The sequence below is a fragment of the Salarias fasciatus genome, chromosome 18 (assembly GCF_902148845.1).
Source record: "Salarias fasciatus chromosome 18, fSalaFa1.1, whole genome shotgun sequence".
NCBI lineage: Eukaryota > Metazoa > Chordata > Actinopteri > Blenniiformes > Blenniidae > Salarias > Salarias fasciatus.
In genome coordinates this window covers 4,569,300-4,622,034 of record NC_043762.1, presented here as the reverse complement: position 1 = coordinate 4,622,034, position 52,735 = coordinate 4,569,300, and the positions used below count along the sequence as shown (strand labels likewise).

Sequence of the window (52,735 nt, the reverse complement as noted above, 5' to 3'; positions counted from 1 at the left end):
TATAATGTTATAATGATTGAAATTTTTTTTTAATAATAATAATAATGATAAAGTTTTATTTTGAACATCAAAACAAGGATATATAAGAACAGAAAAGAAAAACCAAAAGGTTACATGTACAATTGTACATTAGATTTTCATACAATTGTTCGAAAAGGAGTGGGTTAGAAGTGAAACCTTATAGAGGCCCACCCCTTTCACTACAATCATTATATGCATACACCGATCATACATACACTTCGTGAACAGTGGTTACATTACTTCATATATCAGTTTTAGACAACCACTTTTATGAGTATCACAATTTCTTCCCGGAACACAGTCTATTGAGAAATGTTTGTTTAAGTCTTGTATCCTGAGAAGACACTGGCTTTGTAAGTTCCCACTGAGCAAAAAGACGTTGAATCAACGTCTTTTTAAGGTCATTGTTGGACGTCCCAGCAACGTCCCCACAAGGTGCAGAATGTAACGCCAGATGACGTCTTTTTTTTATGTAATTTCGACGTCGGGTATCGACGTCATCAGGACCTTCAGACAAGGGCCAAAAAAAGAGGGGAAAATATAATTTAAGTTGACCAAAACCTAATCTCCGGGTTTGCGGCATATTCTTTCAGTTATTTCAGCAATTTATTACAGACGGGTGACACTCGAGATTCGAACTCACGACTTACTGTTCGGCGATACTCAGCCTTACCTGTTGAGCTGTTAGTTTATTGAGTAGACCTGCTGTAAACGGGAGGGTGACCACTATTTTCCGGAATACTACTTATCCTAAAATAACGTGGTGGTTTTAAAAATGTTTATGTGTTTCTCCAAAGTTCACAATTTGACGAAATTACGTACTAAATTTAACCGCTTGGGCCGCTCTTTTGTTAGACATAATTCTATCTTTACGAGACAATGAAAACAAACAGAATCAAAGAAAAATAAATACAAGGCGGGGTTAACATTCACATAAAGACTTTTCCAATGGTAAATTATCAACGCTGTCTGGATGTTGAAATAACGTTGTTTTTCAACTGAAATATTTCAGGAAAATTTTTATAAGTCATGATTTTAAAAATACTGACGAGTATATACATCTGAAGAATGTTGATATTTCAATGTTCAATCCACAGTGAGTTTACGACACAACTTCAACCATTTACTATCAACGTTGTTTTGAGTCCAAGGTTATTTTCCTATTACTTCATTTGAATCAATCACCAGCAGATGCTAACTCGAAATGCATAAAGACGGCACCAACCTCCTGACAAGCCAAGGTACAGCAAAATTCACAGGCACAGGAAACTACGATCACAATCCAATTCTTTTTAAACAGATTTTATTGCAAAAACTTCACAGTACTCAAAATACGGACCAGTGACGAGTCTGCAGCTAACTCTTCCTCCATCCACTGTGCCAGCATGCTATGGTGCTGATCGCCCTCAAAAGGGACTGTGACCGGCCAGTCCAAGGTGGCTCCAGACTACCGTCGGTCCACAAAACAGGAATCAGGGTTCCCTGACAACCGCTGGACCAGCGATTAAGGGAAAAACACTTAATTAGCCCGACAGCAGCGTCTCCAGCTCCGTGGCTTTCGCAGTAAAGTGTACACATCTGACACACCTTCACTTCCGGGTTCACTTAGTCAAGCTAATATACATTATGGCAGCCAATAAGTGAACACAGACACAGAACTTCCTGTCTGTCGCCCTTCAAAATAAAACAAAAATAAAATACATCAAAACCCGTTTCATACATAATACGTCATCTCATCTCTTTCAGATGGTAAACACTTTTAATCAAGGAACATAAAGTTTCCCTGACTTTCGAATGTTCAACCACATGTAGACGTCGATATTGGGTCCTAATTTCGACGTCCAGATCTTCAACGTCATCTAGACGTCGAAATTGGGTAATAATAAGACGTCCAAATACCGCACCTATTTTGGGCGTCCAAAATAGGTCTATAATTGATCTTGGACAGACCGACGCAATATGGACATGATCTGGACGTCCATACGACGTCCAATGTTTAAGGGGTTGTTTTGAAATGTTGAATGGATCTACAGTGTTTAAGTTCCTCATTCAAGTTATTCCACAGCCTCACTCCACATATGGACAAACAAAAACTTCTTCTCGTGGTTCGCAACATCCGAGTTTTGAAATTCGATTTTCCCCTTAGTTTATAGCCCTCCTCTTGTTGAAAAAAAGATCTCTGGATATTTGCAGGTACAGAATTATTTTTAACTTTGAACATGAATATTGCTGTATTATAATTTATTAAATCCTCTAATTTTAGTAAGTGCGATTTTATAAAAAGAGCATTAGTATGCCCTCTATAACCTACCCTGTGTACTGTCCGAATAGCTCTCTTTTGAAGAATAATAAGTGGTTTAATTGTGCTTGTATAGTTATTGCCCCAGATTTCTAGACAATAGGACAAGTGAGGTAGGACTAGTGCACAATATAACATACATAGGGATTTATAATCAAGTACATATTTAACTTTATTCAGTACGATATGTATGATTACATAACTTGTTGTGTTATTAGTTAATATGGTTGTTGTGCTGTTATGGCCCAGCCCCTGCCATTCTGAGGTTCACACATATTGGGCTCATATGCCAGGATGGGCTTGTGAGACCAAGATGTTGTGTAATGCGTGTGTGTCCAACAGCGCCCCCAGAGGCCACAGGACGCATTTGAAGTTATACACAAAATATACACAATGACCCACCAATTTACACACAGGATGTGTATAAAGGTGGGAGTTTCAGCAGGTTTGGACCGGATCAGCACTGGGATGAACAACAAAAAGTAAGACTTTCATATTTTATATTGTTTTACATATATTATGTATTTTATGTTATATTATTATCTTTATTTGAGTGACAACCTTGGTAGTCTTACAGAAGCTTTTGATTATATGATTAATTGTGTTCATACTGGTTGTTGCCGTACCCATTCACTTTATATATGTATGTATGTGTGAATGTATGGGAGATGCTAACAACTCCATGTTAGTGGATGGGAGATGCTAACAGCTACATATTAGTGGATGGGAGATGCTAACAGCTACATGTTAGTGGATGGGAGATGCTAACAACTCCGCGTTAGTCGATGACAGATGCTAACAGCTGCATGTTACTGGATGGGAGATGCTAACAGCTACATGTTAGTGGATGAGACATGCTAACAACTCCAGGTTAGTGGCTGGGAGATGCTAACAACTCCATGTTAGTGGATGAGAGATGCTAACAGCTACATGTTAGTGGATGGGAGATGCTAAGAACTCCATGTTAGTGGATGGGAGATGCTAACAACTCCAGGTTAGTGGATGACAGTTGCTGACAGCTACATGTTAGTGGATGGGAGATGCTAACAACTCCATGTTAGTGGTGAGAGAAGCTCACAACTCCATGTTAGTGGATGAGAGATGCTAACAGCTACATGTTAGTAGATGGGAGATACTAACAGCTACATGTTACTGGATGAGAGTTGCTAACAACTCCATGTTAGTGGATGAGAGATACTAACATCTACATGTTAGTGGATGGGAGGTGCTAACAACTCCACGTTAGTGGATGAGAGTTGCTAAAAGCTATGTTAGTGGATGGGAGATGCTAACAGCTACATGTTAGTGGATGGGAGATGCTAACAACTCCGTGTTAGTAGATGAGGGATGCTAACAACTCCACGTTAGTGGATGAGAGATGCTAACAGCTATATGTTAGTGGATGGGAGATGCTAACAGCTACATGTTACTGAATGGGAGATGCTAACAACTCCATGTTAGTGGATGACAGATGCTAACAGCTACATGTTACTGAATGGGAGATGCTAACAACTCCATGTTAGTGGATGACAGATGCTAAGAGCTCCATGTTAGTGGATGGGAGATGCTAACAACTCCCATGTTAGTGGTTGAGAGATGCTAACAACTCCACGTTAGCAGATGAGAGATGCTAACAACTTCCATGTTAGTAGGTGGACGTCGCGGACCGGCAGAGGTTCGCTACCGACCGATGCCGCTTGCGGCTTGAATTTTACTTCATTTTTCTCACGGTGTGCAATCTGCATAAACACCCACTCTTGAAAGCGTGTTCCCAGAATGTTCCATTACTTGGGTGAAAACACACGTTTTAAATACAGTGTTGAAGTATCATCATCCACGACTAAGTCCGTGACTCCATGTTGTTAGAGTGTGACTCAGCAGACAAACAGCTTATTTCAACTGCTCCACTCTGGAGTCAAAAGTAAAAAAAAAAAAAAAAAAAACACACACACACACACACACATGAATAAGCTCAATTATTTGCAAATGCGGAGGGTAAATTATAACAAAATGATCTCAAACTATGTTCCCCTCTTCTATACTGTAACATTTAAATTTTCTGACAAGGTGGGGCGGGGGGTAGCGGGGGGCTGTTATGAATGAATGTACAGAGGGAATGACCACTCTCCGCTTATTAAAAGTGGGGATGGATGTAAACACAGGAATGAAGGGAAACCACACAAAGTCTCGTCTAACTACGCAAGATTTGGAAGAGTGAGGAGCCAATTCTCTGATGAAGAATCAGAGTGACACCACACACTAGAATATCAAGAGAGGAAACTCTGGTGCGATCTGTCTTCTGTTGTCTTCTAGTGTATGGTCTCAGAATCAGGGTAGATTGAAAAAATCCTATAGTGTACTTTATAGTGTGCCCATGGAGTTGATTGAACTAATTCAGATCAGCTGCTCTTGAACCAAAATTGGAGTTTAGGGTTAGACTCAGAGTTCCCTCTTGTCTAAGCTGGAAGTAAATTTCAACATTGTTTTTCACTTAACTGCCTGATGTAAGCTAACTTCAGCATCGCCTAGTCTAAGCTGTGTCAGTGCCTTAAGTTGCGTTCACACCAAACGCGATTTCCACGATTTTGTGTCAAAAGACAATTGAAAACAAATGGGAACGCGCGTTCCAGCCGCGATGAGACGCGACGCGTCGGACGTTGTCGCGAACAAAATACCTTTTTAGGCCACTGCTAATATGAGTTCAGATAGAACTGTATATTTGTAAGGACTGACTTTACATGATCTTTTGCAGTGAGTCAAGGCAGACTAAACCCCAGACTTGAAGCAGATCATCACGGGAGACAAAAGCATGACAAGGCGTCTTATGGATGGAGATTCATGACCCAACAAAAGGTAAGTGTTTGCTTTAAACCCTGTTGAATCTCAAATTCAACACAATACATAAGTACTGTGTTGAATTTGAGGTTTGATGATGTCGATGATGTCTTGTGTCAAAGCCCCCAAATCACATTCAGCTTGAGTCGTATTAATTTCCTTTTTCAGTTTTTGGTAGTTTTTGGTCAGTTTCTAATCTGTTGCTTTGTTTTTTGTCAATTGTGGTCGGGTTTTGCACACAGCAGGCGTGTCTCTTACATCCCTAATCAGAGGTTTGTCAGTACACTGTGTCAGTGTAGATTCAAACACAGGAAGTGCTTTAAAGTGACCTGAAACCAAGCTTACTTACTGCTTCTGTATCTGACTGAGATTCAGTATGGCATGTGTGTGTGCATGATCATGGTGTGTGAGGCCAGTGTTTGGCATATGAGGACAACAGTGAGAACTAATACTTTAATACAGAGACCTGTGTGTGTCTGTGTGTGGTGCAGTGATGGTTTATAAGGACAGAGCGAAATATACAAGGCCATACACTAAAACAGAGTATGTCACAACAGTTTTGCATGATTTTAAATCTTGGTTTCTAACAGACGCAGTTATAGAGAATCAAATTTCACTGTTTTCATCAAGTAATGCCTCTTGTCATTGAGGAAAAACAGTAAATATTGTGAATCTGTCCAGTAATGTTGAGATAATATTTGATGAGTGAGTTAACAGATCTTGTCAATTTGATTATTTTCCTCAAGATCGACATTTTTAAAAATCATAATTTCACATTTTGTAACAGATTCTGGAATGTCGGCATTTAACATATTTTGAAAGATAATTCAACATGTTTTTTGGATCAGTTTTTGTTCAGTGTTTAACCTGTTGGTTGGTATTTGGTCAATTTTCATGTCAGTTTCAGTAGTTTTAGGTCAATTGTGGTCAGGTTTTGCACACAGCAGGTGTGTCTCTCACATTCCTAATCAGAGATGTGTCAGTACACTGTGTCAGTGTAGATTCAAACAGGAAGTGCTTTAAGGTGACCTGAAACAACGCTTACTTACTGCTTCTGTATATGACTGAGATTCAGTATGGCATGTGTGTGTTTTTGTGTTTGCATGATCGTGGTGTGTGAGGCCAGTGTTTGGCATATGAGGACAACAGTGAGAACCAATACTTTAGTACAGAGACCTGCATGTGTGTGTCTGTGTGTGGCGCAGTAATGGTTTAATAAGGACAGAGTAGGGCTGTGCAGTATACACAGTATGACGGTAGAAGCGATATAAATTTGGTCACGGTAGAGATTTGCGCTCTGCCATCATACCGTCATCTCACCTGATATAATTTAACTGCTACTACGTAAATAAAATGTGTGGAAAATGTCATTTCATCCTCCTCTTTTACTGAAAATGGTGCATCGCATCATTGAACATGTTACAGCTTCTTCTGGCGCATAAATTTCTGGCTAATAACACTCTTTTTCTAACAAGATTCAGAGAGAGCCTGCACTTCAGGGGTCATCATTCTTCTGTGGTGTCTGTGTAAAAATAAGGTTGAACTTGCAAACAGCACACCCATGTCATGAAGTGCAAATGGAGGTGAATTAAACTACAAAACCCATTCAGAAACACTTCCATTATTGGTTTTACCCCACAAAATTTATACTGTGATTTAAACCGTTACTGTTAAGGGATTTAATTCATACTGCGATATGAATTTTAGGTGATACCGCCCAGTCCTAGGACAGAGTGAAGTATACAAGGCTATACAGTAAAATACAGTATGTCACATCAGTTTTGCATGATTTTAAATCTTGGTTTATGACAGAAGCAGTTATATAGAATAAAATTTCACTGTTTTCATCAAGTAATGCCTCTTGTCATTGAGGAAAAACAGTAAATATTGTGAATCTGTCCAGTAATGTTGAGATAATATTTGATGAGTGAGTTAACAGATCTTGTCAATTTGATTATTTTCCTCAAGATCGACATTTTTAAAAATCATAATTTCACATTTTGTAACAGATTCTGGAATGTCGGCATTTAACATATTTTGACAGATAATTCAACATGTTTTTTGGATCAGTTTTTGTTCAGTGTTTAACCTGTTGGTTGGTATTTGGTCAATTTTCATGTCAGTTTCAGTAGTTTTAGGTCAATTGTGGTCGGGCTTTGCACGCAGCAGGTGTGTCTCTTACATTCCTAATCAGAGATGTGTCAGTACACTGTGTCAGTGTAGATTCAAACAGGAAGTGCTTTAAGGTGACCTGAAACAACGCTTACTTACTGCTTCTGTATATGACTGAGATTCAGTATGGCATGTGTGTGTTTTTGTGTTTGCATGATCATGGTGTGTGAGGCCAGTGTTTGGCATATGAGGACAACAGTGAGAACCAATACTTTAGTACAGAGACCTGCATGTGTGTGTCTGTGTGTGGCGCAGTAATGGTTTATAAGGACAGAGTAGGGCTGTGCAGTATACACAGTATGACGGTAGAAGCGATATAAATTTGTCCACGGTAGAGATTTGCGCTCTGCCATCATACCGTCATCTCACCTGATATAATTTAACTGCTACTACATAAATAAAATGTGTGGATTCTGTTAACAGATTCTGGAATGTCAGCATTTAACATATTTGAAAGATAATTCAACATGTTTTTTTGGATCAACTTTTGTTCAGTGTTTAACCTGTTGGTTGGTATTTGGTCAATTTTCATGTCAGTTTCAGTAGTTTTAGGTCAATTGTGGTCAGGTTTTGCACACAGCAGGTGTGTCTCTCACATTCCTAATCAGAGATGTGTCAGTACACTGTGTCAGTGTAGATTCAAACAGGAAGTGCTTTAACGTGACCTAAAACAACGCTTACTTATTGCTTCTGTATATGATTGAGATTCAGTATGGCATGTGTGTTTTTTGTGTTTGCATGATCACGGTGTGTGAGGCCGGTGTTTGGCATATGAGGACAACAGTGAGAACCACTACTTTAGTACAGAGACCTGTGTGTGTCTATGTGTGTTACAATATAATTTAAACCTGTCTGATCTATTTCTGTTTTCATTGAGCTAACTGATGTTGGAAAGTTGTGTTTATCGAACCTGCTCTCTGGTCCTCCTGTCCTCGATATTTTCAAACATATTTACACTAAAAATAGCAAACTTTAAATAATCAATATTTTGCATTACACAATTGAACAACATATACTATTCAATAAATTGCCTGCACTATAGTCTTCTATTACACTCTTTTCAGGCCGAAACTTGGACAGTCCTGAAGCTGACAATAACGTGGACACTCCTGAAGCAGATTGAGTCCTCCCTGTGCACAATGGTATGGTCAAGTTGATTCTAATACTCATCAAGTTTATACTATCCAGTCATCATCATCAGATCAACATGTAAGGACAGAGAAAAAGTTAAACGTTTTTACAATGAGAAGAAGTGGAAAAGTCAACATAACCCAACAAAATGTACAACCTTTTGCAGTGCAAACAGTTGTATGTGTACAGGAAGTATGTCATCTTTTAAACAGCTGAGTGGCAAACAGAACTCCCATTAATTCTCATGGCTAGCCACTGATATCCAGTTTAAATAAAAATGTAGTCAGCCAACAATTATGTCATCTTGTTTGTTTTCAGTATGCAAAGGCAGAAGAAGAAGACCATGGACCAAAGTGGAGGAAAATGCTGTGCTGAGAGTCTCACAGGCCCAGTTTACATGGTGTTTTTTCAATCTGATTGTAAACAATGGTATTAAATGCGTGTGTATACATGTACGGCATACAAAGCGATCCACGTTGAATCCTTGTTTACAAGGACCCTGTGAAGTGGATTATACAGCGTCCTGTGCCATGCGCACAAAGTCTCTCGAGGAACTTCCAGGTCTTTAGCTCCACAGCAGCAGTCCTCAGCGCCGAGCAGAGTGTTTTTATCTGCTGATATCTGCTCAAATAATCTCTCAACATCTCCATGATACGCTGCTGAAGGAGCGGCTGCTCTCCTAGCCAGGGCACCGCTGTGCCGCGCGGCACGTCTCGGTGTGTGTTCTGCTCCACATACCGATGTTTCGAATTAACTGGTGCCCGTGTTAACTTGTGACCAATAGATGATTGAAACTTGTAGTCGTTCTGGTGAACGTCGGTTATCTACAGTTCCAGTGAGTGTATACGTTTAAAGTCTTTTGTGAGTCTTTGACAACTGCTGTTATCAGCATGTGTTTACACAGACCTCTGCCGTCATTCGTTAACACGGGAACCAGTTTATCCATAACACCGGCCGGGCGATCACTCGTATTCTGCTATGGAGCTCTTTGAACAACTCGCTGTTGTGCGATTTGCTTCCATGTCATCTCTCCAGTGTTTTTTCTCTCAGGGTTTTTATTTAAAAAAGTGTTTTTCAACCACCGATGAGTTCTTCTGCTTGTTTTTGACTGTCCTGCTTCCCGTTTACTGCGCATGTCATCACATCATTACGTACGAGGGAATACATGTGCGGAACAAATAATTCCCTGTTTAATCCGCTCCGCTGTCAGGCGGCGTTTATATGAGACTCGGAGCGGATTATCGATCGGTGTACACCACCTCGTACAATCGGCTCCGAAATACAATCCGCTGTGAGTGAAGCGGTGTTTACATGACTCATTTACAATCCGCTCTGCCATATAAGCCAATTATACGTAGCCCATGTCAACATGCCTACATAAAGAAAGGCCTTTTGGCATCGAAGAAGGAGTGTTTGATGTGCAAAGAATGTGAACAGCCAGCACTGAAGAATAGAATGTGTCAGAACATTAGAGACGATGTGAGAAGTGGGGGGCTGACTTTTAAGCCCCAAAAGTTTCATCCACATTGAAGAGGAATATGGCCAGAAGCCAAAATTTCACTTGTCGGTACTACTCAAGGTAGAAAAGTTTCGCTACATTGAGCAGACATCAAACTTCCGGCCCGCATTTCAGCTGTATCCAGCCTGCAAGAATATATTATATCCCTATCAGAGAGGGGAGACAGAGGAGACAGATGGCACGGAGAGAGGACAGAGAGGAGGTGTAGACAGGAGACAAAGAGGAGACAGAGAGGACAGAGAGGATATGGAGAGGAGACAGAGAGAGGAAAGAAAGGGGACAGAGTAGAAAGAGATTAGCCTCGTAAACCAGCCCCGCCCACTCCTCATCCACATTTGGATTTTGGCGCTGGGCTCAGTCTGGGCACGAGCCCATAGAAAGAGAACCCGACGGAGCCGTGAAACGGCCAAGCCAATAAGCATTGCTGCTTTTTGTTTTCAAATTTTTTTGGCGAATTCCGGTGGCAAAACCGGAAGTGATGCCATCACTGCGCATAACGGCGATTATGGAGATAAACTTTAAGCATCATCTGAAAGCTGCAATAAGTAAAGTTATAGCCAAAAATATCAAATATTACAACAATCAAGCATGAGCAAGAGTCATTGTCATGGTCATTCATGGAAACAACATTGTCATCAGCATAGAGAATCACATCAACATGATCTCAAAACTGAATCAGTGATAATTAAAGTAAATGAAACATGATACTGAATGTGGTTAACACACACACACACACACACACACACACACACTCAGCATGTTTGTGTAGTGTTTTTGACTAATTATAAAAGGTATGTATGTTCTCCAATACAGGCAACAATAGTCACATGGATGAACCACAGTCACAGCATTTTTCCATTTTGCATCTGGGTATAAACTACACAATGAATCATTATCAGTCCACTCCAGTGCGTCTGTCTCCCCCAAAAACATACCTTGCAAAGTTATATAGAAGTGATCAAACATGTTTCACATTTTCTTTCCAAAAATCTCTCAAGTAAACTTCATTTCCCTGAAGATCATCCCTACATTATTTAGTACAAATTATATTTGAATTAACATTTGGAAAAAAGTGCATTTTAAATAATTTACGATTTTTTTTTTCTAAATCTGCCTATCCATTACATGCAAACTACCAGATATGCAGTTTTCTTTCTTGTTTGTAACTCTACCTGTGGAGAATAAGAAAAACCCTTCATTGTGCTGCCCTCTGCTGGTTAAATGACACTGTCTCAATCCTCTGATGAGTTTCTTTGTTTTGTTTTTGTTTTTTCTCAGTTGTTTTGGTGCATTTTCTCACATCACTTTCTACATTTGCACAGCAGTGAATGCATTTCTCAAAACAATTCCAACAAACCACAAAACCCAGTTGATGATCTGCATGAGCCTGTCACTTGTTCAAAATGGACAGTTCATTCCTGAAAAGCAAGTTTTCCTGTCAGTGAAAGTGTCAGTGTCTTCAAGATGAAAAGTCTTGTCTGTTCAAAGGATCAATGAGCCGAATCTGGTTCCCTCTAGTCCCCTGTGATCAGCCCCATCACTTATTGTAAGGGGAGGACTTTGGGGGTCCCCCACTTTGGGGGTCAGATGTAGGTGGGGGTGGCCTGATGGCTGTGGGTGGTTGGCGCTGTCATGGGGTGGGGGTCAGGGCTCCTTCGCTGGGGGTTGTCCTCGTGTTTGGTCTGGATGGGGGAGTGGATGTTGGGGCTGCCTGGCAGCGGCAGGGCGGGAGCTCCAGGGGCCCTGGATCGGTGGGTGCCGGCTAATGTCCGTTGGCCGGGGTGCTCTGGGGTGTGTGGGACTGGGGGCCCTGGGTCATGGTGCAAGGCTGTCCCCTTCCATGAGGGCGGGGGGTCGACCTGGCTGGGGGGCTCGGGTGTGCCGCTGCGGGCCTGGGTCGGAGGGCCCTGACAAGATGTAGAGTAACTACAGAGGAGCTGTAGAGTCACTTAGAGGATATTTACAGTTTTGATGGAGATGTTTAGTCACTGAGAACAAATGTAGACACACAATAGTCTATTGTGAGTCTAGAGTAAGTACAGAGTCACTTAGGAGATATAGTTTCAAAACAAACTGGACGTAGAGTCACTATAGAGGAGGTATAGAGCAACTAAGAGGAGCTGTAGAGTCACTATAGAGATGTAGAGTCACTGCTTCATTTGCAGTTTGAATGAAGCAGATTTGAGAACTATTACAGGAGGGTACAGAATTACATTTTTTTCTGATTTTCTCCATGAAAAGGTTTTTTAATGTTTATCTGGTCATGAATTGAGTCTCTGCTGTCTGAAAAGACCTCGGTAGTTAGGTGTAACATGTGAACTGTATTGATACCAAAATAGGTGATGAGGGTTTTTCCATGCAGTGGTTATGGCAGTGAACACTGTAAAGAGCTTTAAACCCCATTCAGTATGTCACAGACACTCCACTCAATGGTGAACTGATGAGTCCTCTTCATTTCTTAGATATAACTCTACATTCCACTAAACACATTCAATGTGGACATTATATGTGTCATCAGCAAAAAATGAAGAGTTTGATCGATCAAATTGACTGGTGTGACTGGCTCAGTTGGTAGAGAAGGTTTTCTGGCATTCAGAGTGTTGGTTCAATTCCCACATGTGAAAGTGTCCTTGTGCAAGACACTGAGCCCCGAACCGCTCCCAGTGGATGGACTGAGTGCTTGCATGGCAGATGCCTCCACTGGTGAGTGAATGTGATGAACAGTGGAAAGCACTGTGTAAGTTTGGTCCATGTCTGAAATAAACATTGTGTTATGGCTGATATTTACCAAGATCAATACTGGTTTACATGCAAGATGATTTTATATGCTGAAAATCATGCGAACATTCATTATGATAAAGTAATGAATTTCTTGATTTTCCACAACTTCAAATGCAAAATATAAAACAAATTTAATTAAATAAGTAGTTAGTTTTATAATAACTTTAAAACTTGCAACAAGTTCCTCCATCAAAGTTCAGTTTAACTTTAAAGTTTTTAATCACTAATTAAAACACCTTGAAGAGGTTTTATAACTTCAATTACTTTCAACTGAAATCAGAGAAATAGTCTAAATCAGAAATATCACAACATGTCCTGACAACATTCTCACTGAGCAAACTCGATAACAGAACTGGAGTCAGTGGAGATTTATTTTACAACTTAGATTGTAAAGTTAAAGTTCAAACAGTGAAACAATATTTAGTGGAAGGAAACGGACAAAACAGTCCTGTTCTAGACTTTTAAGTTCAAACCAAAACCAGTCATGCCAACTTTCATCAATTAAACTAATCAATCAGAAATATCAGAACCATGACTGAACAGCAACTTGTTTTTAAAGCAACTCTAAACCCACAGATTGGTAACTAGATGGAAATAAAAATCAGCTGGTAATATTGAAGAAGTTTATCACTGATTCCAATATCATGCATACATGAATCTTACATCTCTAGTAATTATGGATCAGTAAAGATGTTTTTAGTCATGAATGGCTGAATAATGACAGATGTGTTTTATCACGATCCAGTAAGAAGCCTTTATAGACTCAGCAACAGGCAAACCTTCAGATTAAAAGCCCTGATAAAACTTTTTCAGACTTGAGATGTTGCCTCCAGTAATCAGCAGATACTGAACATTAAGGAACCCGCATGACTGGATGGCTGGTTGAGGGTTGAATTCCCACAGTGACCGGTCGGTTAAATAACCCTCCTGGTTCTCTCCCTGCTCTCCTCGCTGTTTTCCAGCTGCTCCCCTCCAGCCTTCTTCCGCAGTTGCCTCCTCCTCTCTGTTTTGCTCCGGCCCTGGGAGGAGTGTGCGGGGGGAGCGGGGGGCGGGCGCGTCACTTGCGGGCTGTGCGGGGCTTCAGGCTGGGGAGCTGGACACTGAGGAGACATGAAGCGCTGTGGGACAGACATGGACTGGATGTGGACACTTCTGACTCTGGTCCTGAGCCTCCAGCCCTGTCCCGGGGCCCCCTCCTCCTTCGACCCCCTCCCGGGCTCCGCGCCCTCCGCGCCGCTCCACAGACACAGAACCAGGTAGGAGGAACCGGGACCGACTCCCCGGGCTTTGTGGGGCGGACGAGGGGCTGCTGGGGGCTTTCCACATCCAGATCCGGACCCAGGCTGGGGAGTCCGTCCTGACTTGTGCTCGTGTGTCTCTCAGGAACTGGTGCGCGTTCGTGGTGCAGCGGAACGTGAGCTGCACCGTGCAGGGGCGCGTGGAGAGCTTCCAGGAGCCCGTGGTGGCCGCGTGCCCGCCCTACCAGCACGACTGTCTGCAGCAAGTGACGTGAGTACACCTGTCCGGGGTCAGGGGTCACTGGGTCCGGGGTCAGGAGTCTGGGGTCAGTGGGTCCGGGGTCAGGAGTCTGGGGTCAGTGGGTCCGGGGTCAGGGGTCAGTGGGTCCGGGATCAGGAGTCTGGGGTCAGTGGGTGTGGGGGTCTGGGGTCAGTGGGTGTGGGGGTCTGGGGTCAGGGGTCAGTGGGTCCGGGAGCCACCCAACAGCAAACAGCACGATAACAACTCCTTTATAAAATCAGAGGTTACTCAATAGGATTCAGTTTCTTTTTTTAAATAATCTTTCTGCTACAGTGGTTAAAAAAAGTAAAAAGTAAATAATTAAAATAAAAATTAAATTAAATTATTCCTCTCCCTGAAACCTTTATGACCCAGACAGATGTTTTCTTTTCCTCTTTATTACAAATAAAGTTCAGCTGAAGTCACAAAACATATTTAACCTTTAAAACAAAGAGATCACAGCTCAGAACGTTTCGATATCTATATATAGTTATCAATATCAGTAACTGGCTTTGGCTGCATTGAAGTTTTGCAACTATCATTTAGGTTTAAAAAATGACTTGTTTTCATCATTTTAGCTTCTTCCACTGTTTTGGCTCTTCTTACATCCGTCTGAATGTTTTTTCTCCATTTTTAAAATCTCTTCTTGTTTGATAATTGAATACGTTTGAATGTTTGGGTCTTTTTAACTGACTTGAGTTTGATTCTTCTGCAAATCTTCAGCTCTGTGATTGTATAAATCCAGAGAAAGTCAGCTGAGGAGGAAAGTTTCCTGGAAGCCGGAGTGTTTCCAGCAGTGTGAGCCGTGAGGAGATGGAGGCTGTGTGTTATCACGTGAGCTCCAGCCTGGAGCAGCTCGCTCTGCTGCCGCGGTATTCATGGACTTTTCCACCAGGCTTTCAGTTTCTTTTAGTTTCTGTCTGAGCCGACTTATCAGCAGCAGAGGGAAATGTGAGGCGGTGAATGTTTTAGACATCAACTTTCCAGATGGGGAGCGGGACATGACCCCTGAGTTGAAGGAACTGATGTCATCTATTGTTTCTGAGGGAGCCCTTTCTCTGGACGGAGAGCAACATTTCTCTTTTACAAATGACTAAAACAAACAGACTCTGTGGGGATTCCAGGAAATAACTCCTCTTTTCACAAACTTTCATCACTGAATTATTTCTTCTTCTGTGTTTAACAACATAACTGATCATTTGGAAGTCAGAATATAAGTTTTTGTTGGGTTTTATTAAGGAAAGTTACCATTTTTTGTGACGTCTGTCTTGTTTAATAGATACAAAACTCGGTTTCGACCCACGTACAAGACTGCCTACAAGACTGTGACAGAGCTGGAGTGGAGATGCTGTCCTGGTTTCCAGGGACCGTCATGTCAAAACCTCAAACCGTCTGCAGATGGACAAACGGTGGCGGGATCACAGCACTTCCTTCCATCGGGTCACGGATATACAACCAGACACATTCAGAGTATGGAAACATTTCTGCTTCCAGAGATACAGGATGTGAAGTATTTAAAAATGGTTTGAAATGATTAGTCTGGCATCTTGTAGATCCTCGAGGTAGTCTGTCCTCAAGAGAAGTGAAAGGTGTTAGAGCACAGAGAACAACATTAACAGAAACCTTTACTAACTGAAACCTTCCAAAGAGGTGAGGAGGACAGAGGACAGTCTGAATACCGCTGTGACTCACACATCACTTTAATACAGCTTCTCTGAACTGCATTTCTCTCTTTAGTGTAAACTGTTGATGTAAACACCATCCTTTAACCCTGTGTAACGGGACAAACGAAGCGTTTTTCCATGATTTCAGGGCCGGAGCGCAGAGAGACGGCACACCACGAGACCAGACACGGCGGGCCGGATAAAGTGCAGCTTCTGGAAGGCGAAGTTCGGCGTCTCTCGCAGACGGTCCTGGATCTCCAGTCGGCATTGACGGGGTTGACGACCACCCTCCGCACAGATCTGCAAGACGACACAAAGAACATGCTGGTGACTCTTCTGAACAACATGCGCCCCCCTGACGGGGCCACGGCGGCAGGAACAGAGGATACTCCAGCAGTGCTAGACGGTCATCAAGCAACCAGAGGAGGGATTGCAGGAGAGAAGGCCCTGGAAAAGGTCATCGCCCGGATGGATGATATCAGTAATGCCTTGAAAAGCAAAGATGAAGCTCTGGAGGACTTGAGGGGGATTGCAACAAATCACGAGGGGCAGATCCGTGTCCTGATGGACGCCTCTCAGGCTCAGACTCTGGCCGTTGCAGATTTTGAGGCCATGCAGAGTTACATTGATGGAAAATTTGAGAAACTGAAGAAAGAGCTGGACCTGAAAGTGGAGGAGGAAGTGGCCAAAGTCCAGAGCTCATGGAGAGACAAAATCCAGGCGGTGCAGAAGACCTGTGAAGACAGCGATGATCAGGTTGTGCTCAGAATGACCAAGGTACTGGAAACCAAAGAGGCTGAGCTGAGAAAGGAGATCCGGGCACTGCGCTTAGACATGGCTGCTTCAGACGGACCTGTTCGAACGCAGAGGCAGACAGATCCGCCCCAAGAGGCCAAAGAGCACGGCGACCACAAGGACCTGTGGCGAGAGATCGACCGCATCGCAGAGGCTCACCGCATCCTCAACGTCCGCATAGACAATGAGCTGGCTCACCTCTCCGCGCCTCAGGAAGCCAGCGACGTTGGAGTGTGGATTGAGGAGTTGGAGGCTCGTATAAATATCACAGAACAAAATGCAGAAACACACTGTTTCTACATCGAAGAGAAGCTGACTAAAACAATTTCAGAGGAAGTGGCAAAACTTCAGAAACTTCTAGAAGGACGGTTGAATGGCATGGAGGAGCAGTTCACAAGCGTGCTGGCAGAAATGAGCAACAGCTCCTTCCTGAGTATGCTGGGAGACTCTGTGGATGTCAGTAGCCAGAGTCTGGAGGACAAGGTCCGTGCTCTTGAAGAGATGTGCTCCGTGGGATGTTCAAAATCTGGAATTACTGCAGGTGGAGAAAATTCGGCTCCCACAACATACGGGTCGGGAAACACTTTGAAGGACGTAAAGCAGCACCAGAGTGACTTGAACGTTCTGAGCACAGATGTCAGGTCCAACACGGACAAGCTGAGGCAGCTGGACGATCACGTCCAAAGATTTGAGACACGTGTGAAGACAATGGAGCATTTTCAGAAAGGACTGATCAATCTCCAAGAGAATGTGCTTGGTCTTGCTGGAACTGTGACCTGGATCAATGGTTCCCTGAACAGATACAGACAGGAGATGCATCAAATTAGCTCAACATGCTGCAGTGCAAACCAGGGCGGCTCTGAAAGCCACCGGCAGAACAGCTGGGCTTCAGGTGGATCCACCAACCACCAGGTGGAGGAGCTGAAGTCGAGACTGGACAGCCTCAGTCGGCAGATGTCCTCTGAGCTGCAGCGCTGCACACAGGGCACTCCGGGCGTGTCTGCCATAGATGGACGTGTAAGCAAACTGGAACAGGTGTGTGGAAGGTTAGATATGATCTCGGGGAACATCAGAGACCTGAAAGACGGACTGGAGAGGCACGTCAGCAGTCTGTGGCACTCTATCGGTAGGATGAACAACACCAGCAAGGTGAACGGCGCAGACCTGGCGAATCTGCAGAACTCCCTGCAGAGGCTTCAGACACAGCTGTCTGCCATGGCCAGACATGTCTTGAAGGACGTGGCTGCTAAAGAGCCAGGTAAGTGAGCAGTTTGTGTTTATTTTAATGTCATGGTCGGTTGAGCCAAATCAAACCTGCATTTCAGTCTTATTCATGGAGCACCAACATGGCCGTCCCATTCCTCTGTACATTCAAATCCTGAGACCAGCGACGGCAATCCCACCAGCAGGCTACTGCCTACAGACAGCCTAAAGATGAAAACGCTCTGTTATTCGCCATTCATTTCAGAAAGGTGAAGGTTTGAATATGTATCTCCTGCCGTGGAGAGCAAACTGTCAATCTGTCACATTGGTCTCCTCCAGCTGTGAGTTAGGAGTCATCTAAAGAGACTGTTTGATTTACTGCAAATTTAAATGAGATGAAAACGTTTATTTCCACATGATCCAGTAAAAGCTTGATGAAACCACTGCAGACGGCTGGTTTCAGACCAACACAGTAGTATTCTTCCTGGTTCAGGTGGTTCAGACAGATCAGGTGGGGTTCAGGTGGATCAGGTGGGGTTCAGGTTGATCAGGTGGGGTTCAGGTGGATCAGGTAGGTACCAGTGCTATATGATTTGGATAAAAGTCTCTAAGAAGGTGGAGTTTTAAAGGCGTCTGCTTTGTGAGTGACTGCAGCATGCTGGAGACTGGTGGATCAGCTGGTCTGTCCGTCTGCTTCTGCTGCTGGGCGGAGACTCTTAACGGCGTCTCTCTTTCAGCGTGTGAGCTAACCATCGCTGGGCTTCATTAGCGAGTAGCATTATCGTGATGATGATTAGCTTCAAATTGCGTTTAAAAACCAGTCAGCAGTTCAGTGTTCACTGAAAAGACCCAAACCAGGAAGCTCTGAACTCATGAGGCTGTCAAGTGGGATTTCCATCTGTGTAAACACAAACTTTTCCTGGAGATAATCCTCCATATAATGCATTCTGCTTGCTTGGTTTACAACGGAGGCTTGGAAGGAAGGATCCGATCCCACGAATGGCTGCAGGGTATTTCCCAGAGTGGGAGGACACGGGTTCACTGGGCCTCCACACTGTCATTCAATCTGCCCGGGCACCGAGATCCAGAGGCCCACAGCCCACATTTCCTGTGGCTCACATTCAGATTGCCCCAACAATTTCCACCCTTTTCCTTTTCCTTTTTTTTTTTCTCATCTGGGGAATGAGACGAGTAAATAGAGCCTGAAACTATAAGTTTTAACTGCAGTGCTGCTGAGAACTCCCCCGGCTCCAACATGGTTCTTTCACCATGACATAGCCTTTATTATTCATACCACAGCACTGCAGAACTCACTTCCCCCATCACACACACACACACACACACACACACACACACACACACACACACACACACCCTCCTCCCTTTTCTCCTCACATACCAACCTCCAGAGATTCCCGTAGGGTGACCTCAGCCTGATGTGTACCGTCTGGTCCTCATTATGTTCCTGACTCACTGCCGGAGCCGGAGCCGGAGTCGGAGCTGGATCTGGATGGAGCGGGACTCCACCCCGGACCAGATGCTCCGGCTGCCCTCGGCCGTGATGTCATGGCGGGGCCTCATGATCGTGGTCGGCGCTGCCCTTTCTTACAGCATCGTCCCAAACAGTGGTGTAACCGAGCGCTGAGGAGAGATACAAGCATTTCCTTTCTGAGGTCTGATGTTTCCAGCATTGAAACATGACCTCATTACCTGGCGTCAGCCTCTCTCCCAGCGGGGGGGTGGGGAATCACCCGGCCCACCCTCTGACGTGGGACAGGCGCTCTTTCCTCATCTCTCTGTTATTTCTCCAGTCGTCCTCCATCACTCTACTCTGTAACTGGATCCATATAGTGAGCCGAGGTACCGCCTCGTTAGCTAAACTCATCAGGAGCAGCCAATGCAACCAGAAAAACTCTCAGAAGCTGTGTGTCTGTGTGTGGTTTGAAATGACAGCAGCTCTAATAACTCACCCATCCTCCCCTCTCCTCCCCTCTCCTCACCCATCCTCACCTCTTCTCGTGAACTCTGCTGCTGATTTCAAGAAGAACCCACCTGTTTGCTACTGTCAAACACAAGATCACAAACTTCAGTCTGGAGAGAAGCGTTCTGATGCTCTCTTCCACGCCGAGGCTCCAAAGCTTCATTTGAGTTCGTATAAATGCAGATAAGGTTCCAGCAGGAGAGCAGCGGAGGGTGTGGTGCAGGTCTCCTCTGGGGTAGGGCAGTGAGTGGTTCTGGACCCTGTGGGGTTCGACTCTGTCGTCTGGCTGCTGTGGGGACTACATGTCTGGGTCTTCTCCGCAGGCTGAGCGGAGAGCGACCAGTGGAGCGCTCGCCATTGAGCGTATGATGGAGATGTTGGAACACTATTTGAGCAGATATCCATCTGATAAAAACACTCTGTGAGGGGCTGAAGACTGCTCATGTCACAGATACAGAATAATCCACTTCACCTGGCGTCCGTGTAGATCAAGACTGAACGTGCATCGCTTTATATGGCATCCATGATGCTTTTAATATGATTGTTTTCAATCAGATTGTAAAAATATCCCATGTAAACTGGGCCAGTGCAGAGGGTTCAGCTGGGACTAGCCTAGAAACTGGCTTCAGTAAAGGAGGGGCCGCTCTTCCCCTCCCCCATAGCCCCCCTGCCTTACCTCACTCCACTTCACATAACAATAGGCCTTTGTGAGGTGATGTGTGAGGGGTGTCGTAGATAACTCCCAGATGGACGACTCCCAGAAACCCAGTTTACATGAGTTTTCTTTTCAATCTGATTGAAATGCATATTAAACGCATTTACGATCCACTTTCAACGCTTGTATACCAGGGCCCCGGCTAAAGTGGATTATACAGCGTCCTCCCAAATGGACAACATATCAGTAGGCACGCTTACACCAGCCAAAAAAACCTCCGCATAATCAGATTGTAAATGTGTCATATAAACACCCAAGTGGATCCGCATGGCACGGTGCGGATTATATTTCAGATCCGTTTGTACACGGTAGTAAGAATATAATATATAATCCTAGAATATAATCCGCTCCGAGTGAAGCGGATCCACTCAGGTGTTCATATGACACATTTACAAACCGCTTCATGTTACATTCCGATTATATGGAGGATTTTTTTCCATCTTGTAAACCTGCCTAGATGGAGGACTCCATTGCTGAGGCTGCTTTCACACAAAAATAGTCCGGGACTCGGTTCAGGCTGGTTGGTGGGGGGTCGAGAATTTCCACACCTTCATTTGATTAGGTTTGCTTGCACACTGCCCCTACAGGTCATCTAAGGAAGTAAACCTGCCCCCACAGGTCATCATAGGCATTGCTGTTTAGCTAGCTGTTTTAGCCATTTTTGCTGATTAGCTCTACCTTCATAGTTTTTTTCATTTGCTCTCCTATAAACTGAAAATAAAGGAGAGGACCATGGTAGCTGCTCTGTACTAGGGGTGTCAGTGTCTATCCATGTAAATGCTTACATGAATAACAAATCATGACCATTTGGAAATATCAATAACCATGTGCACATAATTTTTTCCTCCTCGTCCTCGTTCATTTCTCACCAACATATATAGTATTTTTAGGGGTGATAATGTTGCCTGAAAGCTTCTGCTAGTTACATGCCTACATAATAGATGCACAATAGATGCATGTTACTTTTAAAAAAGAACCCAGCCACAGTCAGTGTTGTGTTCAAGTTAACTCTGATACACGACGAAGGCTAACGAGAAGCGGATCACTTTGTGGCTGTTTTTCAGGCAAACTACCAGTGGAAATAGATGGAGACTGTGTCAGGTAAAGCTGGTTTACAGCAGCAGCACGGGATCCACCAGAGACCAGCTGCCATGGAAACACTCCAGCAAGCTGGAGGGAGAGACGCTGCTGCCAGCATCAGCACTGGCTAGCTGCTAGCAGTTCACAGGCTAGCATGAGGGATTTCACATACAAGTCCAAAAAAATAAGACAAGGCACATAATGAACATATCAGCAACTTAACAGCTGAGACGGTGGCCCTCGGCATGCAGCCTGTGTCAGTGGTTGAGGATGGAATCAATGCTTTTGTCTGATACCTCATGATAACTACTGATTTATTTACAATATGCGGCATTTCAGTGGAGACAGAACCCTCTAGTGGTTATTTAATGCAACTGTAATAAAAAAAGATCACAAATCTCTGACGTGTAACCGGGGTACATGTTGGTTAGAAGTCCCGATTACATGTGTAGAAAACACTGTTAACATTGACACCCCTAGTCTGCACCGTGTAGGAATCAGTGTGACCTAGCCTTTAGCTGAACTGAGCAAACCAGCACCATGACCTCTTACTGTGGGGAAATGGACACACTTAGTCCAGGTTAGGATGCATTACCTGCTTCACCTGATCACTCTGGGGGAAAAAAAAACATTGTTCAGACTCCCTCAGTTTGTTGTGGCATGTTGGTGGGTGGTTATACCAGGCGGAGAGCTGAAGTGTTGTTCTTCAGAGATTATCCGATCTTGAACGATCGTTGGATACGGAGGTGAGTGTTCGTTGCAGTGACTCAGTACTTCCTCTGGTGGTAAAACAAACAGTCGTATGAGACAGGATTGCAAAAGTTTAGCGCCTCAGTAACACGATACATGCATGATATCACTGTGTTGGCTGCTTTGAGTTGAGCACAACTGAGTTAAATACACAAAAACAGAAAGCAGCAGAAAGACTGATGGTGAGTGATCAACCTCTGTGATGTAGTTTTTTCCTCTTATTTTCGATCTGCTTCTTCTCCTCCCTTTGCTTGGATCTGAGCCCGGTCCAGCTCAAATAACTGTCAAACCTTTTTTCACCTCCTGTCTCTCTCTTCACTCCCTGCTCGCTCTTTTTCCCCAACATTTTTTTTCTTGACGTTGTCCTTCCAAGAAAACCAGAGGACTTCTCCCTCCTGCTCCACCCACAGATGAGGCACTGTGAGAAGTTAAAGAAATAAATAGAGTTGGAGGCGAGCTGTGGAAACACAAGGAAAACATCCACATTGAAGACTTGAGGAGTTCAAGCTTGTGCTTGGCAGCAATAGAAATGAGACCTTTGAGGCTGCAGGAGGAGCTGAGAGACCATCTGGACCTCTTCAGAGGGGACCAGCGGTCCAACAGGACCCTCTGTCTGCTTATCAACCCGAGCTGTCACCTGCAGGACCACAGAGGTGTTTGACAGACCTCAGATTTTTGGACGGTTTAGATCATTTGTGGTCACCATATGGGCTTCTGCTGGTTCTTGGTGTCTCTTTGAGCTGATGGTATTTTGTGGTCACTGTAGATTCCAGTCAGCTTTTAGTCCAGCTCTCATCACAGTCTGAATCCTGCAGCTGTGGAGTCATGTCGCACTGAGCCGTCTGTAGTGGCTGTGGAGTCCTCTGTAGAGCTCGAGTCTAGATCCATCTGTAGCAGCTCTAAAGCCATCTGTAGAGGCTCTACACCCATTCCTAATGGCTCTGTGTTCTCCTATAGTGGCTCCAGGAAACTGTCACGGAACTATATGGAAGTAAATATCCATTTTTTTATTTTATTTTAAATTATTTTCTCTTTGCAGTTCAGACAGCTACATGAGACAAATGTGACGATTAGATTACAGAGTTTGTTACCAAAAGTGTGTCTGCCCACTGCAGCTGATCAGTTTTGAGTTTCAAACCCAAATCCCTGGGAGGACGAGGAAGGTTTCTGCTGCCTCACCTCGATGTCCAACATGTAGAGGGAGGAATTCCCAAGAAGTCACGGGGAAAGCGTCAAATGACACAAAAGATCAACGAGCTGAAATAAAAAAACAGATGTAACCTTTTCAAAAATTGTAACTTCAGTTAAATTTCATTTGAAATTAGAATTGTTTTGTGTATTAAACTTTAGGTTGGTGTGGTTGTTAACCTGCCCGTTCTTTCATTGTGTCTGAGGGCTGCTGAAAACTTGAGTTTCCCTCAGGATTCATGCAGTCTGTCATTTGTCTGTCTGTCTTTTCTTCTGTGGTGCAGAACAAGAAGTTAAAGCTTCGTCGTGGTGGTTCTAGATAAGCTTTCTTTCATTTGAAGTTCTCTTTTCAGTGATTTGAGGTTCCTATTGAATGCAGGAGTTTGACATTTGGATTGGATGTTTCTTTTTAACCCGGGACTTGATTTTCAGTGATCTGATGAAGGAAGCAGAGAAGGGGGATGTAACATTTCATGAATCAGGTTTTTCTTCAGCCTGCTGAAACTAAAATATCCTGGTTCGTGAACTCAAACCATCAGCCTTTGTTGTGAAGAGGCAGCGCCAGCCGCAGAGGACAGGGATTACATGTTTGCCAGGCTTTCTTTCAGCACGGCGAAGCTGCTAAAGTGCCTTCAGAGCACCAAAGACTAGAAGAGTGTCTGCTGAGGTTTAGCTGCCCGTTCTGATCTGAAGTTACAGCCTGGACTCTGGATCAGGGAACCTCAGACAGGTGTTCAGGATTAGGGTTAGGGGTAGGCTACGGCAGTCTGAAAGAGGTCTGACCTGCCAGGCGAGACTGGATTCACTGCAGTGAAGCTGCTGTACCGCCTTAAGACTCACTGACACTCCACTGTAGATTCAAGCAGAAGAGTTTCTGTGTTCAGCAGTGTCACCTCAAGCAGATCTGTAGCTTATTTCTTCTTCTTGGTATTTCACCAGTACGTTGATTTGTCGACTGATCGGTGCCCAACTGCTGGAATTAATGAAAAATGTTTATTCCACTGTCTGAAGTTTGCAGTTTGATGCTCACGAATCTGTTTCCAAAGAGCAGAAATGAGCTTTCAGACTTTCACATAGTTACTAAATTAACTGCATTTTTATGGTCTTGCCACCAACTTTTTTTTTTTTTTCCACAGGAATGACCTTGAGACCAGAGAGGCCGGCCTCTGTGCCAGATCCAGCTCAGACCAGGCCCAGAATCCCACAAATCCACATCCCTTTCATCATCCCTCCCCGGCCGGCCAGCCCCAGGCAGCCGGCCAGCCCCGGCCTGCCCAACACGCACACGCCAGTCCAGCCTGGCAACCCCGCTCTGCCTGGCGTTCCCATCAGGCCCGTGGTGGAGAAGGGCGAGGCCGGACCCCCGGGGTACGTCCGCAGGGTGACGGTGCGCCGGGGCTCCGAGCACTCGTCCAGAGAGCCTTTGACGGGATTTGCTGGAGCTCCAGGTGAGGCGGATTCATTTTGCAGATGTTATTTCAGCGAGTGAGCAGCAGAGAGCGCAGAAACCCAGTGTAACACACACACACACACACACACACACACACACACACAGTCAGGCCAGCACACACTGGTTGCCTTACAGCCAGCGCTGATACACACACTCACACGGTTCACTGCATCTTCTAAATGAATTAATGAAATAAACATTGCCTCGTGTGTGTGTGTGTGTGTGTGTGTGTGTGTGTGTGTGTGTTGATACCTGCAGCGCCTGCAGAAGTGAAGGGTGCCTGGACCGCCATCCATCACGCAGCAGGGGACTCTCCAGGTGACGGCCTTTCTGCAGCAGCGTCTTCACAGGAGTCAGAACAAAACGCTTCTGCTGGGTGAAGGAAGCAGTGCACTGATTACAGCAAAATGTGTGTGTGTGTGTGTGTGTGTGTGTGTGTGTGTGTGTGTGTGTGTGTGTGTTCAGGTTCAGTGGACAGTCCAGAACAGTACTCCTTCTCTGCCGGCCTCACACAGCAGCCGTTCACCGGGGACTTCGGCATCATTCGCTTTAACAGGATCCTGCTGAACGACGGGGGGCACTACAGCCCCCACACAGGTACACACCGGTTATTGTTACAAACGACGGATCCAGACTTCTGGCCTCAATAACTCTTCAATGAACAGTCCTCAACACATAATCAGCTCCTTCACATCGGTGTGAGCTGGACGATCTGCTACAAACTCATTTCAGTCAAAAGCAGCTTTCTGTGGAGCAACAGGAATCAGTCTGGTCTCAGTGGAGTCAGACTCCACTGCAGCATTTTGAATCAACTGAAGACTCTTCAGCAGCTCTTGGTTCTTCCTGATAACAGGGAACCAATAATCTACTGTGGAGGAACAAATGAAGGATTAATGTTTCAGCGTCACTCTGAGTCAACATGTTCCTGATTTTAGAGGATTCACAGGAGAAAACAGGAGGTTCTAGAGACTGGTTTAATGTGGAACTGAAGAAGACCTGGTCTGAAGTAACTGCAGGTTCCTCGCAGTGGTTCTAGATGGTTAGATCTTTTCTCTCTCAGGTGTTTTATCTGAGTTCAGAAGCAGAAAATTCCGACTCATCCAGACTTCTATTTTTTTCAAGACAAACTTCTAGTTTAACAAGTTGATCAGTTTCATCTGGTTTCACTGATCAGTAGGTTTGTGTTTCATCTGCAGAACAATGTAAGTTAATGGAGTGTTTTCTGAAGATGTTCCCTACAGGGAGCATGTATAATGTGGAAGGTATAGGTTCTAAAACAGAACCCTGTGGAACTCCATGTTTAACTTAAGTATAGGTCCTAAGACAGAACCCTGTGGAACTCCATGCTTCACATTAGCCTGAACTGAAGATCAGAACATCAGGCTGTAGTTTGAAATCAGACTGCGTAGTGGGACATCAGACTGGTTGGACATCAGACTGGGTAGTGGGACATCACCCTGTGTAGTTGAACATTAGAAGTCTGGCTTTGCACCAACAGGCTGAATGTTTCGTCCCCTCAGGGACGTTCACTGTGCCGGTGGACGGCCGGTACCTGATCTCCGGCGTGCTGACGGCCCGGCAAGGAGACCACGTGAACGCCGTGCTGTCCGTGACCAACCGCAGCGTCCAGAGGCTGCGCAGCCCCAGGGGGCCGGCGGGGCCGCAGTGTGGCTGCGGGGACACCGTGTCCTTCAGCCTGGTCCTGCCCCTCAGGAAAGGAGATCGGGTGGGACTGGTGCGGACCGGAGGACAGCTGGCCACCACCGAGGCCCGAGAGATCCTGTCCACCTTCAGCGCCGTCCTGCTCTACGCCCCGCGGGCCAGCAGATAGCCACCGGGACAGGAGGGACAATGGACAATGTGGCGTCCTCGCCACTAAACACTACCACCTGGACGGTCGTAATATATTTGATCTTTACTCAGAACTTTTGTCAATGTTGTGTAAAAGTGTAAATGAACTTCAGAGTAATCCACCACTGTGCTTTAGACCAGACCTGGACCCCGAGGGACCCGCTGGAGGCCCCTGACCGGGTCCACAAACACCAATAAAAGGAATGTGAGACTACATAATGTGTGCAGTATTGCCTCAACTTTATTCTGAAGAGAGTAGGCTTATTTTGAAATCCGTCTTCACTGTGCTGCAACACAAGAGAGAAAACAGAACTGCCGACGTCCTCCGACCTGCTGCTGAGCAGCCGCACGTCCACCTGTCCTCATGTCCCCACATCCACACGTCCTCATGTCCCAATGTCCCCACATGCACACGTCCTCATGTCCCAATGTCCTCATATCCCAGCATCATATCCTGTCTACATGTCAATTCCTACATGTTTCCAGGTCGTCTGCAGTGGCTCCCTGATGCTCTCAATGAATTGTTTTTTATGTTATCTTTTTGTTACGAAATAAAAAAAAGGGGGGGTAAGTAACAGAAAAAGAAAAGCGAACTGGTGGTACCAATTGGATCTCCACATTCAGATATTTGCAACTTTTACCCCTACAGAAGACATGTTGACCACTTTTATCCAAATAAAATGCATACTCCGCCACAAAAAGTTTGTGAAACTACTGAAAAACACAATAACACAGTGTAAGAAGAGAGAGAGAATGTACAGTCCCTCTCGAGCAGCTGTAGAGTCACTATAGAGGAGATGTAGAGTTGCAGTAGAGTCGGTACGTATGTCTGGGAACAGACGACTGGACAAAGCAACATGGTAAATGTGTGCTGAGCTAAGACAGACTGGACGATAGTGACTCGCTCCACCATCCTGTCAGAAAAGTAGATGTTTCCTTTCTTAGATTCCAGCACAGATTGTTGCAAAAGTTTGATTTCTTTCAATTCTTTTTGAGAAACTATTGCATAATGTTCATTTAACCTTTGGTAATAACTGGCATTTTGCACTTTATGTCTTGAAAAGTTGCATTATTTCTCACAATGTTGCATCACCTTTAAAATTCTGATCCACTAAAATCAGTTCATTGTAAACTTTCACCCTTTTCTGACGTGCGGGTTTGTTTGAGAGCAGTGGATTTAAACTTTGACCCTGATATTTCTTTTATTCTTGTATTAGGACAAAATACAAATATCCGAGCTCCAAACAGAGATGAATCCTCCTCATGATCCAGTGTTAATGTGAACCATTGAAGTATGTCAGTCTGCCAAAATAAAAGCACTATTTTTATGTGATATAGAAAATAAAATATTTTGTTTCTTTCAGTAACGATTATTTAAAAAAATAATATGCCATTTAAGTTATAATAGAACTGACTGTGTTGAACACAAATTCAATTAAAATAGAATATATTTAATACACAACTTTACAAGTGTTCATTTTATCTACACACAGCCATACACTCTCCAATAAGAACATATGTATACTTTTTTTTTTTTAAGTTTCGAAGATATAAAGCAGCTTACAAATATCGATAATAAATTTTTCTGATGCAGTGAAAGAACACAACAGACTGTGGGTGTTATTTAAAATAATGTACCTTATCATCAAGCTGTGGCAACTGAAGAGGCCAAAAGATGAACATTGTGGTAATAATAGAGTGTTTGATATTCACAGTCATTGAGAAACAATCGGAGCTGCTCAGTATTTCTCACCGTTTGTCTCGGTCGATGAATGTATTTGAGTTAACAAACTGTAAATCATCGACATCCAGCAGCCTGCAAATATCAAATGATGTTTTCTGTGATGTGTTGAAAGACAATAAAGTCTGTTGTTTCAGAACATGTGGTTTCTTCTACATTAAACGTGCTTTAAAGAGCTGAAGCTGTTGAATGTCAGTTAGAAACTTTATTCGATACAAACACGCCCCAAAGCTTCAGGCTGCATTTGGCTGCGATGTTTCTTCTTCATAGAGCCGACTCTGTTTTTTAAAGATAGTTCTTCTATACCAGTCAAACACAGCACACATTTAAATGTTCTACTCTGAATAGCAGGCATTACATCCCAACAGAAGCAACACAGTTCCACTAAAGGTCACACACTTCTTAAAGAAAGAAAGAACAGAAAAGGCATCAGAGACAGAAGCATCTTATTTACACGATAAATAGCACATATCCAAAAGACGCAGTGTGATTCTTTCACACAGGATGTTTTACTTTCATAGAAAGAATGGAGATCCTTTACTTCAGATGAATCTATTCAGACTGTCAGAACAGGCTTTCTGCAGGTTCAACACTGAATGCTTTTGTGCATTTGTTGGTGAGCTGTAGCTTTCTGGTCCCAGCCCATCAGTCCTGCAGCAGTTCAAGAGCTTTAAACCAGCTGGTCGTCGTGTCTTTCTTCTGTTGAGTTAGTAGTTTCACTATATCCACCAAAACTGAGACTTATGCTACAGTTACGAATTCAACAATTACAAAAAATATTGATCATTTTTAGCTGTTTCAACAAACCTTTCCTTGTTTCTGTCCACATATGAAACATGCAGATGAACCATAATATTGAGTTGGTCCACGGTTCCTGGGTGTAGCATCAGGTGACTGAGCCAAAATCACATTTACCTCCAGACAACCTCCAAAGGCCGCTCCGCGGTGCAGTGAAAGTCAAACACTATTTACAAATAACTCAGTGGAACCTTCGTGGAAATACAGCGGAGCGCTAGAGCCTCTACAGAGGAGCGCTAGAGCCTCTACAGAGGAGCCATGCAGTCTGGCCTGCTCTCTGTGGATTCAGAGTAACCTCTGCTCTTCCCCTCAGAGCTACTCGCTGCTCCCTCTGGTGGCAGGAAGTGGTACGACAGGAAAAGATGGGAGGCGTTCCAGATCCTCACAGCCTGAAGGTGAAGCTGTCTGACACTCTGTCACCCTGCTAAGAACTACCTGCTGCTCTGCGTCTTCTCTCTGACCTGTTCGGGCGGGACAGTATCGGGGGAGGCTGTCCGGGGTGAGACTGGAGTGAGATCTTACAGGGTGAGGCTGATCAGGGTGAAGTTCCTTCCTGACAAACAACCTCAGCAGGTGAATAAACCTTCATGTTTTAATAACAGAGTGGAATTAGCTGGTCACCAGTTTGAGTTTTTCAATAAGTTAAAGACAATAATCAGGATCGATAAGCGCTGCGCTGTGAACAGAAAACTCAGCAGTTTGACCAGACAGAACATAGAAATATAAACAGCAGGACGACATTATTAACAGGAAGCTGTTTCATGTTGTTTTCCAGAGTTCATCTACTCAGCATGACGGATACCAGACGGCGGTGACATCTCTGCAGAGGACAGCTCAGAGCAGAGCTGCTCCGCCGCCGGGTGGTGGTCCTCCTCCTCCTCCTCCTCCTCCTCCTCCTCCTCCTCCTCCTCACTGGAGGGAGGTCAGCCATCAGTCCATCAGTGGTCACAGCAGCTCGTCGGGGTTGATCTCGGGGATGGGCTGCCTCCAGTAGCAGAAGGAGCTGAACTCGGGCATGACGAAGGCCTCGTTCTGCTCTTTGCTCAGCAGAGGAAACACGTGTTCCACCAGCTCGCTCAGCCGGCCGTAGCTGCAGAGCAGACACCGACCGGCGCGTCAGGCATTATTACCAGCTGATATTCATTTCCACCGAGTTCACAAACAAGCCGCTGAGTCTGGGACTTACGAGGACTTGTTTCCTTTGGTCTGCTCCTGGATGAGCTCTCCTTTAGGGTTCACGGTGAAGATCCTGCACACCGGAACTCCCACCTCCTTGTAGGCAAACACATCCTGCAGAGAGGGAGCGCACGCCATGAGAGACTTTCCACACAGGCCTTCCAGGCGCCTCTGCAGCACTCTGGACGCTCTCCACCCAACCTGACTGAGCTTCACAGTTTTTACTAACAACAATCAATGGAGACGATCCGACAGCAGACAGGAGGATCGACACAGTGCTGAACGCAACACTTTACACTTGGATTGGTTAAAAATCAGTGAGAAAAGCTTCCTTCAACTTCACACTGTGTTGGTCTTTCACACCAAGTCTCAACGAAACACATTTCCACCGTACAACACACACAACCTGACTGAGATCACACCTGAGTGAACAACTTCCACTGAGACACAAAAACACAAAAACAAAGGAGAAAAGAATCAGTTCCCTATCGGGTCAAAGAGAGCAGGAGAACACTGGGTTCTCAGAGTTCTGCTTCCTGGACGTCCCTCGGTTCTGAGCTCCTGCCATGTGGAACCAGCTCCCAGTCTCAGCTCTGGAGGCTGACACAGTCTCTACTAAACCTGAGTGAAAAGTAAACATTGAGTAGCTAGAACGTCAGCTGTAGATCAGGAGAGAACCTTTAACCTCCGGCTTACTCACATTGGTTCTATTTCCAAAGGCAGCGTAGAAGGGTTGCTTGTTGTGCTGGAACAGGTTCTTGATGTCAGTAAGGCATTCGATCTTGAAGATCTCAGGTTTCTTCTCGATCACCTCCCTGAAACAAACAAGCTCTCATTAGCCTGGTGCACCGGAGCAGGGAGAGACGAGCCACCTCCACCCAGAGAGCGGCAGCCGGACCAGACACAGGACATCATGTCTGAACCTCTCCGGTTCTTCAGCTGGCGGTTACCGACTGATGGATCGGTTGTGATCAGTTTAAAGAACACAGCTGTTTGGTTTATTCTCCTGGAATCTTGTGTGGAGCAGCTTTGAGGTGACTTTATTGTTTCTGAAGTACCTGTGGAAAGCAGAGAAGAGGCTGCTGGGAGACAGCATGAGGGGCCCTCGAGGAAGGATGGTGCCTCCGTCGTTGACCCACTGCAGGTAGCCTCTGGTCATGTCGGCCATGCCGATGGCTCGAGCCGAGCAGTACAGGAACTTGTAGCCGTTCCTGCCAAAACGTGATTCATCAGTAACAGTTCTGAAAATCACAAAATACAGCTGCTAACCACTAGCGAGAGCAGCCGTGTGTCATTACAGAAGCAGTTCTGATTAGGACCATGCTCTGGAAACTCCTTTGGAAATGTATTTTCGGAAAGTGCTCTCTGAAACAAAGTCTACTATTATTTATTATTAAGCATCCATGTATTTTCACACAGGACATTCTAGAAAAGCTGGGATTCTCTGTAAGGTTCCAATAAAAGCAGAATGTGATGAAGCACATCATTGGTCAACATCTGAAAACACCACAGAGGATTGGACTGAATGATCCGTTTCAAAAATCCATTTTGGATTTTAATCTATTCAAAGTGCTTGTTTCAGCTCTCCGGTTTTACCCTGATTTATACCCAGTTTACCCAAGTTTACCCCGGGCATATTTGTAGATTGCACTGGTCTCCACCTAGTTTAGGATGGTTACCTCCGCCAGGAGGTTATGGAATCACGTTGGTTGGTCTGTTAGCAACATTACGGAAAAAGTTATGGACGGATTGCAGTGAAGCTTTGTGGAAAGGTGGGTCTTGGGCTAACTTAGAATCCATTAAATTTTGGTGATGATCCGGATCACTGTCTGGATGCAGGATTTTTTTTTAAAGGATTCTTTATCATTGAGAGATAGGGAGTCTTTCACATGGTTGGGCAGGCCCGCCGACGGGGGCGTGCGGCGTGCGGCGTGCGGCATGCGGCGCGGCTTGGTGACTGATTTGACCTGTGGCGGAGGTCTGCGCTCTCTGAGTGCCAAATTGTAGTTATACATAGTTTACCCTGGTTCTTCCTACTTTACTCTGCTTTATTCCTAGTTTACACTGGTTTATTCCTAGCTTTTCCCAGGTTTATTTACAGTTTAAACTAGTTTCTATCTAGTTTGCCCTGGTTTAACCACATTTACTTTGGTTTATTTATAGATGGTTTATTCTTAGTTTACCCTGGTTTATACCTAGTGTACCCTGGTATAACCACCTTTACCCTGGGTTATTCATAGCCGACACTGACACTTTATTACTAGTTTTCCTGGTTACTATCTAGTTTACTGGTGTTAATACCTAGTTTACCCTGGTTTCTCTCAGTTTGCAGCAGAAGCATGCTCTCTCACCACTCTTCCCTGTGCTCCATGAGGCGGAGCCTTTCCCCTCACTGTGGCATCGCTCTTCCTGCTCTGTTCAGAAGGTAAGTTAAGACTCATTTCTATTGTCCCCGTCTGGAAGGTCCTTCTGGACTCCGACCAGAAGAAATTACAACAAAATATGGAAAATGAACTGGAGAAGGTAAAACCAAAGGAAAAGACAAATTTCCCAGAAGTAAATATATGTAGTCAGCGGTGTGTCGAGTTACTAGCAGTCAGAGTGATGGTACCAGCTCTGTGTGGCTCAGGGTGAGGACTGCCTATTTTGGGGTGTTTGAATAACTCAGACTGCTTCAGCAGCTCTTGTGGCTAGATGGTCTCCAACAGGACAAAAACAGTAGTGAAAAAGACATTTAGAGAGTCATTTCGGTAGCGTTAGAGGAATTTTAATGGCACGGTACTGGTTTAAAGGTTAGAGTAAAACTGGTGGAGTCACTGTGGGGAAATATGAGCTGGACAGGAAGCCCGCTGAGAATCACACCCCGACAATCCTACACACTGAGCAGCCATCCATCCTCCTGTGACTCGTCACAGTGTTGTGCACTTACTCAGCCACCGAGTGGTACAGCTTGGCGATGCCCTGGTGGGTCCAGTCCTTCCCCAACTGAGGCAGGATCTGTCCGAACACATCCGACCTGAGCCAGCCAACACAGGAACATGGTCTTCAGAGAGGAGCCAGGATCAGGGCTGCACCACACATTACCCATCACAAACATGTGCTAGTACTGAGAAGGCAGAAGACTGAACTGTTGGTATCAACCAGTCAGATGAGTTCTACCGCTTCAGATTTCACCACATTATCTCAACAACAAACCTGGAGACAAAACTTCAGAAGTCAGACAAACTAAAACCATTCAGCAACTTGAAACCCCGCTGTATGGCACTACAGACACACTGTGAATAAAACCTTTATCATAACTATGTGACATTAGAGGCTGCCTTCTGCTAATGAGGAGGAGAATCCCGGGGGGGGGGCAGTGTGTGGCGATCTGCTGAAGGCCTGTGTGCTTCCACATCGTCACAGCCCCACGATCTGCACCGAGCCGCCAGTCGGCCCCAAGGTCACACACTCCATCGCTCAATCTGGACCGGTTTGATGCTGACCAGCGTGTGAACCTCACAGAGTGGGCGGCACAAAGCTGGAGGCTAGTCAGCCAGCTTAACATGAATGGGAGGGGATTAAGCCCTTCATCTGGGATGAGGAGGACTCCGCAGTGTCCGTGGTGATGGAGTGACTGACTCCACTCTCTCTCCCTCAGTGTCAGAGTCTCGTCCCTCCCTCCCCCCTCTCAGTTTAGTTTCAGAGTGTGGTCTGTCTCCTACTTGGTGATGGTGCCGTCGATGTCGGAGATGATGACTCTGTCGTCCCAGTTCCACAGGTAGATGGTTCCCTCGCAGCGGCAGGTGCCCTGGTACTGGGTGGTGATGCTGAACGTCACGTCGTTGGGACCTTCCTTCAGCTTCAGGCTGGCCTGAGGAGACAGAGATCTGTGAAGCCGGCCAGCAGGGGGAGCACTACACTCTCAGACTAGAAAACACAGTCTGCACAAGAAGTGACCCTTTAAAATAAAAACTCCGTGTTGAGGCTGAACGTCGGGGATTCAGCGGAATACGTACAATCTGGTCAGAGGAGAGGCGCAGTGACTTCCTGTAGGCGTGAGGACTGGGGTGGTGCAGACCCTCTCCAGGCGGCAGCCGCTCCGGGCAGGAGGCGGCGCTCAACTCCTGAGCTTCCTCGTCACTGGAGGAGTCTCCTGCTTTGGGCCTGAGCAGCAACGGCAGCACTTAGACACAAAGCTGTGTGTGTGTGTGTGAGAGTGAGAGTGAGAGTGAGAGTGAGAGTGAGAGTGAGAGAGAGAGAGAGAGAGAGAGAGAGAGAGAGAGAGAGAGAGACGTACAGTGAAGGCAGCTTCTCCTGAGACACGGAGGCTTCCTCTTCAAGATGAGACTCCTTGTTTTCAGGCTTCGTCTCTGACTGCAGGATGAAGGGAAACAAATCCACAACAAATGACACGGGTAGAAATTCCCCCCAAAAAACCCACAGAACAAGACGGTCAACACAAACAGCTGGAGCCACAAACAGCTGTTGACCTTCATAACAAAGATAGAACGACAAAGCCATTTCAGGACGGCAGCAGTCAAACGTCGGTGCACCTCTGATCACGTCCCTCACCTGTTTGATTGTGCTGTCTGCTCTCTTTCTCCAGAACCACCAGCGTCCAGACTTCTTTGGCATTTTCTCCTTCACCCAGGCCTCCTCCGTCGTCTGCAGGAAAACAGAGGACGGCTGAGAACGACCCTCTCAGAGCGGCGCCGAGGGCAGCGGGCAGACTTTACCTTTGGTAAATTCTTCTGAAAGGCCTGCAGACTCAGAATGAGGGGAGCAGCCAGAGTCCAGTTATAATACCTGGGAGCAGAGAGCAGAAGAGTGAGACGCCGCACTGACGACCAGCGAGATGATCAGGAGAACCGAAGAGCCGACGGACCTGTTTCCGATCCTCACCACCAGGTTCGGGTTGTCGATGATCGCCGGGCTTTCAGCAAATTCATGATAGGTGATGATGTGCTCCATGAATCTTTCTGCAGGGAGACGGACGAAGAGCGTGAGCGCAGGAGGACAGGTCTGCTCCCAGAGGACACATGTCCCCGTCTCAGACACAACACACTGAGCACTGAGCTCAGGCCACAACCAGCTAACTACAGCTATGAGGGTCTGTTCACCAGACCAACAGAGGGATGGAGGGACGGAGGGACAGAAGGATAGAGGATGGATGGAGGGAGGCAGTTGAAGGGGTCCCGGCTGTCTGGACCTTTGAATGAAGTGCATTGTGCCCTCAGCCCGAGTCGTTCTCACCTTTGGATATCTCTGCGTTTTCTGTGAGGCCTCCGCAGAGAGACAGGGTGACGTCCGGGAGGTCTCCGGCTGAGTCGGACAGACACTCTGTCCCGCTGTCGGCCGCGGCGCTGCCCACAGACTGAGGGGACTGAGAGCCCGAGTGGATCTCCGAGCGGCTCTCAGAGTGGATCTCTGAGTCCATCCAGTGCTTGGTGGCGGCCTCAGATTCACTGCAGCAAAAACAAAGGCGTGAGGACTGAGCTCCGTCAGAATGACTCCGTTAAAACAGCTTCGAGCTGAATCCTCCTTGCTGGTAGAACTGGTTCTTCTATCCACACAGCGTGGCGCCCTGAGCTCACCTCTTGGGGAAATAGCGTGCAGCAACATCAGGTTCCAGAGCTTTCAGGTCATCCAGGTAGATGTCCTCAGGACCCTGGTGCTGGCTCCTCTTTGGGACTCCTGGAATCAAACATTTATTAGGGGCCTGAAAGTAAATCCTCACTGATGAAAAGAGCGACGTGACTTACCTTTCTTCTTGGAAGGAGAGTCGCTCTGCTGGCTGTGGGAGGGGGTGGAGGTCGCCATGCTGGACGGCAGCCCGTCCAGGGGCTCTGTGGGGGCCGCTGGACTCACACAGGTTAAAGTGCTGGGGGAGGTCGGGGGGGCGATGGGCTTTACAGTGGTGACGGGGGTGCGTGGCTCGGGTTTGACAATGGTGCAGACGGAGGACACGTCCCTCTTTTCGGTCCCGGAGTCGCTCTCCATGGCCTCGGAGCTGAGAATGACTCGGAAGTGTGTGCTCTCTGACGGGGTGATGGTCACCGTCCTCAACGGCTCGGCCTTCTCTTTCTTGGTGACCTGGAAGTCCAACGTTGGAAGCGATCAGAGCCGCGAGGCTACGGCAGCATCACCTGATCTGAAGTGCTCTGGAAGCAGCGCTCACCCTGGTGGTTTCAGGAAACTCTCCCCACGTCCACTGCATGTGGGACTCCGCTCGGAGCAAGCTCTCTGAAGGCCTCACCACCAGCTCCGAGTCGCTCTTCGGGGAAAAGGGCTGAGACAAGCTGTGACTGCAGCCAAAGACACATACTGCACCATTACCGTCAAAACGAATCTCGCTCTCCAACAGCAACTCACCAACTATCAACGGAATAAACTCTCTGAGCCAGTTGTTACTTCATTACTCGTCACTCCAACAATATACTCTAGCTAAAACTGACTGAAAATACTGAAAGAGGCAAAAAAGCAAAGAGAAAGAGGCGAAGCTGAAGCGTACCTGTCAGAGTCCGCCCAGTCCCCGTCAGACAGGGGGTAACCGTCCAGGCTGTGTCGAGCTGCAGGCAGTTTGGGGTCGATGTCTCTCATGGTGGTGACCGACGTCGACCTGAACGCATGAATCAGAGTCAGCCGGTCTCCACGGCGTCAGAGCTGCAGGCGGCGGCGGCGGCGAACGCACCTGGAGACGTGTGCTGCTGCGGCGTCCTCGTCAGAGCTCAGCTCCATCTCAAAGATGTCTTCACTTTGTCCGGGGCTGGACGCAGGCGTTGTCGCAGCGTTAGCAGCGGTTGTGGCGTTAGCAGCAGCGGCGGCAGCATTGCCAGGTGTGGGCGGGGTCAACTCCTCCCGGCGCGGATCTCCTTTGTGCTTCTTTCGCCGCCTTTTCTTCTTCTTGGTCGCCACGGTGCAGGGGGCGGGGGGCTCGGGGGGGTCTTCCAGGTCCACAGGGTCCAGGTCTTCCAGGTCTTTAGGGGCCCTGTGCTCCACCTCGGAGATCCAGAACAGGTGACTCTCGGTGGGGATGGGGGAGGTGGCCAGGTGAGCGGGGACGATCTGCCGAGAGGAACAACACGGCTGAAGGAAGGTCCAGAGGAGCCGACACAGGCAAGGGGTGTGACACCGACATTTAATATTTAAAGAGCTCTCAGAGGATTCATTTACTCCTGCCAGGACTAACAGCTCTAACTAACTAACTCAGCATAATCAATACTGTTTTTCTGTTTTCCTTCTCTCCTCAGCACTGCTGGTTTTCACTGGGCGCTCCTGCAGCGCTGCTGTTGAGAAGCCGGGCTCCATGCTTACGTTCAGCTGCTCCGACTCCTGGACGAAGAAGGCCTCGCCGTTGTCCCCCAGCTTCATGTGCAGGTCCACAGGCTCTCCATTCACCTCGATGTCGATCTGAAACGTGCACAAAACACTGACAGTTAACATTTACAGGCAGAAAATCCAAACTAGAAAGGCCAAAGCATTGAACTTGTGCATGTCAACAAATCATACACAAACCCTTTCTAAAGAAGTTTACAATATCACATGGAAAAGCTTGATCCCATAATTTTGTTCAAAAAGTTAAACTTTCATTTATTATATATTCAGATCCCACAATTTTGAACAATTTCAAGTATTTATTTGTTTATTTTTAAATAATTTGGGCTTACACACTGTAAAACAAATGAAAACAGGAACTGAAAGAGCTTGTTGTGTGCCTGGTCTGGGGACAGACGCACTGCCTGTGAGGACCTGGCAGGCGGCTGCAGCCAAATGTTTTAACTCTTCAGCTTTCAGCTGCGTTCAGACTCCACCAGGTGGCTGTGACTCTTCAGCACTTCCAGCTTCGTTGTTTCATTAACAGACTGATTTCCAGCCAGCCTCTTATCGTCTGGCTACAACGCAGCAGCAGAGCAGATTCCTGATGAGCTGGGTTAGACTTGATTTGGGTGAAGCGGGGAGTGAGTCGGTGACAGCTCCGCAGGATCTCTCATTTCACACCGACGCGCTCCTCCTTCACATTTCCTCCCTCGCCCACGCACTGGAGCTGCCGAGCTGTTGCCATGGACACCAGGGTTCTGCAGCCCATCGGTATTCTGGGGAGGAGGCGACCCGGCCTCGCTACCACCGCCGCCAATCACCATCCGCCAGGGTCGGAGCACACAGGCTCTCCTGACGCCGCTGCCAGAATAGATCCCAGCTCTCAGTCACCGTTATCTTCAAACACTAATCAATGACTGAAAACTAAGGAAGTAGCTTTGTGTGAAACCACGGTCCTCATGTTGCTTTCTCCAACACTGAGTTCAAACCTGATGGGTGTATCCAGAGCAGCTTTCCACTGTCGTCTCTTCACTTTCAGACACACAAAGAAGCTGCGACGGCAACTTTCATGAAAATAGCTAAAAATACCTCCACCATGATTCAGATCTGCAGCGACGCTCTCACAAAGCTGCTCCACTGCCAGCTACGAAAGGATTAACCTGAGGCTTCATTCATCACATCAAGCACAACCAGAGAGCCTTCCGTTAATCTGAGGGGCTCCTCTTCATCTCTGGTGATGGTGGTGATGGTGATGCTCAGTACAGCACAATCACCCACCTGATTTACTTCCAGGAGGCTCATTTCTTTAATGTAGTTTCAAACACATTTCTTGTGGTTTAAGGCTAAGATCAGCAGCTTCATCACGGCTCAGTCTTTGGTTCATTTAGTGTAAAGACAGAAACCAGCCTGGGACTGGAATGTTTTCATGTAGCTGAAAGAGTTTCATGGGTCTGGTGTGTGTCTGGAGCATCAGGATGAAGGCAGCAGTAACAGTGAATTCATTACCACTTTCTCTTTGGAGCGCAGGACGCCCAGCTTGCCGAAGCGCACGTGGAACGGGGAGCACTGGTAGGTGCCGTCTCTCTGGCGGACGACCACGACGTCGATGCAGCCCGACAGCGTGGCCTGGTTGATGCCCTTGTACAGTTCTTTGACGGTGACCAGGACCTGGCCTGCCAGCTGGCCCACGTAGTTCATGGTGTGTGTCTGGAGGAGGGACGACAAAGCACCAGTTCAAATCCAACACAAGCCACTTCCTGCACATGTTTTCTCTTTCCTGTGATGGAAATAAGTCAGATGTCTGATTTGTTTTTATCACAACTCTGAGGAGATTAAACGATATTTAAAGTTTGAATTTGAGTGTCTGGCTTTCCTCTGTGTTATGTGTGTCCACAAAACAAGACTCCAGGCATGAGAAGGGAGGAGGAGTCCACCATGACCCCTCCCATTCACGTTGACTGAGCTGCAGCATGGCTGGAATCTTTAAACGGTCCGAGATAAGAGCAGCCTGAAGTGATTCCTTCAGGAGAAATTTATCCTGAGCAGTCAACAGAACACCGTGACGTAACATCACAAGGTCAAGGCTATCTGGACGCTGCGTCATCAAGCTGGAGTCAACACACACAAACACACGCCCACACACACAGAGACACAGAGTTTCTGTCCAAGCAGTTCTGGAACCGGACACACACTGTATCTATCAGGCAGAAATGGTGCCAGCAGTCTCTCTGAGACCGCCGTGTTTGTGCTGCTTCGACCTGGACACCGCCACCCATCATGACCGCAGCGCAGGGCTCAGCTCTGGCCCCTGCTGGGTGGCGTCTTTACGTCTCACATGCTCCGATGCTCCAGCTTCATGTGGACGAAGGCTGTATGTGTGAATGGCTGAACCAACAGTTACCCCACAGAGCCAGCTGGCTCTCAGCTGTTCCACCGTCCATCAGCTGTTTGTAATCATCCTCTCTTCGTCTGTTCAGGGTCAAAACAGTCCACGGGCCTCCAAGCACGAGTGAAACACGGCTTGACTGATGGTTTTCAGGAAGTTATTTCAAGCACAGAATCACAAATGAGTCAGATCTGTTGTACACAGGCCTCAAACTGACATTCTTCGCTGTAGTGAGCTAGGGCTGCAGCTATCGATTATTTTAGTAATCGATTAATCTGTCAATTCATTTGGTCGATTAATCGATGAATCGGATTTTATATATATGTACATATGTTGTTTTTTTTTTTTACATTTCTTTTTATTTTGGCAAGCATAAAACTCACCATGGACAAAAAAATGAACTACTATTAATGCTTGCAGTAACATGTATTAAACTGCACAGGAACACTCATTGCTCAGATGAACATTGCACTTTAAATTCACAAATTATTTAAATAAAAGATAAATAAAATACCTGAGAGAGGGCTAAGGCCTTACCTTCATTATAAAAAAAAATGCACATGAAAGCTGATTACTAAAGAACACTTCAAATACGGCAGGCAATATTCAGTATTATCAAACAATTCCTATTGATATTAATTTGCCATCTGTCTTGTGCAAAAAACAAACAAAAATAAAACTCAGGCTGAGTCCAAAACAGCACATTCACCTTTTTAAACTGACAGCTGCCCTAAAATTTAAAGTGCATTCAAAGGAGTGCAAAACAACAATTTCAGAATACAGTCACTTTTTTTTTAAGCGTCAACGTGGTGCTTGTTACAATACGCCAGCTCCGCTTGGCAGTGCAAACTTTGCACCGAGCTCTTCCCTTTTTTTCATTTAAAGTTGTCCCAAACTTTTGACATTTTCTGGCGTTTTCTTTGTTGTGCTTCCTCCTTTTCGCCAGCATTTTCTTCATTCTGCTCTTCAACGCCCCGACGCGTCGCGACAATGCGCCGCGACAATGCGCCGCGTCCGCATCTCATCGCTGGTGAAACGCGCGTTCCCATTTGTTTTCAATTGACGCAATCGCGGAAAGCACTTGGCGGTGTGAACGCAGCTTTATTATCCATTTCTCGCGTCGTTTCACCGCGCTGTGCTCCATCTGCTTGCTCCGACATGTCTGTGCGGCTTACACTCTCGTGCGGAAACATGCTGCGCTTTAGTTCCGGGCGCTACACTCTAGCGGTTTCACGGTAGTTTCACTGTACACAATTAATAAACGAATCCTCGAAGCAACAGAATTTAATTCGAAGCTTTTTTATAATCGAATTATTCGATTTATTCGATGAATCGTTTCAGCTCTATAGTGAGCTGTAACTTCAGACCCTCGACACCCCCATGAAGTGCTGCTCTATTCTTACACACATTTTCAGAAATATCATCACACACAGGACAGGGGTAGAGGCGGTTTACATCCACAGCCGCTCGCTAGTGCCTTGTCTCTGTTTCACTCTCCTCTACACCCACAGCCCAACAAATGAGAGAGCTGACAGTTTTTGGCAGGGTGGAGCTGTGCCCGGAGGACCAGAAGCCCCACCGGGGTGGACTCACCAGGGACCAGGACGAGGACCTGAGTGAGGCGGGGCCATCCTGTTCACTGCTGTCTGTACTGTCCTCAGGATTACCTCCTGAGAGCTCCCAGTTCCCCCAAGATCTCTGCCTTTTCATCTCTTCCTTCAGGCTGCAGCAGGACCGACGTCTCCCTCAGACCACCAGGATTCCGTCTGCTTCTCATTCTCCATGCAATCTCAAGCAAGGTGCACCTGCTGGTCTTGGAACAGCCCTCCCCGAGGTGAGTGCAGATAAGACGCCATTGTGTAACACTTGCAGTAAATGCTGTCATCCTTCCTCTGCCCCAGTCCTCAGGATGTGCACTTAGACCCACCGGGTCAGCTGACAGGACGCAGAGCGGGTGAAGGGCTGGCTCAGCCAATCAGACGCTCCTCTCAACATGGCAGTGTGCGGCTGATAAGACACAGCACACTCCTGTCTAAAGATATTTGCAATGTTTTTCACATGATAAGAGCACGAGCTCGGGGAGAGAAACACCAAAGTGACGTGCACACCGCGACTGTTATGATGCTGATTTCTTTGTATCAGCTGTCCCCTGACTGGCCGTGAACCTGAACACACTGAAACACTGAAAGAGCCAGGCCAGAGTCCCGACGGGAAACCCAACAGGAAGCCTAGACAAAAACACAGCGCTATGGCCAAAACCCCCCATGCAGTCCTCCCACAGCGGAGAGGACTGGAGGAAGGCGGCTAATGTCCTCCAGGGTTTTAGGGAGTTTCAAAACACTCTGGGGCTTTCTCCTGGAGCGCTCAGGTTACTTTATATAACACTTACATAGACGCATGTGGATGAAAATCCATTCTGACATTGAAGACTGACGATTACGTGACTTTGATCTCAAAGTCCAGGCTCACTGCTGAAGCCTCCTGCAGCGGGGTCAGTGTGAGGCCTCGGTCCGACTGCAGCATCTGCTGAGACTACCAGTGAAAACACACACTCTCACACACTGAGACAAGGACTCGGCCGGGCTGAGATTCAACTTAGTATGCTCTGAATCCAAACATCACTCAGCACCCATCCAGTCTACACCAGAGGCCTGAAACCTGGTGACTCTGCAGCTCCTCTATAGTGACTCCACAAAGAGAGGAAGAGAAAAACAACACCCGTTTTCTTTATACTGTATGTTACACACGCAGGAAGAAGTGATCAAATAACAGAGCTCTCACATAAACAGCAACAGTTCTTAAAAAACTAAAATCAACATCTCTGATTCAAAGTTCAACAGTTCATCATTAGTTCAATCCTGTTGAACATAAGGGAAAATATATCAACACAACCTTTCACCCTTCATTTGAATCATGTTGCACTGTTGGGTTTTTGACTTGAGCAGTGATGTGACTGACCCTGTGGAGCACAGCGCTGCCGTTTCCCTCTTTACTCAGATCATTTCACAGCATGGTGGTTTTCATTTTTCACCGTCAAAGGAACCTGATACACTCAGGTTACAGCAAACTGCCCCCAACTACACCTGTGTGTGTGTGTGTGTGTGTGTGTGTGTGCGTGTGTGTGTGCCAGACATTCCATATTCAACTGTACACGCTCTACTTAGGTTAAAAAATAAAAGCTTATCTGTAGGTGAGGATCAAGTTCAGTTTGACAAATCGATGGCGCACACACAAACACACGTACACACCTGAAATAGCTCCAGCGCTGTTCTACAGTGTGGTTATGGAGTCTAGAGTCTCCTCATACTGCAGGCTGGACGTGTTTTGTCTCCAGATGACTTCCAGTTGCCAGGCAGTGGTGTAAAACATCTGTTTTGGCAGTAAATGAGGCAGGTCTGTGGCGGAGGCCTTCGGACGGAGAGCTGTCTGTGATGTTTACCCTGCTAGCCGTTAGCTCCTCCGAGCTGCGGATGCTAGTCAGACAGATGGAAATATGTCTCGTCACTGGGTAAAATATCGCCAGCTCCCATCAGCCGTGAGAATTACTGCACTTCACTCCGGCGGAGACAGGGCTAGCCAGGTTAACCGTGCGAGGAGCGGATTAAAAGTAGCACAACAGCTGGAAGGGGAATGAATGGAGCGATGCTGCTAGCCGCTCCGCGGCTCGCCGTTACTGGCTCACTGTACCGTTACCGGAGGATCCGTTAGCTCCGGAGCGTCTCCTCGTCATGTCCCGGAGCCCGAGCCGCTCCGCTTCATGGGGAGGACGTGTGTTTTAATCTGGGTCGAAGCGGCCGAGTGGAGCTAAAAATAAAGATGCTAGCCAGTACACACGCTAGCTAGCAGCGGCGCAGGGGCAGCCCCGGACCCGAGGCGACTCCGTCCGCCACAAGCGCTCACCTGTCGGGTACTCAGCGGGAAGCTGTCGGTGTGGCTCCACGGGGAGGATCCATCTCTGTCCGCGAACCTGCTCGTGTCTCCGGCGGCAGCGAGGAGGAGAGCCGCTCTGTGTCCAGCGAGAGCGCCTCCTGCGGTCCCTGTGCGGACCCTGTGCGGAGGCTCTACCGACCCTGTGACCCTTCTGTCGGTTTTTAAATGTGTGTGTTTTTTTTTATCGATTAAAACGAATTAACCAATTAACTGCAAATCTTTCTACAATTCATCACAATTAATCTCTTCATTTCTGAATTTGCAATGAACACACAAAACAACTAATTTTATTCACAACAACGGCTTTGTCTGAATCTTTGACGTCTCAAATCATAAGACTCTCACAAATGTGGAATTTGAACCATCCAACATTTTAAAATTGAGATGCTCAAAGGAACAGCGGGGGCAAGACGGTCAGTTTGTGGGACTGGCAGCTACCGGTGGCGCCGCTGGAGGCCCAGGCAGGTGCCAGGGTTCATGCCACCATCTGGAGACATGCCGCAGTTTATGTTGCTGTTTGGGAACAGAGTCTACAAAGACAATTCTACAATTTCATTTACCAGCCGTTTCTGTCCAATGCCACATACAACACAAGCAAGAATTCAGACATAATATAAGGAAAAACCTTTAGTAAGTGCAAAAAGTGCTTCAAGTGCGATTGGTCAAAGATGTTGCCATCAAGTTGCAGAGGAAGTGCCAACCACGCACCCCCCTTTTTTCTTCTTTTTTTAAGAGGTTATTTGAGTTACTGTTACCTTTCTATCAGCTCAAACCAGTCTGGCCATTCTCCTCTGACTGGCATCAACAAGGCATTTTCGCCCACAGAACTTATGCTCACTGGATATTTCCTCTTTTTCGGACTATTCCCTGTAAACTCTAGAGATGGTTGTGTGTGTGACACTCCCAGTAGATCAGCAGTTTCTGAAATACTCAGACCAGCCCGTCTGACACCAACAACCATGCCACATTCAAAGTCACTTAAATCATCTTTCTTCCCCATTCTGATGCTCGGTTTCTTGACCATGTCTACATGCCTAAATGCATTGAGTTGCTGCCATGTGATTGGCTGATTTGAAATTTGCATTAAAGAGCAGGTGGACAGGCGTGCCTCAAAAAGTGGCCAGTGAGTATATAACTGTTATATGGTCACAAGAGTGTTTGTACATTGTTTTGTCTTTTTCACAAAGACTTGGATTATAACAAGTATACTGAATTCCAGGCTGTAAACTATGGAGTAGCCCAGCTGGCTCAAGACCAAATGGTAATAATTTTTTGGATTTCATATGTTTATTTGATGTCTATAATTGTTAATTACAATATAGGCTATTTTTTTCTGTTTTAGTGTGGGTGCCTGGTTGCATTTTGTGGCACCGTGAGTGGGTAAAAAGTAAAGCTGTCAGCGACCATGATGAGAAGTCCATCCCTGTATGTCTGTTTTGTGATAGTTTTGGTGTGCATGATAGAAACTATGTGAAATTAACAAAACACAGCTGCTCTTAACATGGAATGTGTCTGATATTATTACACTCTGGGTGGCAGACAAGATTTTTCTTCCGTGAATAATCGGTCATTCGTCTCCAGAGACAGGAAACCACTTCATTCTACGGGTGAGCCACAAGAGCCTTTTAGTATGAACTTTGTTATTGGACTAAGAGATGTTTGGATAGGTAAATATATCAGTGCTACAACCTGTTTTTGTTTGCAGCGACTAAAAATTCATTTTTTGTAGGTGTTTCACTTTAAAGTCAAACAAATTAGAATCTATGACTCACCTGCACGTTACACAAGTATCCCAACCGAAGACATGGACCTCCTCAGGTAAAGTCAGAATGGCATTTTATACAACACTTAAGAATATGTGCCAGTATGTTAATGCTAAACTATTTAAGTCTTCTTTCACTGTAGAAATGCTTTCAGATCTTCTGGTGGCCTTCAAAGTTGGAGTATCACTGATCCTCCACAGTGGAAGCAGATGGACTCAGTTAGATGTGGTGTTTTCGTGTTTTCTGTGAGCTGTTTTCTTTTTCGGTTAAGTCCATGTCTGTTTTGTAGGTTTATAAAAGTCTTTTTTATTTTGTAAATTGCTGTATAGGCTGCCCTAAATGAAGTCCAAAATGTGGAGGTTACTGTGGAGCCCCTGACCCTGAATCAGTGCAGGACTCTGCGTCTGCGCCATGCTGTCCAGATGATAAAATATCTGAATGCTGCAGTTAGACAGAAGGATTTGTTAACATGTGAGATCTACAATAGCAATAATAGACATCTTATGGTTACAACAAAATGTGTTTTTATGCAAGAATTCCCACCATACAGAGGAAGATCTCTTCAAGGTTGAAAAAAAGAAAGTAAGCTGCGAAAGACGGAAGCAAAAGACACAGACTCCAACAGCTATTGTATAGCCTGGAAAATAAAGTAATGCTTGTTCCAGCGAGCAACTGGGACAACTAGGTATGTCAGACACACATCTGTGCTTTCTTTATGTAGCCCTTTATACAAAAAAAACATTGACAAGGTTATTTTTTTTAATTCATGATTACATGTAAGAATACCTTTTAAAATATTTGAAATGGACAAAAGTGATATAGTAATGTGGACTATTGGTAAAGCTTTCCCACTTCTGTTTTCACCAGTGTTTTCCATGACCACATTGAAGCATACTCATGGGCGCAGTGCACAGTTGAACTGGCTTCACTTTGACGGTGCTGGTGTGGAGGGTGACTGGACATCTACAGATTTCTTTTGTGGATGCAAGCTTTCGCACGATATGTAAATAGTATATCACGTCAAAACAAGGGCTGCCAATGACATTTTAAATTTGCATGTGAGCTGTCTCCTACATGCTAATTGTCAATTGTACCATTCTGGCCAGTTATAAATTCATCTGAAAATATACATCTGGCATTACATTTGGTTAGATTAGGTGAGGTTAGGTTTTGGTTTAGGTTTATTTTAGCATTTGGTTAAACCAACTCATACAATTGGAATAATTAAAAAAAAAAGGAAACAAGAAAGAAACAAAAAGCCAAACAGCTCAAGAGGGGTAGGCTGAAGCTATTGCTTATATATGCCTACCCCGAACAATCTCATAAGATGTGCTGCTACATGTACTAAGGCTTACATGAGAACCTAACATCAGAACTACAGCCAACAACCTAGTTTATTTTTATTGTTGTGATTATTATAAATAGTACTATTATCCTTTTAATTATTACTATTGCTAGGCCTATAGCTATTGTTATTGTCATTATTATTATTGTATTATTATAATGTTATTATTATTGTTATTAATATTATTGTTACTATTGTCACTCCCACTGATACCTATTAAACATTGCTATTATCACTCTTTTTGTACATGTAAGTTATCTTCACCATTATATTATAATAATCAAGTTACTTAGTTGGTAGTTGCAGTTCTGAGCATGACTTTACAATTATGTACTATATTACCTCATACAAAAGTGTAAATTTTCACATCAAGGCACAAACATCACTCTGTTTGTGCTCCTGTCTGTGAACACTGACACACACAAATCCGTTCGCAGCCACAAGCATGTATACTACAAGTCTGTGCCCTTTAGTGGACATTGTTTATTTCACATTACAGATCAATGTACAATTTCAAAAAGGACTAAGTCAGTTTCCAATATATTTTACATTTAACTGTTTGGACCATCTATTTATCAAATCAAACTTGTAAGTATAATTTAATATGACACTCCTGTACAATTTTCTATTTGACGTACCTGCTTTGCCTACATACTCGTTCAAATCCAGTCATGCACCAAACCGTGTGTGTGTCTGTCTACGACGAGTTTGCATGATGATCCATACCCAGCCACATATACACAATTTACATGTGTCTGTTTATGAATTAAATGTCATAATTGTACAACTAATTGTCTGTCCATGGATTGATGTAATTATTTTGGAGATTAGTTCATTCATTGTTCTTTAGCATAAGCTTTGAATGCATATATTTTGGAAAGTTTTTCAAACTGTGATTCACTTACTGATTTTTTTTAAGCTTTCATCTAATTCATTCCATAAATACACGCCTTTTCTGGTAATACAGTGGCTCTTCAGGGTTGTACGCATACACTGGACTTTGAGATTTGGATAGAGACCTGACGAGTGGGAAAGTTCTCTCCAACAGAATGTATTTGTGGAAACACAGGGGGTTTGATCCATCTCTGAAAAACCGACCATTTCACTGTATTCAACAACAAAAGTAATATTAACTTTTAGTTTTAATGTCACAGTCATATTTTGATTTTGTAATGATAGCAACCACGTTTATGTTACTAAAGGCAATAGGTTTATAAGTATAAATATAAAGTTTATTCAGTTGTAATCTATATTTATCACATTATGCTACGTACGTTGTAGGCCAAAATTTAACTATAATTTGAAACTTAATGATGACATGCTGTCACACCAGGCGCCAACCTCCGCTCATAAAACATGAAGATAATGCGGAAGTGCAAAAAATCTGTAATTCCTCAGAAATTCCAGCAGGGGGCGATGATGCTGGTTTCAAAGAGAGCTCGGGTCTCATTGGAACCCATTCAAAAATGCCGATTTTCAGAGTGCAAATAAACATCTAAAGCGCCCGGTTTCAGGACATATTTTGGTCACTAGTTTCTACAACCGTGCTGCTTCACCAGACTCTGATTTTCACATAAATCATATGTTGATTTTATATTACGAGTTAAAGTTTTGCATAAATCACCCTATCACAGCGCCTCCTCTGTCCACGTGATGCGGTCACGTGATGGACTGGGCCAATCACACTTACATCCAGTCTCAAATTTAGGTTTTGATTCTATGGTCACAAACCAAGGGCAATATATGCCGCTATCAAGCAGAATCTCTGCTTCTGAAGAGCACATCTGCCAAGTAAAAGACCGGGTACTCAACACTGGAACGCTTCGTGGGTGTTTTTGCCAATGTCTGACATTAACAAATTTATGCAGCCAGTTGTGGCATAGTGGTTTTGCACCAGTCAATTAATAAATCATTTTATATTACTTTCAGAGATGAAACGACAGAGGAAAACACAGAAAATGCAGAACTGGTAAGAAAGTATTGTATTTCTGCAATAACAAAAAACTTAATATCTACTTCTCAGAAAGTAAAGTATGTGATAATATGTATTTGAAACTCTATGCACTGTGTTGCTTTAAACTTACACAGAGATCCAAAGCAAAACCATTCAGCTTCTCCTGAGGGATCCTGAAAATACCAACACACAAAAAATCCCAAATACAAAAACTTTAACATTAATCATATCACTCCCATAAAGTTTATCACATTAGATGTATGTTGCATCATAATTAAATACAACACTTCGCTACGTGGCATGAGGCAGATTTTATATGCTGCCAGTATGCATTAACTGGGACAAATAGCATAGACAGTTGTAATGTGTGATCTGTTTAAGAGGGTATAGTAAATACTCTAACTCTAAGAACTGTGAACGGTGTATATGCAAAATACCTTGATGAGGTTTTTCTCTTTACTGCAGGGAACAGGGGTTGCTCACGAATGGGTCAAAAGCTATTTAAAAGACAGAAAACAATTTGTTCAAATCAACGACATAAAATCTAAAAATCGTAACGTAACTTGTGGGGTTCCTCAAGGATCCGTCCTTGGACCAGTACTCTTTCTTCTCTATATCAGTGACATTGACACTGCTTCCAGCTTATTGAAATGCATCTTGTTTGCGGATGATACTACTTTGTATTATGCTGGAGACAATATAAATGAAGTATTAGAAATTGTAGAAAAAGAGTCTAAGAATGTTATAAAATGGTTCAACGCTAACAAACTATCGTTGAACATTAGTAAGACCAAATATATGATTTTCAGTTACAGAAGGAAAGACGTTGACACAACACTGACAGTGGAAGGTATAGAGATTGAAAGAACAAATGAAATTAAGTTCTTAGGTGTATTGCTGGATGAACAACTAACGTGGAAATCCCATATAGAGCACGTTAAAACTAAGATTTCTCAAACGATTGCTGTTCTGTACAAATTGAAAGAGTCACTTCACAATAATTCTTTGTTTCTGTTATACAATTCATTGATTAAACCATATCTGACCTACTGCGTTGAAGTCTGGGGAAATGCTTGTAAGACCTACATTAAACCACTCTTCCTTTTACAGAAACGAGCGATTCGTGTGGTGAATGGAAGTGGTTACAGAGACCACACGAACCCAATATTTATAAAATTGAAATCCTTAAAAATTAAGGAATTGGTAGAACTCAACCTTCGTAAAACAATGTATAAAGCTCACCGGAAAAAGTTACCACTTAATTTACAGAATAGATTTGCAAAGCGAGACAGTCAATATAGATTAAGAGGAACTGAAGTTTTCAAACGACCGGAGTCAAGAACCAAATTGAAGGAAAGATGCATCACAACAAAAGGAATCAATTTATGGAATAAACTTGACAGTGAAATTAAGAGGTCTCAGTCCATTTACATCTTCAAAAAATGTTTAAAAGCACAGTTATTGGGAAGGTACGATTCTGCTTTAAAGAATGGTCAAAATTAGAACGATTGTTTCTTTTTGTAAATATTTCATGATGGTTTTATTTTGTATTTTGATTTTGTGAAATGGTTGTATTTGATCTGTAATTATTTGTGAAATGGTCGTATTTGTATTCTGATTTAGTGAAATGGTTGTATTTGATTTTGTAATTTTTTTTTTTTGATATGTTAACAAATCTTGACAAATTGTCATTTATTTTATGTTGATAGGGGCAGACATTATAAGTCTCACTTCTTTCTGTTCCTTTTCATTTCTTTCTTTTAAAAAGAATGAAACAAATAAAATCAATCAATCAATCAATCAATCAATAAATCAACAAGGCTTTTAAAGCATGCTGTAGCTGCAGCTGACTGGTGCAAAAAGTCCAAATTTGAGGGAGCCTGGAAGCTGCCAGCTGTCCTTTCAATGGACGAAATATGAACAAATGGAACTCCTCAATGAACTGCTGAGCTGGGAGGATGAACCTGATGAGTGCTGTCATTTGTTTTTGAAAAACCGGATGACTATGACAAGTTCATAGAAGAAATGGGCTATATGCACAGCTCCATTACATCTTGAAGTTCAGACAGCACCTTTATTTCCTGCCTTTCATGATAGGATGAACTGATTAATCCTGGTGTGTCAGTTCATCCTATCATGAAAGACAGGAAATAAAGGTGCTGTCTGAACTACAGGAAGTAGAGGAGCTGTGGATATAGTCAATTGTTGTCAAAAAAGACAAATGAAAATATTAGCCAGGTTTGAGGAGGTTATGGACCTGAGTAAATAAAATAATCCAGGAACCACCCCCACCACCCCTCCCACCCCACACACACACACACACACACACACCCATAGTGTATTAAAATGGTTAGGAGTTGTTCAAGAAAAATAATGCTAAAAAAACGTATATTTTGTGTTTTATTACTGTATTATTTGTTTTACTTTTTTGTATTTTATTTATAGTGGTTTGGTTAAGAGTTGTTAAAGAAAAATATGATACCTCATATTTATGTCATATGTTTTGTATTACTGTATTTACAATTGTACATTTTTTATTCTGTATTGTATTTAAATTTCAGCAGTAACTAATATTTACTTAAAATTGTATCTGTGTCATCTGTTTTTAATTGCACAACTGCTCATCTAGGCTCTGATGAGAATTCTTCTGAATGGGGGAGGGGGGCAGACAGCGGCATGAACAGTGGCCCATCCAGAAGCCACCGGAAATGCCGCTGGACGCCCTGCCGTGGCATCCCCTAAGCTGTCACATAAACCGTGGCATCTCGCATGTTTTCAAGCAGCGGCACAAACCGTGGTATCTCGCCCAAACAGCAGTATATGTATTGGCATTAGCCATGGCATCTTTCCCAAACAGTGGCACAAACTGTGGCATGTTTTGTAACAGTGGTATAAACCGTAGCATTAGCTGTGGCATGTTCCCAAACAGCGACATAAACCGTGGCATGTCTCCCAAATAGTGGCATAAACAGTGGCACTGCCGCGGCCACTGAAGTGTCACTGCTAGCTGCCAGTGATACAAATTGGTCTCGCTGTCCCATTTCCTCTTTTGCGTCTTCTGAGAATGAATATCTGTATAATTTTAACCATTAAAAAAGTGGAGTCAGAATGATGTGGGAGCCTTTAATTCCTAAAGAGTTCTGAAATAGGATGATTTTCCTGTTTTCAGGAGACAGTTAAGACAAAATGATATGCTGTCTGTTATATTGTAGTCCATTTCAGTGGTGTGATAAATTTATTTTTCCTTTGTTTCTCATTTTTCACATTGTGTAGCTTCAGGGTTGTTGTTTTTTATTTTTTTATTTTTTTCATCAGTTTGGTTTAGTGCCAATGTCACTAAGGTCTGTTTTATTTTCTTCCAGTTTCTTTATCAGACTTTTCAGCCTTTTA

The 52,735-nt window shown here is 44.8% G+C and overlaps 2 protein-coding genes across 6 annotated transcripts; one reads left to right on the top strand and one right to left on the bottom strand.

Moving 5' to 3' along the window:
• Positions 1-13,847: 13,847 nt before the first annotated feature.
• Positions 13,848-28,789, top strand: LOC115405129 (EMILIN-2-like). 2 transcript variants are annotated; one of them, XM_030114598.1, is made up of 8 exons: positions 13,848-14,014; positions 14,142-14,267; positions 15,556-15,746; positions 16,089-17,993; positions 24,789-25,100; positions 25,370-25,420; positions 25,568-25,699; positions 26,623-28,789. In XM_030114598.1, exons 1-8 carry the CDS (start codon positions 13,869-13,871, stop codon positions 26,931-26,933), a joined length of 3,174 nt encoding a protein of 1,057 aa, XP_029970458.1. In that variant the 5' UTR covers positions 13,848-13,868; the 3' UTR covers positions 26,934-28,789. The 2 variants fall into 2 exon arrangements, with proteins under 2 accessions (XP_029970458.1, XP_029970456.1); XM_030114596.1 differs by having other exon boundaries at positions 25,361-25,420.
• Positions 28,638-44,409, bottom strand: LOC115405130 (phosphatidate phosphatase LPIN2-like). 4 transcript variants are annotated; one of them, XM_030114599.1, is made up of 20 exons: positions 41,947-42,248; positions 39,474-39,674; positions 37,965-38,060; positions 37,342-37,715; positions 37,162-37,269; positions 36,829-36,955; positions 36,413-36,743; positions 36,245-36,344; positions 35,904-36,115; positions 35,536-35,629; positions 35,387-35,456; positions 35,223-35,315; positions 34,948-35,024; positions 34,667-34,814; positions 34,373-34,521; positions 33,598-33,684; positions 31,727-31,879; positions 31,369-31,483; positions 30,679-30,782; positions 28,638-30,582 (listed from the first exon to the last, which is right to left on the bottom strand). In XM_030114599.1, the coding sequence occupies exons 1-20, from the start codon at positions 42,061-42,063 to the stop codon at positions 30,438-30,440; spliced, it is 2,901 nt and encodes a 966-aa protein (XP_029970459.1). In that variant the 5' UTR covers positions 42,064-42,248; the 3' UTR covers positions 28,638-30,437. The 4 variants fall into 4 exon arrangements, with proteins under 4 accessions (XP_029970459.1, XP_029970461.1, XP_029970460.1 ...); XM_030114601.1 differs by lacking the exon at positions 41,947-42,248 and adding an exon at positions 43,602-43,791 and having other exon boundaries at positions 28,639-30,582; XM_030114600.1 differs by lacking the exon at positions 41,947-42,248 and adding an exon at positions 44,254-44,409 and having other exon boundaries at positions 28,640-30,582.
• Between the last annotated feature and the right edge of the window lie 8,326 nt (positions 44,410-52,735).

Excerpts from the sequence above, each read along its gene's own strand:
- LOC115405129 (XM_030114596.1), top strand. The coding sequence starts at position 13,869 with ATGAAGCGCTGTGGGACAGACATGGACTGGATGTGGACACTTCTGACT. Across the intron at positions 15,747-16,088 it reads TACAACCAGACACATTCAGA|GGCCGGAGCGCAGAGAGACG; the intron begins GTATGGAAACAT and ends CCATGATTTCAG. Across the intron at positions 17,994-24,788 it reads CGTGGCTGCTAAAGAGCCAG|GAATGACCTTGAGACCAGAG; the intron begins GTAAGTGAGCAG and ends TTTTTTCCACAG.
- LOC115405130 (XM_030114599.1), bottom strand. The coding sequence starts at position 42,063 with ATGAAAAGGCAGAGATCTTGGGGGAACTGGGAGCTCTCAGGAGGTAAT. Across the intron at positions 35,316-35,386 it reads TTCAGAAGAATTTACCAAAG|ACGACGGAGGAGGCCTGGGT; the intron begins GTAAAGTCTGCC and ends GTTTTCCTGCAG. Across the intron at positions 33,685-34,372 it reads ATCGACGGCACCATCACCAA|GTCGGATGTGTTCGGACAGA; the intron begins GTAGGAGACAGA and ends TGGCTGGCTCAG.